At 31.8% G+C, this 60,948-nt stretch overlaps 1 protein-coding gene and 1 long non-coding RNA gene across 2 annotated transcripts; one reads left to right on the top strand and one right to left on the bottom strand.

The window, feature by feature from the left end:
- Positions 1 to 330: 330 nt before the first annotated feature.
- LOC146992687 (uncharacterized) lies at positions 331 to 36,718 on the top strand. The gene is made up of 3 exons (XM_085809214.1): positions 331 to 489; positions 33,489 to 33,563; positions 36,252 to 36,718. Exons 1-3 carry the CDS (start codon positions 453 to 455, stop codon positions 36,407 to 36,409), a joined length of 270 nt encoding a protein of 89 aa, XP_085665340.1. The 5' UTR covers positions 331 to 452; the 3' UTR covers positions 36,410 to 36,718.
- On the bottom strand, positions 18,768 to 20,685 carry LOC146992688 (uncharacterized). The gene is made up of 2 exons (XR_015039007.1): positions 20,560 to 20,685; positions 18,768 to 19,038 (listed from the first exon to the last, which is right to left on the bottom strand). It is a non-coding gene; the product is annotated as an uncharacterized LOC146992688 (long non-coding RNA).
- Positions 36,719 to 60,948: the final 24,230 nt, after the last annotated feature.

The raw sequence follows: 60,948 nt of genomic DNA, 5'->3' as shown, positions 1-60,948 counted from the left end.
CGATATATTTCGTCTTTTTGCTAGATGTTAAAATAACAAACAAACTTGAATTTTTTCTTATTACTTCAATTTTTTTGGAAGAAGTATTCCCATTAATTTTTACCAACTTAAGATGCTATTAGCAAAGTGGCAATAATATTTGTTTGGGAAAATTCAACATCGTTAAATGCATCTTTAAAATAAATTATATCTTGAAGAATGTAAGATTTCATGAAACGGAAGTTAGCTTGTTTTTACCTCTATTGAAGTTTTATCAGCATATGAAGAAATGCGGGCACCGTAACTAAAGCGATTATCAGTTGATATTAGATAAGGTCAAAATTTCTGTTGGTGACATCACAGCGGTAAAAGTGCAGTATTTACCTGTGTTTGAAGAAGAGCATTTTTTTGCACAACAGCCAATTTTAGAAGTTATTGGAATATTTTTGCCATTTTCTTAAAGATATTCAAAAATGAAGAAGTTAATACTTCTGGCAACAGCCATTCTAGGTAAGTAAAAAAATTATTATATGACTGTTTAATGTTCTCATTATCATGAAAACTGCGTCACTTGAAGCGGTAATGTAAATGTTTAAAGGTGCAAAGATTAGTACCATTTTATTTGGCGTTAGGAGTGGTTTAGTACCGCTTTATTTGGCGGCCCATTTTATTGCAAATCACATGGCATTTGTAAATATATAATATAATTATTCTGTTTACGTGTATTTGATTTTATTATCAAATGCGTTTTAGTTTCATAAAAAACAGGGCTTAAATGAAGCTTTTAAAACTGATTAAGTAACACTTTGATGTAAAAGCTACTCCTTACTGTAAACTAATTACTGCAAATAGATTTAGGTAACATTAAAATTTGTTAGCTTATATTACACTAAACATTAGCGTATATTATTTATGTTCAGTGTTTGCTTACTTTGGAATATAAAACAGTTTCGAAAGTCCAAGTCCTTGCTTCTAAATTCTGAAAGCTTCAAGACCAAAATTAAATTTTTTAAATGTTATTTAATAGACATTTTATATGTTAAGTAATATAAGCAAAGGAAACAAATTAAGATGAAAAATGTAATTTGATATTTATTGTTATTAATTTGATCTGACAGCTTTCTTTTAAGCTATGTTTAAATATGAATTTAGTTTTTAACGATATAGAGTACAGATAATAGATAAAAATGAATAATAAAAATATAATGTTGCTATTAAAATTTTGTATAAGCACTTTGCACAATAAAATGTATTTACGCGTTTTCCATGCCTTAATAAATGATTATTCTGTTGAAATTTGAGCTTACGTTTTCTGTGAGGAAATAATCCTGAAAATGGAAACAAAAAAGTTATTAACAGTAGTGTAGATGCTTTATTTTGGGTAAAATATATTATAGGCAAATTAAAAAAAAATTAATAGTATCGACAGAAAGGCCCAAATCTTTATTTACTGAAAGAAAAATCTTTTGTTGAGTTAATTTGCTTTAAAAATTAACTCATCTTGCTTGTGAAATAGAATTTTAGATTATGAAGATTATTTTTAAAAAGTTTTAAAATGGAAAAGAAAAGATAAATTAGGTGTTACTTTTGAGACAACATACTATAACTTAACTATTTAAATAAATTTTGGAGCTATTTATCTCAGGCAGAACGTTTTTACTCAAATTTATTAAAACCCAACGTTAAATTTTTAAAGTAAAATTGATTTTGAAATAAATTGGCTCTGAAGTTAAGTATAATCATTAATGTCATCTTTACGTGTAACATATGCCCTATTGTTAATAGCCATTCATAGAATTCTTAAGATCTACTCTTTCATGAAGAGAGCTGAGAAAGTCAACAACATGGAGAACTATTTCGTATCACACGGGTAGAGAGAAAGCTTGTTCTGTAAAAATGATTCTCATTTCCAAGACTTATAGTATATAACTGACTGCGAAATATCTAAAATATTTAGCAAGTAATGTGGTCACCATTTTAGGTGACTACACTACTTACTAAATATTTTATATATTCCGCAATCATGTTAATTCTCAGCTGTATAAATTCAGAGAGTGCCCAGAATCTGACTTTCTGTAGACCATATGGTAATGACGAAAATTTAAAGCTCTATCCTGCACCTTTTATAGCACTGCAATTTCTTTGTGAGGCAGTGTAAATGATGTTAAAACACTTTTGCGTTTTAAAATTTGAATTTTATTGCATTCAGTTAAGATTTAAATAGTTTGAATGATAATTATTTCTTTAAATAGTCAGTAATAATGCAATTTTATTCAGATTAAAAATTTTAAAATTTAATTGCTTGCTATTAAATTTTTAAATTTTTAATTTTAAATTATTTAATATAATAAAGACAAAATAAAATTTAATATAATAAAGACATTAAATTAGGAAGACTTAACTGTTTCAAGGTTTTCTAGGTAAAATACATTTTGAAGTGTTTAAATATTATTTGACCTATTTTATGAGGAATTTATTTAACAGAGGCCATCTCTGACAGTCCGTGTGTAAAAAGAAAGGGAAAAAAGTGATCTGATAGAAAATTTCGAAGTGGTTATAATAAAAAATATCGATTAAAGGTCAGGGTAAATTCACTTTTATTTCCTTAAATTAGTATTAGATTATGCGGCTTTTACAAACTTATGTTTTAGTTTTCTAACGTTTAGTAAATTTGTAGTATCAGTATTTTAAACTCTGCATATTTGGATAAAATTTTAAAATGCATGCCTGACGTACACGCTTCTCTCTCTCTCTCTCTCTCTATATATATATATATATATATAGAGAGAGAGAGAGAGAGAGAGAAAGAGTAGATATATTTGAGGACGAATACAGGGGGGACTCAAAAGCGTGTTTTCACAGAAATAATTTAAGTACTTGTTTCTCCTCCCTCATTAAAAATGTTGTAATTTCAATACATACAGAAAAGTATTAACTACTGCCATTGCTGATGCATTTCTTCGGATGACTAATTAATTTTTCGCAGCAGTCGCAAACAAAATGAGATTATCTCTTGAAGTTTCGGGAATTGATCTGTTACAAGCCTCACCCTATTCTCCTAGTATGGTAACATCTCACTTCTTGCTTTTTCCCAAAAATTAAACCTTCTATGCATGAGAAAAAGCAACGAAGATTGATACGATGTCATCTGGTAATAGAAAAGCAGCTAGATTATCCGATGAAAGATTATTTTTGCTGCTATTAAAAGAACAGATTCATCGTCCAAAGAAAATGCATTTGCATTAATGACGATTAAACGGAATAACTATGACTTTAAAAAGAATAAAGTAAAATGGATACCTCATATATTTATGTAAAATAAATTGGAATTCTTGATTAAATTACATTAAATTAGTTATTACGAAAAAATTCCAAGGCCTACAGATTCCCTCGCGGAAGATATTTTCAGGGTGTCTCAGATTCATATGGATTTTGGACCTTAAATATATACAAACATATATATTTTCATTAAATTGCATATTAAATCTTTTGCTTTCTGCAATTAGTACAACTTCTACTAAGTTTTGAAATTTTGAAAAATCTCCCATTTCATTATTATTTTCTAATCATTTCCTAGGAGATAATCAAATTATTATTATAATATGTGTATGTATAAAAAATACACAGTAAAAACAGTGCAAAATATAATCCATTTGTGCGCTGATGCAGCAACAAGAGGATGCTGCTAATAATGCAACGTAAAATAAAAAATAAAAAAGTAAAATTAAAATTCCTCACACATTTAATTCGGAATAAATCACATTCAAAAACCAAAAAAGAAAACCCAGAAGAACAGAGGCAAACTGTAAGAAATAGGGAGAAACAAAATGCGCTAAAATTAAAAATGAAATATGAAATTTACATCTTTTTTTGCATCGGAGGCCCACCAGCGGCCGAGCGGTAAAGTCGCTGAACACTGGTAGTGCGGTCCGAGGTTCGAATCCCGCGAACGGGCTGGCTGCATGGGCGTTTTCGTGGTTTTCCCCTTGTGTAACGTGTATACGAGCCAGTTTCCCTTAGAAAGTCCTCCACGAAAGGCATCCCTCCCCTTAGGCAGATAGCCCTAGTGTGCTTTGCCATAATTAAATACACCACCACTTTTTTTGCATCGGCATCAGGTGGTTGGTGCAACGAAAGATGTAAATAAATAAAACCGCCTGTCTTTAGGTTAAAGATAAAAATAAAGTTTAAAATTTAAAAATAATATTTGAAAACAATAAAATTAACCTGTTTTTGATATATATACTATAAAGAAAGCAAATTTGTAAGAGAAAGTTTTTATCCTTCATGGTTGGTGAAGGCTTCACAGAGGGTGAACGAAAAGAAAATTAAAAAAAAAGCTATTTAATTAATGGAAGAAGCGAAGTGAAATAAATAGAGTTATAAAGTAAAATTGCAGCTTTTCGTGAGGGAGCAAACCGCAGTTCCACACGATCGTAATAATTTTTTAGCTGCAATTTTCCATGATCGTTCCATTAATTATTTAATTTATTATTTATTTTTGTCTTTTGCTTTCCAAGCTTTACAACCATGAACTATTAAAAAAAGTTTAATGAAAATTTGGCTACTGTATCACATTATTTGTAGCAATTTTAGGCGCCAAGTTAATGAAATTTATATTTTATTTTTTTGAATTTCCTTTATATATAGAGATATATAAGTACATATATAGTATATATAAGTACTTATCCCCTTAATTATTACTCTAAAGAATTAACTTAGGTATAACTGATGCACTCTAACATAAATCTGAAACCCTAAAACGTGATGACGTAATGGATCGAGAGCCAATTAAATTTTGGAAAAATGTGTAAAAAGGGGGAAAAGTGAAAAAATAAATAAATAAATAAAAAAAAATAAAAACTCCAAGAAATGCAGCTTTGAGTAGGAAAGGATTTAACATCAGTTAGAAGAGGAAACAAACACCCCTGTGGAAATATAAAGTACAAAATAGAAGTGTAAATATGAAGCATAAAAATTTCAAACTATGTGAAACAATAAAAGAATCGAATGACTAATTTATTTCGTCATGATTCGGGAACTAGGCATACAATTCATGCCTATGATCTAGTTTTCACTGTAAAGCTGTGAGTATATTGAAAAATTGTTAGAATGAAAATTAAATTAATGATTTAATAATTGTAATAGAATAAGTATCTGTTCGGGGTCTGAAAGAGTATTGCTTGACAGCATTTTTTACTCCAAGCACAGTTTGGTTTTTAGCGTAATAGTGTAACCTTAAAGTTATTTCGTTTTTTTGCTGATTAGTATGTATGCAGCTTGTCTTGATGTAAGCGAGCATATGGTTGCTCGCTTTTAGCTAAGTTACACAGGTACACATGCATGTGCACATGCGTGTGCTAGTATTTAATAATGTTGTTTTTGTTAAAATAAATTTGTTATTGTTAATACTACAGTTCATTTACTGAAGTTAAGTTTCATTAAATAAGTTTGAGCTATCTTTGGCATGAACATCTGAATAACTTTAGGGTTACACTAGAAACCAAACTGTGCTTGGCGTAAAACAATGCTGCCAAGCAATACTCGTTCAGACACCGAACAGTACCTTTATATGATTTTAACTCCTATCATTCACATCATAATATATCGCAGAATAAAAACTGTGTCGGCATGTAGAAAATAATTGTGGAAACTGAATATATTAACTGGATAAATTATCCAGCCAGATTCTGCTGACCAAAATTCTAACACATATGAAGGATACTCTTGGGAGGATAATCTCTGGAGAGGTGTGTTTTTTAGGTACAGCAATTAGGGTCTCAAAACATAAAATTAGTTCTGTCACAAATGCATGGAAATATTAGTAGCATGTTATATCTTAATTCTTGCACACTTTGAAACAGTATTGTAGTATTATGCTGTAAGATTACGGAAAATGTGTGTCTTCACTTCTTTCTTGTCTTTTGCGGGTTAAGTTAAAAAATGTCAGAATCCCTTACATTTTTAGGTAAAGGCAAAGTATACCGCTAGTGAAGAATATGCTATTTTAAGTTAAGTTATTTTGTAGAATAGTATAGAATATAATGTCGTATACATAATTACTCATTATTTCATAGGCTCACCAGCGGCCGAGCGGTAAAGTCGCTGAACACTGGTAGTTAGGTACGAGGTTCGAATCCCGCGAACGGGCTGGCTGCATGGGCGTTTTCGTGGTTTTCCCCCATGTGTAACGTGTATACGAGCCAGTTTCCCTTAAAAAGTCCCCCACGAAGGCATTCCTCCTCTTAAGCAGATAGCCCTCGAGGCTTTGCCATAATCACACACACACACACCATTATTTCATTATTTACCTTTGGCAATGTCTCTTTGCCTAATTTATCAATTAAACCTAATCTTAACTATGTATGTTTCATGTAGCTTTCCCTAATTTCTTCGGTTTCACGTATCCACGGTAAGACTTGGGAACGTAATATCAACGCCTCCTAGACAGTATAGTGGTTAGGGAAACCTAATGCGATACCGAAGGGCCCGAATGTGAATCCTGGAGAAGGCATGGATGCTTGTAAATGTATAGTGTCTGTGCTGCATGGGGCACTCTAAATATGCGGCCAGCCAAAAGTCCTCTTGAGAGGTTGTTGGTGGGGGAAGAGGGGGTGCGGGATGCTGCTCTTCAAAACTGTGCACGGAAACGAGCGAAGTATAAAGTACTGTTATCCCTATGGGTGCTCAAAGCTTTGCCAACGACAAGCGTAATTTTGTTCTGCTTGCCACGATGAATTTTGTGGGTTTGTTCTGATGTCACTGTCAAGCACGTGAGATAAGTCACAACAACGACAACAATAACAGCATAGTATCAGCGAATGTTGGGTGCCAGTATAAATTCTAAACCTTTACATATGATTTCTAAAATATTATTAATAAGATTATATACTATATTCTTCTTAATTTCAGCCCAGATCCTGACATTTTTTTTTTCTTAAATCTTTTAAAAGTAGTTAGGTTGCTACAACTACTAATTCTACTAGTTTCTGCCGCAACTGATAGGTCTTAATATTTTTATATTGCTATTATAATTTAATACCTTTTCAGTAATGTTTACATAATTGTCTCAAAATTATCAAAGAGTAATTTTTGCGGTGTGCTAGTTATTGCAAGAGCATTTCTGTGGGTATTAAGAGTAGCTGCTAGTTGAAGCTGAGAACTGAAGTATTTCATTTCGTAATGATACTAAGATTGCTCTAATTGCCTCCTATTTTACACTCATTAATAAAGTGCTTAATGTTTGTATGTGAATAATACGCTTTTATGATTCGTTACAAGTGCAACAAACAGTATTGACCCTTATTTTGCATACATTGGCAGTATAAAGTAAACTGTAAAATATAAGGAAAGTAAGCCACGCTCCCAAAAAACAATATTGAAGTGTTACAATCACACATAGTGACAGAGCTAAATGTGTGAAATGATGGTGCAGAGTCACAATTTCAAACTTTTATCAGTCAAAATAATGCGAATAAAAAAGCAATTGTATAAATGGTTCAGGCAAAGATAAGTGTAAGTGCATATTAATAAAAACTGCTGATATAAGCAGAATAAAAACTGCACACAGCTGTAAACGTATATAGCCAGATATGTATTTGAAAATATCTTACACTAAATTTAATTTGCTTCATTTTACTGTTTATTAACTGATGATGAATCTAAATGCACCACAAAATTTAGAAATTCATAGCATTTTAACAAAACTAAGAGAAATGTGCTGATTATAAGACAATGACATGTGAAGCTGGTGCACATTTCTTACAATTCCTTGAAACACTTACAAAACTAACTCATACGCTTTAAAAATAAAAATTAGCTGTTTGGATCGTGAATTAGTTTAAGGGGACTCATACACCTTAAAATCTATAAGATCTTCGAATATGTGACTGTTGTAAGAATTAAGATAACTTATTTATTTTACAAACAGTTACTTCCAACTTTTTATAGCTGACTACATAATATAGCTACTTTCTGAAATAGTAATCAGAAAGTTTTTATTGCCCCAATAATTTTCATAATTTAATCTGCTGTGTGACAAAAGTTTTCCTCATGTTTCCATCTTGCGCGCACAGTTTAAAACATTCTGTTGCATAATTTAATTCCATATTTAATATATAGCATTTATAATATTTGGAAACGACTGTGTACAAAAAATTCTAAGAATTTCATCTTAAATTTTTATTTTATTTGGAGTTGAGTTTATAAAATGTATTTTATTAAAAATATCTCTAATGTTTTCGTGCATAAAATGTTTTAATATTAAAATATTCATCAGATTTTTGGTTCAGTTAGAAAATAGTGCCCATATATAAAGAATTCTATTAAATTTCAAGTAAATACTATTAGCCATTTTTAAAATATCATGCGCGCAAGGTGGAAACAGAACGAAAAATTTTGTCACAAATCGGATTAAATTACAAAAATATTTGTGGCAACATAAACTGGATTTAGTTTTCTGGTTATTAGCTCCCAAAGCAGCTACATTATGTAATCAGCTGTAAAAAGTTGGAAATAATTGCTTTTAAAATAAATAAAATATCCCAATTCTTGCAACAGTCACATATTCGAAGATCATAAGGGGTTTAAGGTGTATGAGCCCTCTTATCTTGTCAGTTGATAATGAATTAACGTAAGTCCTGAATTGTGAACTAACTTCCAAGCTAATTTTTAACTTGTTTTTAAAAAGTACAGTTTGTCTAGTTTTTAAATGGCTGGCCAAGAAAGGATAGCACCTGAAGACGAGAGCAAAAGCGCTGCTTTGCTTTACAAAACTATTAAAAAAACAAAAAACGTAAACTTGAAAATCTATTTACATTTAAAAAAAATAATTTACGGTATGAAAAATATAAACCCAAAGAAAGCTAAATAAAATTAGAGAGAGCAAGAAAATAAAAGATTAGTAGTTATGATGAAAGTTCACCTGTAAGAAATAAGAAGGAATTCTTCAATGATCGCTCTTAGCTTTCATTAGAGCTGAAAAATATGTAAAGATACTTAATCTCAGTCAATTAGGCATCTTGAATAAAAACAGGTATCGTGTCCGAGAAACTGGGAACAAGCTATTTGTGAGGAAATCGGATGAGGCTTAAAAGTGGCTTCTTGACGATTGTGGAATTTGGAAACTGGACTATTTGCAAATGAATGTATGTTTAACTGTGTTACAGTTTCTAACTGCACAGAAGTTTAGTTTTAATTAAAAAAATATGATGCAGATGCGCTGATGTAGGTTTTATTTAATATTTGGCATGAAATTGAGGAACTTAATTCTTAAATTACCTCGATCAAACATACTCAGCCTGATTCTTGTTTTCCATTCTAGTTTTGCTTTCTTAGTATTTTACTGATTGTATTTTCTCGTGTTCTTGCGTTTTACTTTTTATGTTGAACTTACTGCATAAAACATTTATATATGCAAAAATATTATTGATTTTTAAAATATGTATTAAATAAATTTAATGCATTTTTACTTTGTATATACTTAATATGATTTTTTACTTTACAACAGGATAGAGCTTTATATCAATAAACAATTAATTATCAATTTTATTGATACATTTTTTGTAATCAATGGTATTCTGATTATGCCGATCACTTGACGGTGCATATTCGACTATTTACCCCTTTTGATCATCACTGGCAGTTTTTAAAATTTTATCGACCCTCATGGGGTCAATACCGACTCCGTCGGAAACGCCTGATTTAGAGAAATCCAATCAGGGAACTAAAACTTACATGCCTGTGTAAAACAAGAAACTGTCGTACACATTTACTGTATTTACACAGTCGTAATATATGGAACTTACGAGCGGAGGAAGTTTATATATGTGCGCAAACCATGGACGTAGCTGGTGGAGGAAGTTTACAATGAAGTAGTATGTAAATACAGTGATATACGAAGAAGGCTTTGAAAAGTAGTACTCAAAACATGTTAACTAGGAACACCTTTGGATGCTATCAGATTGATTATCTTAATCGCGGAGCTCTGAATACTCGAATCTGGCTTTTACAAAAATCCCAAGTGTGAGCGTAAGTAACAACAAGAAAAATCCCGAAACTGCTTGAAACGCCTTCCAATATAAAAATAAAGATTATATTGAAAACCATCAGTTTTTTTTTACCGTGTAAGAAAATGCAGCATATCAAACGAAAATGGCTTTCGAAATGCTTAAGTGGAGAAGAAGGAAAATTAGTAAGTCTTAGTTAAAGCTGGTTAAATTATAATTAATCTCTTACACTGTACTAAAATTCAATAGCCAAATTAAAAATAAAGATGACCGCACTAAATATTAAAATTAAATTTTTATGTTTCAATTGAAGTGTATTCTGGAAAGATGTACTAATTATATTTTGCCGAAAAATTATCTAAATTTATGGGAACATGGCGTTTAGGTGTTTTTAACTGAAAAATTTGAATGAAGCCCATATGAAATTATTTTCTAATAAACGATACGTTATTAATGCGAAACCAGTTTCTTTAATAGAACTACTAAGAACAATAATAAAATGAAATAATTAATAATTTATCATGAACTATGACTAGAATAGTTGCGAACTACTTTTGAAACGAGTCATGGTTTGACAGCAGTTGATTGCGAAGATACTACACTGTCGTTTAATTTAAGGCAATTTTAAAATGGCTAATTTCAAGAATCTTGTTATTTATAAAATGTGAGAGATTACTTTTCTAAAAATCAAAACCACATAAAATTCTGCTTTGAATTCACTGGAAGAGTTACAACTGTGAATTATCTACTTGATCTTGTAGATGCAAACAGGCTAGATTATGAATTCGTTTATATACTAAGTATCACAAAATTTTATATATATTTGTTTGCTTACCACTTGCTCTGCTACTAGCTTTTTTGCTTATTACTTGCTAGCTTTAAGCTACACCGAAAGCGAAGGATGTCTCGTGAAGGTATCTTTAAAGGAAACTGATTCGTATCCACGTTACGCGTGGGGGAAAACCACGAAAACGTCCATGCAGCCAGCCCGTTCTCCGGGATTCGAACCCCGAACCGAACTACTAGTGGAAATTTTATATCAGTGAAAGGCTAAGACAATTAGATAGTTCCATTTAAAGTTTCCAATAGAATCTTCAAGCTTTAACTGTTAATAATGTTAAAGCATTTTAATGCACTAGAAAATTTTGACGCTCTCATTGTAAGTTTAAAATGTGTATATATTTAAAAATAATCTGCTTTGTTTTGTACTAATTCGCAAATTTGAAATTCCACGTTAAAATAAAATTCATTAAGCTCTAGTTCAGAGAGAAAAGACTCGAAAAAATGTGCAAAAATTCTAATAATAATAAATAAAACTGTGGTCATAATCATATTCATCTTTTCCATGCAATTACCTATTTTTTTGTTTTTTGGAAGATTTCCAGTTATTGATGATTTATTGTGCCGGATTTACGAAAGGAAAATGATACTCTAATGCTATTCATTTTCGATGACTCAAAAAAGGCGACTCAAGTGGCTTAAAATTAGATTATTTAAATTCGTGGAAAGGTGAATGATGTTTAGATAATTTTAATGAAATTCCGGTTTTCTTATTTAGAATAATTTACAGATGATGAGAATGATAAATCGCATATAAACGGAATGATTTTCAATGAAAGATAGCGATACCACTTGAACCAAGATAAATTAAAATAATTATCATCTGCGAATCTTTCAAAGCATTTTCTAGGCAAAAATAAGCTATTTTAAACTCTTCCAAACCATATCCTATGTGAGACTGCAAAATCAGTTAGGAAAATTTTGCATCAACTCGAAGCGGTGCTTGATGATCAACTTTTTAAATAGTTTTAAAATGATTTACGAAGGCACATTTACGAAAAAACGTGTTTTTTTCTATTTTTTGTTACTTTACATCAGCAAATATCAGTTTAAATAATACATATATTTCGTTTAACCTTTAAATTCCAAGATATACGTAATCACATTAATATTTACAATTTTTAAGTAATTCATCATGTATATTAGTAATTAGTATTTATAAATAAACATTTTTTATTTAGCTATGAAAATAATTTGAAAATTCCAGTTAATGTAGGAAATAAATAAATAAAGTGAGTATATTTTTTTTATTGGAATAATCGTCTAAACGGACAATAAAGAACTAGAAGGATTCTAAAATTACCGACCTTTTTCAATTACTAGTAATTCGAAAATGTTGCCAGTTAAATTCTGTTTACAAGCATTTTACCCTTTATTTTCTCTTCCAAAAATTTACAGACAATGAATAAATAATACAGAAAAATACAGAAAATAGTACAGAAAACAGACATTTCGCTCAAAACTTATGCAGTTCGTGATAAGTTAATAAATTAATATTAAATTCTTAAAGAGGTCTTTATCATGAAAACATTGAAAAAATATCTTAACTTACATGAGTGATTAAATGTTTTTTTTTAATTATTAACTTAAGAAAAAAAAATAGGCACGCAAAAGTGCGGTAAACTCTTTTACCGGTATTACAATCCTTAATTACTATTTTTTATAATGGTCAAGCTCTTTATTTAATAGCCATTAGCCTTTCGCCACTACAAGGGCCGGGACTGGTCGCCATTTCATTATGTAAAGAACCTAATAAGTCGCCATCATTGCCTCCTATGAAGGGTCGGACAGTTACAACCATGCCTTCTCCGGGATTTAAAGCCGTATTCCTCGCGACTGCAGTTAAGGGCACTAACCACTATACCGGCTGGGTGGAACAATCCATAATTATAAACTGCAGTTATATAAAATGCATTAATAGAATTTCTTTCAGTAGTGAAAAGCAAGAATTCACACTTCATTTCACAAACACTGAAAACTAATAAGAAAGATAAATTTGAAAACCGTTTTTTCTCGATTAGAAAGATAAATTTGAAATACAATTTTTCTCCTTTGAAATGCTGAGAGCATTACTCGTTTGGGAAAACTTTACGTTGCTATGAAAAATTATTAGATATAGAATTATTAAACATATGTTGGTAAATACAAATCTTTTCCTGCCTAACAGTGAAGCACAAATTCCTGAAATATTTGATAACCCATAGATTTCTGTGATGAAATTTACGGATCTAACGCAGAAAAAGATGAAGCTGGTGCTATTCGCGAGGAAGTTACAGTAATGCATTTTAACCGATCATCTTGATTTAAGCATAATTCGTAGCCTAATTAAACCTAATGAGTCAATCTACGAGCCTCAACGGGGACGCTCATTATCCAATAATTGCAAGAATATGTTTTACAGATTTACAGCACATTATATTTGCCGACAGAGAAAGAGAGTTAACAAAATTTACTAGTCCCTATTAAATATGTAATTAACATATGGATAAATTATGATGTAAAATCTGTATATCTGTTGCTAGTACATAAGAGAAAAAGTATTACTAAAAGAGATTAAATTTAATTTACTGAAGACCTTTCTTCCTTTTTTAATTACTATCAAACAACTGTTTTTAGGATATCTTATAAGGTATTTCTCCCACCTTCTTAGCAAGATTTCGTGGTGTAATGGCCAGCACGCTCGGTGCGTATTCGAGAGGTTCGAGTCCCGGTGTGGATATTGCACATTTTTAATGTCCTCTGTTACAAAATAATAACTTAATGTTTCTACAGAGGCGCCCGAACTAAAAGAGGTGGTGGATGACAATTCTCCACCACCGGGATTTAGCGATTGGGTCCCTTAAACTACAGTCGCCCTTTAAAAGGGTGAGTATATAAGGTATTTCTCCCGCCTTCTTAGTATGCCTTCGTCGTGTAATGGCCAGAACACTCGGCCGCCGCGTTGTGAGAGGTCCGAGTTTCGAGTTCCGGCGAGGGCATTGCACATTTCTTCAATTTCCTGATTTAAAAAAAAATAGTCTAATGTCTCTAAAGTTAAAGTGATGCAGATTTAGAGCTCTGAACACTAAATGGAACAGTACAGATATTCAAAATAAGATTAAAATTGTTAAGCAAAAAAGAGCAATCTTATTCTGGCACAGAATTTGAATAAAACTCAAAACTAAAGTTGCCTCTCTGCCTGATCTTAGTATTAAACTGGTGTGTTTTCTTCCAATTATAATTGTATTTTAGGTTTGATTGGTGTTAACATTAAAAAATAGAAATTGAATGAACTGTATTGTAGCAATTTACATTTTCAATGTTACATAATCTTGAATTATTCTAATGAAGATAGTGCAATTGTTGATAAAGCTATTCATTAAATCAAACATTATGCTATTCTCAGTTTGTTATACAGAAAAGAGGCAGACACAGATATCATAAAATATTGTTACGAATTTGCTATTTAAAAAGCTAATGTTAGTTCAATTATAAATTAAATGGTTTTATTTCTCGCGCAGTGCAGCGCGTGACGAATATTAAAAGAAAGCTAAGCCGGAAAAATTAAAAATACAAGAGCGCGTGCGTTAAATAAATAAATATCTCTTTCTGATTTCGAGAAAGTACTGGAAAATTCTAGCGCGTGATTTTAAAAATGTTATAAAAGGAGGAAAACATCTCAGTTTGTAGTAGTTGCTTAGTTTGTTGTTGTTTAGAAAACCGCTGTTGTTGATTATAGCGAATTCGCGGATTAGCGTTCTTTAGCTGTTTTGAATTACGTTCTATTGTACATTTGAGTAGTTAAAAGATAACTACTGTGGGATATTGTAATACTGCATGATAATTTGAGAAAATTTAAGCATTTTTGTTGTGATAATAATAAATTTTTGTTCATTTTCATCGGACTTGTGCATTCTTTTCGTACGCACGCAACAATTTTTGGTGGTAGCGGTGGGATATTGAATGCCAATAACAAGAGCGATGGAAGAACAATTCAGGCAAATGATGACTGCATTTGCTGCTTTCCAAGAAAAGATGGAAGGAGCCGTCAACTCCGGTAAGGAAGATATAAAAGCTGTACGAGAAAAGATGGAAGCTGGCCAAACATCATTTAAAGAAGAAATTAAAGAGAAAATGGATGCTGGTCAAATATCCGTTAAGGAAGAAATGAAATTTCTTAAAGACGAGATGAAAGCAGGTCAGGACGAAATGAAAAGATAAATTACCTACGCAATAGAAAATAAATTTGAGGCTATGGAAGGCAGAATAGACGCGGTTGAAATTAAAGTTGGACAAATTGAAGAAAACGTTTCCTCTGTGAAAGCGCAAATAGAAGACAGAGTTTCGGCCGTGGAACAACAAATAGGTTACAAAGTTGATTCAGTCAAAGAAGAAATAGAAGGATGAGTTTGTTCCGTTAAACAACAAATCGAACAACAAATTGATGAGAGAGTTTCAGCAGTTGGAAAAGAAATGGATACTTTAAAGAAATTCCTAGCGTCGGCAGGGAGCGGGAGTGATGATTTTAAATTCTTACCGATGCCTGCTCGTCCATCTCTGAAGCTATCCACATATGATGGGAAGTCATCCTGGCAAGTGTATAAGACCCAGTTTTCTATCGTTGCGGATGCGAATGGATGGGATTCCCAAGCTAAGGTCTGTCATCTCGCCGCTTCTCTGAGAGCAAACGCAGCGGATATCCTGCAGACGCTTCCCGAAAATCTAAGGCTAGATTTCGAAGCTCTATCCGGCGCTTTGGAGCTGCGCTTCGGCGAGAAATGTTTAAAAGACTACAGCAGGCTCCAATTAAAATCCCGTCAACAGAAGCTCACCGAAACACTTCAGGAGCTCGCCACGGATGTTGAAAGGCTGTCACATCTCGCCTTTTCGGAGTGCCCGACAGAAACAAGAGAAATCCTGTCGCTGCAATATTTCATCGACGGCATCCGGGATCCTGAAATACAGAAAGCTCTTCGAATGGCAGATGTAAAGGACATAAAAAGCGCTCTGTTGTACGCCATGAAGTTCGAGGCAGCCCAGCAAGCAACTAATAGAGATCGCTACCCAGTTAGAGCTGTGCGAGTCCATGAGCCAGTGGATCAACTGATGGCTCGTTTAGATGATTTAGCCAGACAAGTCGACGCTTTGATACGGAGTAGGAGGGAGAAGAAAGTGGCTCTAAGGTGTTGGAGATGTGGTAGTGAAGGTCACCTAAGACGGAATTGCAGAACACCCCAGGGTACGGAATATAAAGCAGATGATTTTACCAGACAAGTCAGTGGCTTGAGACGGAACAGAAGTGAAAAGAAACTAATTCTAAAGTGCTGGAACTGCGGAGTGGAAGGCCACATACGAAGAAACTGCAGAACACCTCGAGGTACGGAAAATAAGACCATTTCCCAGCGACGACGCAGTAAACAAATTAATGACCATATCAAGGAACGGAAGTTGCCAGATAATGAAAAACCCTGTTTTAAAGCGCTTAAGATCTCTATAGTGAGTGGCAACAATAACGGACTGCCCATCAATGGGAATATCGATGGAGTTCCTTGCAATATGATCATTGACACAGGAGCTAATGTTACCATCATTAGGATAGATTTAGCTGAACAGTTTAAAGATAAACTTATTTGGACGCCATCCTGTGGTACCCTTCAGACTGCGTCTGGTGACAAGATCGACATAACTGGAAAGTTAAACGTAAATATCACGTTTGGAAGTGCCGCCTACCATCACACGGCATATGTGGCGGATATTACAGATCCATGCATACTCGGATTGGACTTTTTAAGGAAATACAATTTTTCCTTAGATTTTAAAAACAACAAGCTGCTTTCAGCATCTGATGGCATGACTATCCATCCTCAAAAGGGATCCTCGCCTGGAAATGTCGACGCCTTGTCCGAAAGATCCAGCTCGGGGAGCTGCCGAAATCATACTAGGGTTGAAAAGAAACGCAAGGCTACCAGCTATTCTCCATCCCAGATGCTCTTCAGTCGAGACCTTCGTCTGCCTTATGATCGCCATACGGATGCGCCTTCATCGCCTGAGGAACACATCCAAGATGTCCAGGCCCGTTTTGAAGTGATGCACCGTTCCGTACGAAAGCGAGTGAACTTGGCGACGGAGAAAGTGAAGACCAGATACAACACGAGAGCTACTGGACATAGATCTAACAAAGGAGACAAGGTGTGGTCGTGGAACCCGATTCAAAAAAACAAGGACTCAGGCCTAAATTACAGTCACCTTGGAATGGTCACCACACAGTCTAAACAGGCTGAATGACTTCGTAGTTCGGATCCGTAAGTCTTCGAACTCTGATCCTACAGTCGTTCATTACGACAGGTTAGCTCGTTACTATGGCCATAGTACATAATGTAAATAATTGTAAATAGTATAAGACCATGGTCCATTTTGTTTTTAAATGTGTATTTGATTTGATTTGTATTTAGTATTTGATTTGCATTTAGTGTTTGATTTGTATTTGATAGCATTTGATTTGTTTTATTTATTGCATTTATTGTTCATGTTGTTTAATATTGTAATGTAATGCTTATTAATGCATTTATGCCACAGTTGTAAGTTTAGCTTCCTGTCCAGGTATTGTACTGCCCGGGACGTGCAGTCCTTGGGAAGGGGGCAGTGTTACGAATTTGCTATTTAAAAAGCTAATGTTAGTTCAATTATAAATTAAATGGTTTTATTTCTCGCGCAGTGCAGCGCGTGACGAATATTAAAAGAAAGCTAAGCCGGAAAAATTAAAAATACAAGAGCGCGTGCGTTAAATAAATAAATATCTCTTTCTGATTTCGAGAAAGTACTGGAAAATTCTAGCGCGTGATTTTAAAAATGTTATAAAAGGAGGAAAACATCTCAGTTTGTAGTAGTTGCTTAGTTTGTTGTTGTTTAGAAAACTGCTGTTGTTGATTATAGCGAATTCGCGGATTAGCGTTCTTTAGCTGTTTTGAATTACGTTCTATTGTACATTTGAGTAGTTAAAAGATAACTACTGTGGGATATTGTAATACTGCATGATAATTTGAGAAAATTTAAGCATTTTTGTTGTGATAATAATAAATTTTTGTTCATTTTCATCGGACTTGTGCATTCTTTTTGTACGCACGCAACAATATGTTTCAGAAACAACAAAACAGCATAATAACTCTCATAATCACAATATGCACTTAAGAAAACATTTAGTTCTTTATATCAAGAGTAGAATTTAGAAACGTGGCTGAATATAACCATCACGCATTCCCACAGTGTAAGTAGAATGAGGTATATATACAGTTTTAGATAGACATGCGTATAAAGTTAGGCAAAAAAAGCAAGCTTATTAATTATGTAGAGACATTAGGTATATTTTTGAATGCAGGAAAGATGAAAAATAGCAACCGCCTTCGCCGGGAATCGAACCACGGGCCTCTGGAATACCGGCCCAGCGTGCTGAAGGACGCTAGGAAAGCGGGAGAAATACCTTATATACTCCTCTTTTTAAAGGGCGACTAGGGTTTTTTGGGGACCTAGTCGCCAAATCCTGGGTGTGGAGAATCATCATCCACAACCCTTTTAGTTCGGGCGCTACTGTAGAGACATTAGGTATATTTTTGGATGCAGGAAAGATGAAAAATAGCAACCGCCTTCGCCGGGAATCGAACCACGGACCTCTGGAATACCGGCCCAGCGTGCTACCGTTACACCACGAAGAACGCTAGGAAAGCGGGAGAAATACCTTATAAGTATACTCCTTAAATATACAGCAGCTAGACATTTGTACTCACGTATAACATCAATCAAAATGACCTGCGTAGAAAATTTTATGGATGATAGTGTGAGTACTAATGTAATTCAGTATCAAGAATAATGTATAATCAAGAATGTATATCAAGAACAGCGTACAATGAAATAAAATTACTGAATTTCATCAAAGAATATTATCACTTTTAAACACATACACATAAGGGCCATCTAAAGCCTTTATTCATGAAGTACATACAGCTACAGGAAGTACAGGAATGGTATACATGAAGTACAGGAATGGTATACATGGACATAAATCCATGTATACCATTCCCATTCCAGATAAATTAGAATGAGTTGCACACAAAGTTTTGAAAATAACAGGGTCAGATATACTGTAGAGTGTTCTTGTTTGTTTCGGAATCATCCAAGAGTAGAGTCTACTGAAAAGACTTGAGTAGCGAATTCCCGCTATGTCTTTGAAGAACAGCTACTGTAAAAGAAGGTTTAAATAACCTTTTTATTTGAACTAAACTTAACAAAGATTGCACACACTCGGTGCTCACAATTACCACCACTTGTGGCTAAGTAACTCGAACAGAAAATAAAAAATGTAAAATCACAATAAGATGGGGTACTGGCTTCTTAATTATCCAAAGCGCTAAATCGACTACACACAGCAAAGCCGAACCTAGAATATCAAATATGACTTAAAGAGACTAGTTAAGCACCAACTATTCACGTACAAAGCTATTCCAAGCACGCGGTATCAATTCGGAACTAACGCTCCTACTACTACTCTTAAAACCGCTGCTTAAATACCGACCTTACTAAGATTTGCATACTACGTCATTAAAATTTACATTCTGGCAGAAAACTGAAATCAGAAAAGAAAGAAAAGTTTCTCAACTAAAAATAATTGGTTAGAATAAAATAAGGTCTTTACAACACAAACAATTTTAGAATCAATGTTACTACAATAATTTCATTTAACTTAAGTACATTAATACACTAATTTTTATTTAATTAGATTCATTAATAATTTATTAATTGTACATTAATACACTAATTTTTATTTAATTAGATTCATTAATAATTTATTAATTGTACATTAATACAATTCATTTCATTTAAAGAGAGTAATTTAAGTATTGCTTATTTTGTACAGACATGTGTTTTGAATTTTTTACAGGATAAGTGCAGCCTCAAAACATGGAGTAAGTCAGTTCAAATTTATACGCACATCATACACACATGACATTAATCACAATGAATCGTATATAAAATTTTGAGACTGCTAGTCCTGAATACCATGTATTTCAATATCATCGATAGAATATAATAAAACATAAAGCCATATTCCAGTAAAACAAAGGTGTATTATTATTAATTACGTATAGATATGGATACCTTCCTGAATCTGCTTTACATTAAGTACAACCAAAAACATCTAACCAGCTAAATAGAAATTCATGTACTATTCCATATTAATTATTCCATATTATTTATGCCATATTAATTACGTATAGATATGGATACCTTCTTGAATCTGCATTACATTAAATACAACCAAAAACATTCAAACAGCTAAATAGAAATTTATGTACAACATACCAATACATGACACTAATTAAAATGAGCTATTTACTATAAAATTTTGTAGCTGGTACAAAGAGTATTCAAATGTTCCTGGATCAAAATTAGAATAGATAAAAAGAAATAAATTTCATAAAATTGGTAATGCAATCAACATTTCTTATAAAATATATGCATGGAATTCATTCTTAATTTTAATTGCATCAAATTCACTTCTCAAAATGTTAACAATTGAAAAAAGTCAAACATATCTCATATTTGTATAGTAGGTTAAAATATCCTTTATGTAGAAAATAGAGATTATTTCCAATATGATAGAAATACACATTTTTATGACATGAAGATAAAAAAAATATCTAATTTTAAGAAACATAATAAATAATGCAATACAATCAGTGCTCATAAACTTTAGACATACACATTCTCTGAGGTTTCAAAACACTATATGTAAACATAGCATGCAGTAGCTGAACGTACTGTCACCTGTATGGTCTCAAGGCCAACGACTGGCGCAATTTTGCGCTCCTTGCCACGATGAATTTCGTTAGCTTATTCTGATGTTACAGTCAAGCAAGTGAGATAAGTAGCAACACAACACATAACATTTTGTTTGTTCTCATGACTGACGTTTTAACTGTTTTACCTTTTTTCATCGGTGTGTGGAAAAGAATGGTCTTTTTATCTATCATCCTTGAAAGAGTACATTAAATTGTATATTTATGGCTTAAATCCAGAGGGAGCTCGGCTTTACTATCTTTTAGTTTTCGAGGGAAACTATAATTCCAAACGGTGCCCCAAATAAACAGGTTCAGGAATTAATGTTATTACATAACACTTTTTATCATTAATTTACCAATTTACTAAAATTTTTCATTATCTCGAAATTAGGAAAAACGGCGACCTTATATTGATTTTTTTTTTTTGCTTCTAAAGAAGGGGGACCTGCGTCTAATCGCCGTCGAAATCGCTAGAGTTTTTTTCAAAACCTTCACCAAATTAAGGCTGCTGTATTGCATAATTTGAATTTTATGTTGGCAGGATTTTCTTCTAATTTTTATTTAGTTCTTTGCATGCTGTTGAATTATAATTTTAATTATTTAATTTCTAATTATTTTATTACGAATTATTTAACTATTTTATTAATTATTTTTAGTCCAAAGGGGCTTTGTCCCTGAAGGACTATTGTTTTCGATTTGAGGTTTTGCGTTGAATCACTATAAATGTCCGTTTCACCTTTCAAACTGTTGCCACCAAATGTTAGAGTCCTGCATTATATTTGAAGAAATTAAATAATGAAAAATCTGAATAAATGTGTGTACATTTCTCGCATTGTGATAAAACAACGGTACATAGAGCCATCGAATTTTGAATGACGTAATCCTCCTACGAATATGGGCATGTGGAAGACCAAATTTGAAATTTGGAATTTGTTTTATTATCAATTTCATATATTGTAAAACGTTAACGAATTTTTGATTAACGAACTCAAGGATTTCAAAGTGAGCAATTGCAACACTCTACGGGGGGGGGGAACCTTTTTTTAACTCCAGCGCGCGGAACTGTGTATTGGGAAATTCTAAAGATAGGCTCATTTTAAAATTATTTTGCGACATTGCTATTGAACTAAATTTTATTGTTTAAGTGTAAAGAACGTAATATTTAATAAATAAAGGTAGCACATAAAACGTTAAACAAACGCCCCTTTGGACGCAATTTAAAATCTGAAAACTTTCAGATTTTTTTAATTTTTAATTATATTTACTTATTTTTTGTTTTTCTTTCCTGACCCTCTTTTTAAGGCTCCAGTGCTTTTAATTTTAGATATTAAGCCCGGAATATATATATATTTTCGAAGTTAAGAGGCACTGTTATACAAATTCAGATACTAAGTTTATTATTTATATACAGTAAAAATATTTTTAAAAAAACGTATTTATAGTAAAAGGAGAGTCCAGAAAGAACACTTTCATTTTACTTAAACTTACAAGCCGATTTTCGATTACAATAAATTTAAAAATTTATTATCCGGATCATGAAGTGATATGGGGGAATAAGTATTCAAGCAATCTTCTAAGTAATCTTTATGAATAGGCGGAAATTAATATGATGTTAATTCGATTGCTCATTAGAAAAGCACTTAACTACGGTTTTCTGAAGTTCTTAGTGTACATATTCACTGTCACAGTTTTTTTGCATAGCAACAAGTCTTTAACAATGTGACGCAAATATAATCTTGTGATTTTCTGAACTTTACAGAAGAGTAATACACATAAAAGTAATCAGCATAGACTCGAAGCGAAAACCGCAAAGAAACTCTCACATGAATAACTGTATCCGTGTTACTTGTTCATCTCTCCTTTTTCATGTTACTCCTTTTAATGAAATATGTATTTCCTCTAAACATAATATATTTTTTTTTGAAATAAACACCAATCCATTTGAATTATAAGTTGTGATTTATGTATGTAAGTCGCCTTGTTAACTAGAATTCCAGAAGTAATAAACGCTCATCAAATCGGAATTATTTATATTTTAATCGCTCAGCTTATCCGAATATCTAATAATTTAGTTTTGATACTTTTTTTTTAACCGGAGATTCACTTCCGGACAGGAGATTCGTCATTTTCAGCGAATATTAGGCTTAATGCCTTCTCAAGCCGAAATATTGCACTGGAGTGCAGTGCCATCTAGCGAGGAGAATAAAATAGTCGAAATTGCTCCGTTGAATCTTTATAAGAGAAAATGGTGAGATAAAACTGATACTATTTTAAATAATGTATGAGTAAATCATGAGCTCAGAATTAGAAAAGACTGCAGTGACATTTTTCTATCGAAGATAATAAATTTCTTGAAAAAATATTAAGTTCTTGGTCATTTTCAGATGGATATGTGTCTGAGACTTTAGTAAAGGAAAACTTATTGGCTATTTTTTAATGACATTAATTAGGACAGTTGCGGTATTTCGTATTTTCATTTATTTTCATCATTATAAGGTATTTATAAAATAATTGTTTCTAATTTTAAAGGATATTTTACTGAAATAAAATTACAAACTATTACATGAAACGATGTAAAGTTATGATATCTAAATAAGTTTATAATTTGCTTATAGATTTGCAAAATTTGTCTTTACTTATTTTTTCTATTATCTCAGCTTTTTTATTTTTGATTGCATGTACTCAGAAGTAACTCAGTATTCGTAAAATAGGCTCTAAAACCGTAAGTAACTTAGATTGTTCCGAAGCCTCCTTAACTTTTAATAAATCGAGTACGAAAATCTGTTGATCAGGTTAAATTCAAGTTGACGGTATGGGCAGACTGAATTGAAGCATAAGAATACAGTAAGTTTGCGTTTTTTTTTAGTCCAAAGGGGCTTTGTCCCTGAAGGACTATTGTTTTCGTTTTGCGATTTTGCGTTGAATCACTATAAATGTCCGTTTCACTTTTCAAACTGTTGCCACCAAATGTTAGATTCCTGCATTATATTTGAAGAAATTAAATAATGAAAAACCTGCATAAATGTATGTATATGTAAAGAATCGAGTGTGACTGATAAATGTTTGAATATGAAATGAAAAGAGGACTATTTTTCCTAATATGTATCAAATATAATGTTGAATATTTTCCCTATTATTTTTAATAATATAATTTTTCTTCATATTTAATTATTTACTTTGCTTTAATTCAGTTCTTTTGATAGAGAGACAGATATAACATAAAATGGAAGAACATATTTAAAAATCTTGATGAATTTTTCTCCTCTACAAGAAATTCTTGTCATATTTTTATACTGTACAACTTTTATTATTGTGATAAAAATATTATTATTGTGATAAAAAATGGTGCATAGAGCCATCGAATTTTGAATGACGTAATTCTCCTACGAATATGGGCATGTGGAAGACCAAATTTGCAATTTGGAATTTGTTTTATTATCGATTTGATATTTTGTAAAACTTTAACGAATTTTTGATTAACAAACTCAAGGATTTCAAAGCGAGCAATGGCAACACTCTACGGGGAAAAAGGCTCTTAGATTTTATTATTTATAGAAATCTCTATGAAAAGTTTTTTGTTTTTGTGGTATTAAAAGTTTAGTTTAGCAAAATATTGGACCACTCAATTTTTGAGTGTTGTTTAAATGACAATTTGGTTTAATGTATATATGTTTTGCTCTTTATTTGTAATTGCTTTTGAATTTCGGATTTACATATATGGTTTTAGACCAATTTCTTTTTTGAATGGTCAATTTACATAATGTAAAGTTTTATGGTTTATTTGAGTAGTCAATGTGGCACGATGCTATGTTTTTGCTTTTTTCCAAGTGTTTCTAAAGCGTGTAGGGAAAATTTTGGTACATTTGAGATCTGATTTTTCGGTTTTATATGAATTTAATTGAATCTTTTTTCGGTTTTTGATCTTAAATGAATCAGGAGACGAACATGTTTTCGAAACATATTAATCGACTTTTATAAAGCTTTAATTCAATTTCCGCTGAGTGTATGAGTTCTGAATTAGAGTTTCAGTAAAAGGAGATTAATTTTTATATTTTTATAATTGTGTATATTTTTCCTTTTGCATTTTTTTCCCAATTTGTTTTACGATGAATTCTTATTTTAATTTTGATTTGTTTAGATATTGTGTTAAATCTCTTACACACGGTTGCGATTATTAATATTGTTGAGAATTGCGTTGCTTTGACTCCAGTTTAATTTTAACTTTAGATACTTTTACTTCAATCCGGCAGTGATAGTGCAGGACGGGTTTAAAAAATTTGTTTTTAATTTTTAGCCTATTATTATATTTCTATACTTAAGCTGCTTTTGTTAGGTTTTGAATTCCCACCATATGTAAATTAATTTTTTAAAATTTAGCAGTTTAAAATTCTTAAATTTATTTCTAAAAATTTTTTAAATGCGCTAATTTTAGTCTAATTTGTTCTTTGTTTCTTTTATATATATTATAAATATATTTTATTTTTTGTTGCATAATACTTATGATTTAATACTATTAATATTGGAATATTACCAACACGAGTAATATTAAAATTAATTGACACTAATAACGTTGAAAATTGTTATGAGTAGTTCAGGTGGATAATAAATTTTTTAATTTATTATTTCCATCCGGATAGTAAATATAAAAATTTATTATCTGGATCATGAAGTAATATGGAGGAATAAGTGCTCAAGTAATCTTCCCACTGACCTTCGATCCTTATGAATAGACGGATTCCTCAATAGAAAAGCACATACCGTATTTGACGGCATATAAGACGCACTGGCATATAAGGCACGACGGCATATAAGACGCACCCTTATTTAGAAGGCCACACACATGTAGATGTAGAAAAAGTTGTGTGTCTAGATCTTTATCCGAGCTAAAAATAGCATTCAGTATTGAAAGTTAACCTGTGTCCTTCACGTATAAGACACAGGTAACTTTTTTGAGACCAAATTTAGGAAAAAAAGTGCGTCTTATATGCCGTCAAATACGGTAGCTACGGATAGCAACAAAGAATCGAGTGTGACTGATAAATGTTTGAATATGAAATGAAAAGAGGACTATTTTTCCTAATATGTATCAAATATAATGTTGAATATTTTCCCTATTATTTTTAATAATATAATTTTTCTTCATATTTAATTATTTACTTTGCTTTAATTCAGTTCTTTTGATAGAGAGACAGATATAACATAAAATGGAAGAACATATTTAAAAATCTTGATGAATTTTTCTCCTCTACAAGAAATTCTTGTCATATTTTTATACTGTACAACTTTTACTACAGTTTTTATGTATTATTGTGATGAAAGTGCTTTTTTGCTCCAAAGAGTAAAACTGTGAATGGGTTTTTAAACGCAACACATACTTAACGTGATAATGTAAAGCGCATATGCCATGACGTAACCGTTTGAGGTAGCTACTTAAATTACCTAAAATTAAGTATTTGAATTATTTAGGTGCAGACTTTTGTGAGAAATATTTTAAAAAAGACTCTAAATTATAAGAATTTACCTTGCGTGGTATATCCCATGTATTTTTAAGCAGGTATAATTCAAATTAGAAGTACGCATTGTAGAATAAGGCTTAAATTACTTAAGCCGAAATTCCGTTTTAGTTAACATATTATTAACTAACTAATTAATAATTATTAATTAAATACTGTGACATTTTATACAATTTAATTTAATGTAATTCATATCTGGCTGATAATAATTTTAAAGTAAATTTGATGCTTAATATTTTAGCATCCACTTGATATATATGATTAATATCAGACATATTTTAAGATCCAAATAATACATGTATCTTTGAAAAGAAATAAAGGAATTTTTTAAAAGCATGAAGATAGTTTTTAATTTCTTGTATAACATAAGCTGAGCGAACATAAAAAGTAGAATTCAGCACTTGAGAAATAAATCTGATAGCACATTTTATCTTATTTATTAAACTTCTAAACGGCAACTTTGTAAAATGTTATATGCATATTAATCATGTACGCAGGACTTCTTTCTAAATATAGCGGCGCTTTAACAGCAAAATTTATGTACTCTAGACAACTGCATTTCAACTACGGAGACTGACAAACACTTACACACGAATAGCAATCGGAAATTCATATTCGCTTTTCCAACAGAAATCCTGCGTTGCTATAGTAACGCGAGTTATCAGGCGAAACACCAAGTGAGTTCTGAAGTATCTCGTGCGTGTACATGTATTAAATATACAACAGAATGTTCTGCATATGCTGCATATGAATTTATGAAAGGAGGAAGAAAGTGAAGTCTTTTGAGAATTGTTGTCCAGTTTACAATATCTCTATACAAGACAACTCAAAGAAAATATATTGTTGCCGAAATCTTTCCTTTTAGGAATTTTAAGGAAGAAAAAACAGTTCTGCTATCTTCGAAAGTAATATCGTGTTGTACCTAACATTTATTCTCTCTGTGCAATATTTAAAATTCAGTTCATTTCCGACTCCAATTCTATAATTGGTTAAACACTAGCTTTTTTACTTCATTTCGCTTGCTTTCTAGCTTCATTTTGTTTCAAATATTTGATTAGAAATCTGTTTTTGAAAGTAATTTTTGTTCATTTAATTGGGTACCAGAAAAATGTACATCCACCGTGGCCATAGTGCGGTTCTTGGATCACTAGCGGTATTTTATCTTTTGAACGGGGCTGACGTCGTGTTATGTTTAGATGTAACTTCACCTACAAAAGGTGTTCCTATGGGTATTCTAATTCCCACTGTATGAATTAATTAAATGATTTAAAGCTAGATTTAGTTTCCTTATGCTGGTCTTCACTTAGTTGTGTAAGATAAATTAAGCTATTATTTTTAACACAGAAGCATGTGCAAGTTGTCAGCTAATTTAAAAATAATTTTCGTTTATAATTTTTTATCGTAAATCGTTTCCTGTTTTAAAACAATTTTCGTTTCAAATGTAGTTTTACCACATAATGCTCTTGTATTATTTTTTCCTGAATGCGTGCGTTAAGTAATCGCTATTTTAAGCCCATTTTTCAAATTACTGCACTATTCTTGGCTTTAATGTAAAGCTTTTTATATTATCGTAAAATTCACTATATTTGCTTTAGTTTTCAGTTTATTCCTGTTAAGATTAGTTGACTGTTATAATCAAACAAAAGAACTGGACATAGGGAATAAAATTCTTGGTTTTCTTTTCAAAAAAAGTACTTTGCCCAAAAGTTTAAAAGTTTTATATCACAAAAACTCATTTTTTCTCATTTTTATATAGAACATGAACAATAAGAATCCTCTATTTATGCTCATAAAAACCCCGTTTAATTAAAAAAAATATGGGTTGGTTAGTTTTTGAATGTAAGAAGCACATGGAAGATGTCAGCCTCAGGAAAGGAATGCCTCGTGCATGAAGGAGAACTATCTCGATTCGAGTTAGGCATGGGAAAAAACACCAGAACTTAGTATAGAACCACCTCATTTATCTCATTTATCTTGTCCGGTATTCAATGTGAATACCAGACAAGCTACTAGTGTTCAGCAGCCTTCAACCACTCGGTCACTGACGATGCCCCCAAACTAAAAAATGCGAAGATATTGTTAATTTACTTACTTCAGCCATGTTTTTTATTCAGAAACTGTTTTCCTTATTTTAAAATGATATTAATATTTAGACGTTTCTCTTAAAAACTTCGATAGTAATTTTATTCTTATTAATTAATATTTTGAATATATTTATTAATTAATATTCTGAAAATTCTAACGCATGGCCACCCTTGGTATATACAGGGTGGTCATGAGAAAACGTTTTCGACATATGAATCCCTAGTGGCCAATTGAACCAATTAAAATAAGATTTCAGATATTGTTATTTGAAGGTATGCACTCGAAATTGTGATGATTTAAAACAATAGAGTTCTCACGGTTATGGCTACAGTGAGAACATTTCGAAATTTTCAAAGAGCAACACCCAATGTTTTCCTGCGCAAACAGATCGGCGCATTGAAAAACCATAAATGGCGTCGGAACGATACACGTATAACAATAACTGCTGCCGTAAAACATTGTCAAAGAAGAGCATTGTAAGGACAAATGACAACACAAGATAAGACGTAAGAAAACTTGTATTGGAATTACAAGCTTTCAACGCATACAACGTTTCAAGAGAGAGTCATCAAGACAGAGTTGCGATTGTGCAGTTTGGTGGTCACCGCTATTCTCCGACCTCACTCCGGTTTCTGCGGTTATCTGAATCTGCACTGGTTCTGGGGTTACCTGAAATCTGAGGTATACACATCAAATCCACGAGATTTATCAGAATTTACAGATGCCACTAAACGTGAAGTTATACAGATTCCTCCTGCAATGTTACGTTTTTCAGTTTTCAACAATCTCCTGCATGCAGTGAGTAAACACCTACGAAAGTGAGCACAATAAAAACTTATAATTCCAATAAAAATTTTCTCCGTCTCCTCTCTTGTGTTTAGTGGTCCTTTACAATGCTGTCCTTTGCAAATGTTTTACGCCAGCATTTTTTCTTACGTGTAGTGTTCCAACGTCGTTTATGGTCTTTCAATGGGCTGATCGATTAGCACAGGAAACAAAAAAGTGGGTGTTGCCATTCGAGAATTCCGAAATGTTTCCACTGTAACGGTAATCTTGAAAGCTCTATTGTTTTAAATCACATAATTTCGAGCGGGTACCTTCAGATGAAATTTACACCTGAAATTTAATTTCGATTGGTTGAGAGGATAGGCCTCTAGTGTTTAATTTATCAGGGAAGTTCTTTTATGTCCATCCTGTATACGATGTAATAAGGCTCCGATTAATTTGAGTTCCTTTTATTTCAACGTTGGTTAATACAGTCCAGTTTCCTCACGAAGGTTCTCCGCAATAGCATTTCTCACCTAGGGTAGACCGACTTAGTGCATTCTGCATAATTCATTAAAATAAAGAAAACAAAAAAGCGAAAGCGGAGTAACTACTCATTTAATTTATTGGGATTGTTATTTCAGTTAACCGTTAGGATAATTGTGTAAAATATGAAAGAATTTTTCTTATTTTCTGCAGATAAATTCGAGCATCGAAACAATTATTACTCCGTCTTATTAAGAATCAAGGACTAAAATATATTATTTAATTTAGATCCTATTCATTTTATGAGTAATTGATTTTTTTCAAGGATTTACTATCGCTTAAATATTATTGATTAATAAGCGGCGCAAGGAGCACTATGGCTTTTGGCTAAATGATCAAAATACTTTCATGGAGTTATATAATTGAATTTTATAAGCACCGCTAAGATAGCATATGTTTTATATTAAGCATTATAATTATAAATGCATTTCAAAGGCGCATAGTGCCATTAATTACAGATGGCATGAGCCTTTGGAATTATAAAGATGGAATTTCTGGAATATGAAAATATTAAGTGCTTTCAAGGAAAAACAAATGGCAGACTATAGTACACATATGCGCATACAAAGACACGATAAAAAGTATTTATTTGTTTTAAAAATTAAGATACCTATATCAATAAGATAACCAACATGAAATCGAATTGAAGTCGTTTCGGTCTAAGCGGTTTACTAAATCTTGCTTGGAAAACCATCGATTGCAAGCCAAAATTTGAAAATGTCGTCTCCATACTGTTAAAACCACGTTAATGTAATGTTTAGGAAATTAGTTCAATTACCTAAACATCTGAGGCCAGACGTTTGAGAGAAAACGGTATGATGCTCAAATAAGAATATGCGTGGTAATAATGATATCATTACTTTAAAAAACCATCTCTTTTTCGATATCAGTTTGTAACTCTGACTTTACCACAAGAAGTTGGAAAACCTAAACTTTCAAAGAGAAAAAGAAAAAGATTCAAAGAGATTTAATTTGACTTCGCACATCCTTGCTCTTAAATGAATCGAAAAAACATTTTCAGTACTACTTATTTCTCAAAATATCATAAATCGTTTTAGTTGTATAGCTAGAAAGCTCTATGGAATTTAAAATTCTTGCTTTTAATCACATAGCATAAAGAAAGAGTGTCGAGTCATTAGGTCTCTTGAAGCAGGAATTGTGAAAAATTTGCAGTGTCCTTGCTGGGACTCGAAAACCGGACTTAATGACTGCTAGCCCGGACGTGCTTTACAATTAAATACGAAGGCATGTTCCCTATTTAAAGGGCGACTGGGGAGGAGAGAACAGAATCGCCAAATCTTGCTGGTGACGAATTATCGTCCACCACATTTTAGTTTGATTGCTACTTGTAGGGTCATTAGATTTTTTTTTAATAAGCAGGAAACATAAAAATTGTTGTACACAATCTTCCTCGCCAGAATTCGAACTCTGGGCCTTCCGATGCCGAACATGCTCTCTAATTACACCACGAAGGAGTGCTGTAAAGACAGAGAAGGTATCTTGCGAATGAGAATTAAAATGCCTTATTCTAATAAAAATTGATTACGAGAACAAGCAGTTAAGAAACTAGAGTCTATTCGAATTGTTAATGAATATCATTGTTTATTAATTTTATATTAATTTTAAAACAAAAACGAAGTTAAGCTGTTATGCTTAGTAATATAATATTAAAAGGGAAGTTTCATTCTTTTTTTTTAATTTAAAAAATATTATATGTTGGGATGAAAAGAATATTCCGTTATCTAGTGAGAAATTTCTTGGATAGCCTATTTAGGTATTGCTTTTAGACATAGGTTTCTAGATATTGCGGTATGATATGGTATACTGAAGTCAATTTATGCCAGCCTAGTGATATAAATTACGGAACTGTATGAGAAAACTACGTCACAAGTAATTCGAAACAAACGTCATATTTTAAACTTAGAACGAATGTACGTTTTGCAATTATTGCAGGGGAGTCTTTTGCTGTTGGTTTAAACTCCTGACCCTGGATTAGATTCCAAACCAGGTCCGTGATATTATCAAGACCCAGAGGTACGACTGACTGTACGACTCAGGATGACTGTACGACGTTCCCCAGCTTCGTCCCAATTATTTTAAGACTTTCTATCCTTTTCTCCTAACGCCGATTGGACATTTTCTGGAAAGCACCATTGAGGAAAATACTGCGCAGAGTAAAAACATTACTCAGAGCATCCTCAGGTTACCATATAAGATGATAAATGCTCAAAAAGAAATGGACAACTAATGTTTCTATGTTTGATACATCTGTGGTATTTCCTTCAGCTACGCAATTGAGATATTACTGAGATCATAAAATAATCACTGCTTATAGTCTTTGTCATGTTACCCTTATCATAACTAATCATAAAATCACTTGTACGTAATTTTAAACATATATTTAGAATATGAGCTTTATATTTCGTTTTCCCGCTAAAAAAGCTCTCTATTCATACAATGTTTCACAATGTCTGACATTTGTGTTGTGACCAAGAAGCAATATATTCAACTTTCTTTTAAAAGTTTACCTGAAAGAACGTTTAATCGGCATATATAACATGAAGAAGCAAATATTCGGGATATTAACTTTATAAAATGCAATGCTTTCGTTAGAAATCATTTTAACTTGCTATTTTCTTTTTTACATAAAACGATATGAGCTTTTGAAATGTATTATGAAGATTACGCTTATCCCAAAGGGTGCCTTGAGAAACGACGTCAATTATTTCTCTTGACAAGTCTAAATGCGAAACAAGAATCTATTGCTTGCAGTTAGCTGGCAAAAAACGTAATCTGTTTTGAAGAGGTGTTTTCCTTTTATCTTTTATTTTTAAACCTGAAAGGCGTCCTGGCAGTTAAAATTTCTCCAAATGGCTCTAACGCTGCAAAAATCAATCAATAATGAACAGTTCTAGACAGCGCTATAGATCTTACCCCAACCCTTCAAAAAAAAAAAAAAAAAAAAAAAAAAAACATTTCGTGCTATATGCCAGGATTGGCCAAACTTCATGTCAGTAAAAGCCGCACGTTTGAATTCAGGAATGTTTGAGAGCCGCATCTAGATTTTCTAAAACCACAAGTTCATATTTACATCATTATAGAAGTAGTAGAGGAGGTTTTAAATAGAAAGAAATCCCTGATAACTTTGTAGAAAGAGTCTAAACTAATTTATTACTTCTTTTTGGACACTGAATAATTTTAGTTTACCATATTTCATACATATATTTTATATGCACGAGCCGCACAAATTGCCTGCGAGAGCCATATCAGGCTTGCGAGCCGCACTTAGGCCACCCCTGCTATATGCTCTTATTTCGTTTCATTAGCTCATCAAACGGAAAAATTTAAAAAGGAAATTTATACACAAGTATTTTTCCACACTTGATTTATTAATGAGGTTTAAGTAAACATGCTAAAAGAATAACATTTTTAAAGAAAGATACATTTGCTCCGCAATTTTCCTCAACAAGCCTATCATCATTTAAAATTTGAGCTAAGTAAATACAAAATATTTTCTCTTACATGAAAATGTACTTCACATACTATGATAATAAAGTTGCTGATTCTGCTTTTGTTATATTTAAAATTTAAATTCCCCAATGAAGTTGTACTCATAAAGAAATTGTAGTATTCCAAATGAACTGAATGCTTTGAAAATTGTGTAATTGTGTGAATTGAGTAAAAGTGTGTAATCTTAAGCTGATAACTAGTTTCTGAATTTAAGTTTAGAGAAATACAGAAAAATATGTTATTTAAGAACAATAAGAAAAGTGTCAACATTTATTTTGTACTGTATTTAAAACGCTTGGTTTCGACATTTTGGTAAAAGTTATGTCTCAGATGTTTTTAATCAAGTAATTCAATGCCATTATTACATTCTTCGGCTGTTTAGTTGCCAAAATTAATTTTCTTACATAACTTAATTTCTATTTATTTTTTAGTGGCTGCACACTTCTGCATGGGTCAGCAAAGAGGAGCATACAATTACGCTAAAAAAACTGGTGGCGAGAGAGAAGGTAATTTTTTTTTCTTTTGGATAATCAAATATTTTCCTGACTTTTATTCTTTTAATACATGCATATATATATATATATATATATATATATATATATATATATCATAAAGCCGCATTATGCTTTACGAATTCTGCACAATAAAAACAAAGAAAGATTAAAAATCTTAATTAAAAATTAAAAAGAAAGATTAAAAAGTTCACAAATTTTTAATTTATTATGTGAGGAAGAAAAATTAAAAATATTGCCAAGTTACTTTTTTAAATTTTAAACAGAAAACTATAATTGGTTTGAATATAACTTATGTAAAAAATTAGTTTTCTTAAGTTTAAAGCTTAAATGAAATAAGTAAGAATCAAAAAAGGGCAAAAAAGTAGCTGCGCTAAAATATTAAACACCTGATCTGCAAAAAAACTTATCAAAAATACCAGATCGTGATGACAAAAACTGAAGTTTAAAGAATAAAATGTGTGTTGCCTCTCCGAGTAACTAAATTATTGATGCCTGGCTATATTTAAAGAGCAAGTAAATACAATTATAAACGGAGGAACTGGAGTTTAAATTATGTAAGGAATTTAATTATTTAAATACGGAATGGAGTTATCTTTAAATTATACGTAAAAAGAAAACATCTTTACTCTAAGCAATTCCTTAATTAGAAATAATAGCATTAAGAGTCTGAAACAGACACATATTCCTAGCCAAAATATATATAACAAGAAAAGAAAAATCGACTTTTTACTGTGATTAAATTTTGAATATACGTAGATACAATATGTAAACAGCTAGATAAAAATGTTGCACGGTCTGCAAATTTGTTAGTTTAAGAAATTCTGAAAAGTTATTTAATCAGTATTGATTACTTAATTCCTTTTTTAAATTCAAGCAGATAAATTCTGAAAAGCAAGAATTAAAAATATTTAATTTACAAAGCTAATTAAACAGAAAATAATAAATTCAAAGCTTAAAATATGATTACCTAATAATAGTGTAGAATTAATATCAGCCGTTTTCACAATAATTTGAGCACCATTCCATGAAAATTAATTAGAAGAGTTAGTAAATTATCTTGGCAGTGTTTATGTTGAGTCTTTTTTGTGAATTACGTACAAAGGATCAAATTTCATGGACAGCAGACTCTTTTATCTTGTTTAGCTTTATCTGGCCTTTGTTTCAATTGACAATATTTTCATTAATATTTGTTTGCCCAAGAATGCAATTTCCTTTGCTAATTCAAAAAATAAATTATAGTTTTCCCTATGATGATTATTTCTTTCAGGAAATTAAACAAGTTATACAAAAACACTGCTAATCATTTTGCTTTGAAATAGTGTCTATTGTGCCGAGGCGACCGAGTTTTTCAGAGAATCTAAAATAAGTTAAATTAAAGTATTGCTAATCTTAGTCGTGAAAACTCTCAGATTTTTGCCATACATAGGTGCCTTTCGAATCATATAAGAGTTTTCTGTACATATGTTTTTCTCTAGTTCACATATTTAAATTTGCATTCATTTGAAATGATGAGCTGAAACAAGCTGACATGGAGCTTTTTATCTATTGAAGTGAAACTGAAACTGATCGAACGTATTTAAGATCAAGAATATGTGAACTGAAAGTTGGAAGAAATGTATACATTTAAATGGCAAAGAAAGTGGAAATTCTTTCAAGACTTGAGTTCGCAAACAGAAGAAAGATAAATGCTATCAAGAAGATGAACGATAAAAAATATGAAATTTTAAGTTACTCATGTTCCATTTGTGACACATAAAGAAAAAATACATTTCAAGCTGCAAGTAATTAATTCATCTGTCGTTGATACACGTTTATGAAAAGTGATGTGAATTAGCTTCGAAACAAGAAGTGAAATAAATGAGGGTATTATTTTACATCTAGACATGCTTCTTAACCTGATTTACAGCTTAAGGTTAGACTTCATGAAGCTGGTTAATTTGGAATCTACTGTATTTAGTATTAATCTTAAAATAACTCATGCACTTCAGTTTAGTTCATGATGCAATCGTAACTTTTTGTAAGAGGTCTTATATTAGAAAAATAGACAACATTAATAAACATCTAGATTTTAATGTGCTCGTTTTTTTTTTTTCAGAAAATGTTAGTTTATCTCTGAACAAAAAAGCAGTGCGATAGCGTCTACAACAGTCAAATTTGATCTAAAATTTATTTCCTTATACTATTTTCCCAACAATTATTGACTTAAAGTAAAGAAAAATTTAAAAATTGCAAAGTATCATTCTGAAAGCTTTTGTAATAGATATTGACTTATCTCTGAATGTCTCTGATTTTAGTAAGTGGTGCTATATAGAACCAAATGGAGAGGAAAATTATGAATATTAAAGCATTAATATTTGGAATAAACTTGCAAAAATTGAAATGTTTTAAACAAACAATGCACAAGAATTACCATGCAAATAATTAATTAACAGTCTATCATACTTTTTTATAAATTATAAATATTTAAACTTCTTTGTTCTAGCGGGCAGTCAACATCTACGTTCTAGTAAAATATTCGAGCCAGTTAAATATATTTTGAAAAATATATATTTTTGATACAAAATTTGCGTAGTTGTTTAACTTCTAAAAATGCAATCAAGGTAATTTATTTGCAAATTAAATAATACCTTTATTCCATTCTGCATTTATTAAATTAATTATTTTTTTTCTTTTAAACAGGAGACCTTACACCAAGTGCCATCGCTGGAGTCAGTATCGCTGTTGTTGCAGCTGTGGCAGGATTTATAGTGACCATATTTTTCTGCTATTACGTATATAAGCAACAAAAGTATCATGGCAGCACCTCCAATAATTCCTTCGACCCCACACATATTTAACATGTTCATGTAAACATTAATGTTTACCAATTCATGAAATCGTTTTATAATTTCATATAAGATCGGAAAACTCAGCATTTAAGTACAAATGCCACTGCTGTTTCATTATTAATGTAACATAATTCATAGGTAGCGAAATTTAAGAAATGCATGATAAGTTGCCCATTTCATATTAGTGTGTGAATGATATATGTGAAAAATAGTCTTTTCATTTTAGTGTTTAGGAATTTGTTTTCATTTCTTCGTAAGTAATCATGTATATTACATTGTATGAACTATTTGAATTTAATAAAATTTTGTAAGAAAAGAGCAATCGTAGAGTAATTTTATCATACTTCACAACTACTATTAAAAACTTATATATACCCACATTTACATATTTAAAATTTATGCACAATTAAATATATCAACATTTTTCAACATATGCTTATGCTGTCATTATTTTTACATTCATGAATATCAAATTAAGAAAATAGATAAACTCATGTTTTAATATATGAAATATATTTTTACATAAAGAAGGCCTAAAAACTAAATAATTTGAATTATATGAAAGAGAGAACAAATGGTAATAGCAAATCAATACACACTAAAATAAAATATAAATAACACGCAAAGAAAAATATCTAACATTTATTGGATAATTTACAATATTAGAAATATATTTATGTAAAATTGTCAGAAACCTAACAATTGGAATTAAAAAAATTTAAAGTACCTGAAATATATTTATAAAACATTGCTAACGATTTCCATGATCAAGAAGTTAAAAAGCAAAATTCAGTTCAAATCGTTATACAAATGTATTTCTTAATCCATAATTAGCTGTTTTCTAAAGTAAAGGTATTTTAATGGTATCATCATAAAAAATTAAATCTTGTTCATCCATGACGGTCTTAGTAAATTGGATTTTTTAATGAATTTGTTAAACTACAAGTGTATTTATTTTCTAAGTGATTTTATTACGGAAACTACGCTTGAACTCTACGGTGTAGCTGCCATTACAAGTCAAATTTATTCTATTGAAACTAGACTATAAGGTTCCTAAGCTAATTTTCGACTACTCATAACTTCTAGAACATTTTAATAAATACTCAAGTTTAACAATAAAATGAAACACTTTTTGAACCCTATTATCTTGCAAGCTGCAGAAAATAAAATTTGCAAAATTTTTCATACCGTCCTTGCGAGAAATAATTAAAGGAAAATCAGAAGCCAACCCATCGAAGGCTACAGTTCTAAGCATGAAGCTGAAGTTAACCAAAAACGTCTGATAACTTATTGTTTTTGTTTCTAATGACTTATTGTTTCACTGAATAATTTACACTGTGTTTCTTTCACTTTTATTTATCACACTAAATAGGAATGTTACAAAAATCACCAGTTTTTGAAATTCTCTGGGATTTCAACGGAGCCCAGGATGTTCATGTTAGTATTGCGTACAGTGTATAAAATCTAAGATCGTTTATCACCGGAAGTTGAAGATAATTTATCTGTGATTTATTGAGAAATTTTTGAATTTATCTATGATGAATTAAGCAATATGAAATACGTGATGAAAAATGAGCAAGCCATTCTAAATGGCTGTCACAAACACAAATGTTGTATCAACCACTAGTCTTGTTGCAACATGCAAGAAGTAGAAACAGAGAAACTTACACACATTCTACAATTATAAATCATAGATAAATTATCTTCAACTTCCGGTGAGAGTGGACTGATTATTCAGGAATCAAATAAACAAGTTAAAGCGATCTTAGATTTTATACACTGTACGCAATACTAATATGGACATCCAGGGCCCCGTTGAAATCCCAGAGAATTTCAACAACTGGTGATTTTTGTAACTTCTGATTCTGCAATGAAAATACTATTAATAAAACATAAAATAAAAATACAAAAAATATTAGAACGAACGCAGTCCACAGTTTTTAGTTTGTATGGGATGATGGGTCACTTTATGACACAATGAGCAGTTTTAATACTAACATCTCTATGGTTTGAGGCTGGATGAACAACGGTTAATTGTCCCTAATCTCCATTTAAGAGGTGGAAGTTTGTCTTCTTTGATGAGAAACAAATCATTGACTTCTAAATCCTTTTGACCATTTTGCCACTTTGGTCTTTGTTGAAACTGACACAGGTATTCCCGACTCCTTATTTTTTCAAAATTTTTGAAAAATGAACTGTCTCACGCGACATCTATCAAGATGTGTGTGTGTGATTATAGCAAAGCCTCGAGGGCTACCTGGCTAAGGGGAGGAATGCCTTCGTGGAGGACTTTCTAAGGGAAACTGGTTCTATCAAGATGATTCAAGGAATTGCGACTTAGGTCTTGCTCATTTATGGCATTTAAAGACGTTCTGAATAGGAAATGACCAAAGGTTAACGCAGATAAATCAGTTGGAGCAGACAATGCTGGTCACATCGGCCTAGAGTTGAGGAAAGCCTCAGCTTTCGTTATTAAAGTTTGAAATTCAGATATATCAGCACAGTATTACCAACAGTTTTTTTAGATGAAATTTCATTGACTTCACGGCTGATTAACATAGTCCACAAAAATGGGGAGATGTAGGGGATTAAATATTAATTTTATTTCCTATAGCGACAAAAATTTTCGTGAATTTTTTAATTTTCTTGCAAATAGCATTTTCTTATTTCTTTCTGTGCACAATTGAAATTAGTACAGCAGTTACTGTAAGTCTCAAATGGTTTACCTCTTCTTTAAATTGTTCCAATGCATTTAAAAATGCCTTTATTGACAGATCTTCTACCACTTCAAGATGTACTGCTTTGATTACAAAGTATACAAATAAATACACGTAACATTTAAATGATTTGTGCACGGTGTCTGATCATGAACGGTCCTGAAAAGTCTAATTCAACTTGAATGAAATGGTCTCGACTGTATTACTCTAGCTGCTGGTAGATCAGCTATTATTTGATTTGCAGTTTGAGCTCTATGTTTGCAACATGTAGCACAAGCTTTTACTTATTTTAGAATAACAGATCTAGCAGCTAGGATTCAAAATTGCTGTCTGATTAAAGACAGAAGAAGATCTGGTGCTGCACGAAGATGTTTGTCATGAAAGTGTCTAGTTGTAATTTTTGTCAGATAGTGTGTTGAATGTAATAAGATTGGAAGGTTTTCATTCTCTGATAGATGCGCGTTTTTCAATCTTCCTCCTATTCGCAACAATTTGTTATCGTCTAAAAATGGACATAAGCAAAGATAGCTGTTTGTAGGTAAATCTTTTCTCATTTCCCAACGAAGAATGTCTTTACCGAAGTTCGATCTTTGTGCTATTCGAATAATACAGAGAGCTATTTAAATGGGCTATTTAAACAAATTAGGTTATACATATGAAGCTTATTCAATACACTGACTTAAAATCGGTTTTTAAAGGAGCTAACAAACTAAATAATGCTCAGATAAATGTGCATTCTTCGATGAATGAGCAAAATTATTCTGAACGATTGCACCTGCTTAATATTCGAAGTACGATTTTTCTTCTCTCTTTTCTATACCGTTATTCTAAATTAATTGAAATCTACTTCTCTTTGTTGAATTTATTTCTGGTTTCTTATAACTAGGCAAAATTAATTTCCTTTTACCATTTTATGACTTAAAAATAAACTTTAGAACAAATGTAATAGGAAAGGGAGAAAATTTATTTCATACCAGATAATGAAAATCAAGTAATATATATTTAATCTTCTCCAATTGAGGGAATAATGGATTACAAATAGAAAATAATTCTAGCTTGAAAAATGATAAAACATTTTTCGCATATCTGAAGATGTTATTGAGAGTTGTTCTTATTGTAAGCAAAGGTAGTGCTTTAGATAGAGAACAGCTGGAAATCATTTGGAACAAAATAATCTGATTAAAGTAAAAAGTTTTTTTAATAAGCACAGTAATAACTCTAAATACGATGATTAATTTTTAACACGCGCTGAACATATGTTATTCAATGAAATTTAAATTTTGTAAAACTCTTAAGCGGAATTCCACATATTCTATGGTTAAAAAATATCTAACAGCTATGAAGTCAATTATATAACTAATTCAAAGACTGTTTGCGATTTTACTTCTCGTTTTGTAAAAGCATGAAAAAATTATTTTTTAGTCTTACTTTATTCAAGTAATGCAACCAGATATTCTTCTAGAAAATATTTGGCCTCTTCTTCATTTTTCATCGAAAAGATCCCCCTAAGACTCAAGTTTCTGCAAGCTATGTTCTGGCAATAGGAAAGTTGTCCACGGCTTCTCAGCTAACCCCGTTAGTATGAGTCAATATTTATATAAATATTTGATAACGCGTATTTGAGATTTTTCCACTGCCAAGTGCAATCTGTTCCAAAATTCAATCTGTCACCTTCCTTCAGTAACAACAACAAAAAAATTCCTTTCTTGCTTTTAAATCATGTTCTTTCATCTCCGTGAAATCTGTATTTTTTCCCTTTGAAGTTACAATCTACACTTTGCTAGTAATATTTCCTTCAGTTTTAAAATAGTTAAAAAGTAATTAATATATTTTCTGAAAGTTAACTCTTACGCTCTCTTTTCTAATTCAAAATTCTGAATTCTGATTAAAAGGCGATACGATGAGCAACATTCATTTCTGTGTGAATATTAAATGAGAAGGAAAAAAGGCTTTGTCATAGATATGTTTATCAAAATTAAATTGGTTCTCATTTTTAAAAAAAGGAGACCTCCCCTTGTGATTTTATGCGCAAGTATGAACATGCAGTACACTCTAGCGCAGACACCCCAGATATTATTATGCAACACACTCTTATACGATACAAATTTTAATGTTGAGTTAAAAGTTATTTTGTTTTTACACTTTCATTCTTTCCTTAATAAAAAATATTCGTTACCTTTAAAGAAAACATGAAAATAAAAGCAGTATTTCTCTTAAAAAGGAAAAATTTGACTTGGATTACCAGTTTCAACTTTAAAGCTCAGCGCAAATATAAGATCTATATTGATGCATCCATTCTCTTACTATTAGGATTCAGATATTTCAGCGTAAGCATGAAATATTTGCTTACATTTCTTATTATTTTCTCTTATTATTAGTATTCAAATATTTAAGGCTTAAGATGACTTGCATTTTATATATTTTTTAATACACGAGAAAATTTATAATCGATGGTACTGTCTTATGAAACTAGTTTGCTGAAATTTATGCATTTGAAACTAATAAATTACGACGAGTTTACAATGATATATCTCGAATTTATCAACGAATGCTAATTCTTCCTTTGAAAATAAAATTTTAATTAGGAAATATTTAACATATAAACATGGTAAAAATCCTTTTGTTTGACTTAAAATTTAAATTTTATTAATTATGATGATGATAAAACTCTAAAATCTCTCAATTTTTAATTAAACATTTGATAGTTCTGATGAAAAACTATCACACGTTTAATTAAATTTTAAGCAAAATCAAAATTATTTAGGTAGTAATTTAAAATATAAGGGTTAAATGCTATCTAATGTTCAGAAATAGGATTTTTTTGGACCTGTTTAAAACAGTATAGAATTTGCAGACTTATATATATATATATATATATATATATATATATATTTAAGGTTAAATAAGAAGTTATTTGTGATTTAATCTAAATATAATTCATCAGCGTTTATTTATTGCAAAGTATAAAGAACCATAACTTTTATTTGTAAAACTAATGATATTTAATATGTAATTTTACTCTTAGCTGTCAGTTTATGATCTTTTTGGTTATTTTAAAGTAAATTTAGACGAACTAAGAGTACATGGGCTGAAAGTAATCCATGATAAAAAATCAGTGCTAACTGCTTCCCACAATTGTTGCAGGGAATTATGTTTGCGTTCATAAGCTCTTAAACACGGCTGTGAGAGAACTGTTTGGTGTGCATTTATCTTCCACAAAATTTACCAAGCAAGGCAGCGTGTGCTTGAGTACTGTGTTCTATAGATTTACTTTTAATACGCGTTTAAGTCTCCATTAATAAACCTGAAGTGACAATATAATGCACTTAAATATACTTATGCTATTATACGCATTTAGTAAGGAATTAGGTCTGAGAAATATTGAAAGCATTAAAATAGCCTCAGAAATTATGGCATTAGTAAGAGCATTTCTTACTCAGTCTTTTAGTCTGATATCTATTAAGTTAAAAATAATTTAAGCTAACGGTTATTAGTACAGTAAACTTAAAATTCTATATAAAGGAGGATTTAAATTCTGTAAATACATTTATATTTCCTAAACGGTTATAGAAGGGGGAATTAAGAGTGAAATATGAGGATTAAGAGCTATAACTTGGAAGGCTATCATGACTAAATCCTGATGGTATCGATTCTGAGTCTCAATTTAAATTTTGACATATGTAAGAAGGCACTTAATCCATAAATGTATTCTAGAATTTTCTCAAATCTTCAATAGTGCAGTTATTCTTCTATACATATCGTTGGGGTTAACCTTAACCTCTTATAGAGTCTTTCATTAAGATGAGTCTTATAAAACAAATGTAAATGTATTGTTCATAGTTTATTAGTTTTTCATTCTTAAGTGATCTCAGTTCAGGAGACAACTGAAATTATACACGTTGACAGCTCTTCATGACAGTAAAGAAACAACGTAACCAGTTTGGGTAACAGGTAACATTATGACTAGTTCACTTTAGCTTTTGAATGCCCAGTGCGTTTCCTGACATCCGTGCATGCCATTCGTCTGATCATTTAATAATTTAGCTATAGTGTTACGAGTTATATTAGTTGTATTGGAGAGATTACTGTGAAAGTCTATCAGCAGTAAGGAATAAGTAAGCATAATTCATTCCTGGACCCTGAGTGCCATGCTGGATTACATGAACAACGAGCTTCCGATACTTCATATTTAATAGGATATTGTAGATATTATCTACGTAACAAATAAAGATAACAAAATAATTGTCTGGCTCTGATTTTGAGAAAACTGTAGCCTGAATTCGTGAATCACATGTACCTTTGCGCATCTGAAAATTTTAAGCAAGATGTTAGATACTGATAACCGTGCTCTTGGCCTTTTCCAACATGTGGCCTTTGCTGCCCATCATCCAAATCCCATATCCAGGTTCGGTTCGTGTAATAGCTTAGAATAAAGAAAGCTGTTTATTTCTTAGAATTTTGAAACGATTTGAAATCTTTACATTACAATAGTAATGTAAAGTGAAGATCGCAAAATTCAAAGTGCTTTTAAGAAGCTAAATTTCATATTGAAATTTTACATCTAATTAACCCAACATTCCTTTTAAATGAAAAATATCAAAAGATGCGTTAATTCTAAAGTTATTCACATGATAGTAATTTCCATGGCAAATAAATTGTACTCAGAAGTTACGCAATAAATTAATTTATAACGCTTTCAAACACCCTGAAGCGTTAATATGCCAACAATTCTTTACAAATCTTAATACTTTTAGTTTTTGGAATTCATTAAGACACTGAGATTTTTATCGCGTGTTTATCATACAGTTTAGTTTGATGAATTTAAAAAACATGTTTCAAAGACTTCAGATTTTGAAATTATATTACTAAATGCCAGCTTAAATTGTTCAACTTTTTAACTTTTATATTTCAATACACATAGATGAATCAAAAGTAACATTAGTAATTTCGTTAATTAAGCAGTTGGAGGTGTTGCAGATTGATTTGTACAGAAACGAACGCACTTGGTTAGTACTGAAACAATCGCGCAACTTCTAACTTTCAGTTACCCTGGGTTTGGTAGGTCATAAACAGAATCACTAATTTGTCAGAATGTTGCTTGTGCGGTTCTGACTGTCAGCCATATTTAGCATTTTCAAAATCTGGCCCAAGGATTAAAAAAAGTCTCGATCCTTTTGAAACTTTACTGGCTATAGTTTCACAGCTATTTAACTAAAGTAAACTGATGAGCTGTAATAAAGGAACTGTATGCTATAAATTAGCATGCGAGATCCTTTCGTAAAATGACATATTTGTTACTTCATCTGATTTTCCCATTCAAGATAATTAATAGTCAAGGCAGTGAAGCTTAAACAGATCTAGATTATAAATATTTTGGTTTCATTGTGTGCGAATTATCCTTTCCTAAATGCAACAGCAAAGGGACATTTTCAATGCAAAGAAATGCTCTAAATGTCACGATTAATTTTTGTTGTGTTGCACCAATTAAATCTGTTGCAAGAGTAACATTCCTTCTTTATTGGACCCAAATATTTCTCGGATTCGTCTTTCGTCAGATGAGCAACAGACAGAAATAAATGTGGCTTGTATTTAGAGATGTATGGAGGAGTTTTTCTATGCAACTCACGTTCAACGCGTGGTCCAGTTTCATATAGCTCAATCTGTACATAGCTGCGTGTTCTTTCTATCCTATGACAAACGACCATTTGTGCTGCGTCGAACAAATCTCAGCGGTCTTCCAGAAGCTACGGTTTATGTGAAGCACGTACCAAGAAAGGGGAAAAATCGAGCAGTTAAAGAAATAAAAATGATAAAAACGTGAAAAAACTCACAGAATGGCAGTGAATGGAGCCTGGAATATGAGCTCAATACGGATATAAAAGCACAAAAATAGAACACTTCGTTTTGAAAGCGGACAAATGAAATGTGACCCATAAGGAGAAAGGTGAAGCGACAATACTGTAAAGACTTTGGCAGGTGCTGTATGTTATATCACTCAAATAATAGCATTGCCCATTCAAATTTCCTTCCATAAGCGAGACAAATCGCTATTTTGTTGCAGCACTTCGGACGCATTCTAGAGTGAGATTTTTTAGTCTTTTTTTTTTTTTTTTTCATTTGAAAATACAGTTTAGGTTCTATATACAATTAGGTTCCTTGTATGACAGGGTAAAGTCAGGAAGCATATCCTTGCACACATTTATTGTTTTTAATTTTTATATTTTTAGTATTAACTTATTATCTGTAGCATTAATTTCTAAATAAATGAGGGCAACGCACACAAATTCACAAAATATCAGCACAAGCTGTATTAAACATAGTGATATTTTTTCAAACAGGTTTAGATTTAAGATAATTTTTACTCATTGTATTTTTATATCCGAGTTCTGTACATATTATGTACAGAATTGTAGAGACATTAGGTATTTTTGGAAGCAGGCAAGATGAAAAATGAGCAAAGGCCTTCGACAGGAATCGAACCACGGACCTCTGGAATACACGCCCAGGGTGAAGACCACGACACCACGAAGGCATGCCGAGAAGGTGGGAGAAATACCTTATAGAATAATACATTTCTGATTTGCAGCAATAGCATTGCTTGAGTATTTCTGATAAGAGCGGGAGTGAAATGTTTTGTTTTTTGTTAATTAAATAAAAGTCAGCTTCCCAAATGCATGCACAACAGGATTCGATTAATTACTATTAAATTCTTGTTATTCTTTACACTAACGGGGAAGGGAAAAAAACCCATTCAAGCAGCCATATGCTTCTTACGCGAAGAGCATACACTATTTCAGTAGTGTTTGAATTACACAATTGTGGCTTTTTTCGTTATGCTGTAAAATGATTGCAACAACAACAGTCTAAACTTTGAGATTATTTTAAATTTTACACACTATATTTTAGAAGATTTAGACGAATACAGAATCTCATCAAGTAGGCCTCATCTCAGGAACTCAAAGCATAAATTTTTACTTGCTAGCTGTTTATTAATGCCCGAAAGTAAATTCCAAATCAATCAACTTCCATTCAGTTTTGGAGTAACACTAAAATTCTTCCTCGAGGAGTATAGTGTGGTAATGAGATTATTGTATATAGAAGAGTATTACTTTATATAATGCACAAAAGACTTCAACCATTGTAATGGTTGTTATATTGTTATACGTTTAGAGTTAGCAATCTGGTTAGCAGCAACGCCTGTTCAAAGAGAGTTTATGCCATTAATCATGCATCAGAAATGTAGGAGGGAGGAGGAAAGCTATTTTTGCAACTTAAGGGAGGGAATAACTTAAAATTAAGGATTATTCACTTTAACACACAATTTTAGACTTATATCCCATATTTGTAATAATAAAATTCCATAGTCAAGAATACACTTAAAATTCTAACTGTATGTTCTTTTCATTTTTAATGGCGATGGTCTCTTATTTCAAAGTAAGTGGAATTAAATCCACAGCCCCGTAGTCAAGTTGTTTTTCTCGCCTTTTCTACACGTACAGTTATAGAATGTTCTGGAAATATTTAAAGCGAACTGGATTGGTTGACGAGGCTGACGTCATTTCTTGGAAACTCCGCCTTTCCAGAAGCTATAAAAGGACTCGCAAAGGAATATCGGAGGCTTTTCTTTAATGCAACGATGTAGTAAACTTCATACAAAAAGTTATTAGTAATTTTTTATTTACTCCCGATATCTGATTTTGTAACTGCTATTTCTCCTGAATAATAATAAATGGATCCTGGTTTTTTAAACTTATCGTCTGATAATTTAAGCTACGACTACATCTATATTTCTTCAGCGATCTATTTATTCTGGACAAAAGCTGATACATCACAAGGAGTCGGCATGATAGATGTACCCAAAAGGAAAATAATTCCAATGGAAGAGAAAGAACATACAGTTAGAATTTTAAGTGTATTCTTGACTATAGAATTTTATTATTACATATATATATATTATTATGAATTTTGTATTTAGTTGACTATTTTTAGTACAATATTCCCCCCGTGCAATGCAGTCCATGACGAATTTTAAGAGAAAGCTACGCCGGAAAAGTAAAAATACAGGAGAAGGCGCATTTAATAAATAGATTTCTCGTAATTTATATGTAAGTTGAATAAATGCGATTGTGTGTTAGCTGTAACTGTAATTCTACCCTTTCTCTTTCCAGAAACCTCTAGAAAATAGAAATTACCAGAATGTTCTCATGCACGATTAAAAATCTTTAAAAAGCCGGAGAAAAGCATCTCAGTTCAGTTGTTTACTTAGCTGCTGTAATTTTGAGATCGGATTAGCTTTCTCTGCGCTTTGAATTGTATTCTGTTTAACGTTTTAGTACTTTAAAATATAACTACTGTGTGATATTGAGATATTGCGCTAATATCTCTGAGGAATAGTCCAGCGTTTTGTTATATTTCTTGTGAATATAACGGAATAATTCTTGTGAATATTCGGACTTGTGCATTCAATCTATTACGAACCCCTATGCACGCAACAATATCAAGAGACAGAGCCGTACTTACATATTTTTTCATCAGAGGCGTGGAGGTAAATGAGCGTGTCTATAAGATTAAGAGAATATGAAAACAAAATATACACGTATACCCACACACACAATTTGTCCACTTTTAAAATTCATTAAATTTAACTATTTTAAATCATAATACCATATTTCTTATAATATTTAATTATAGCTTTATATATTCAGAAAACATGATGCAATTGATAATTTACAGTTTTGATGCGCTAACAATACCCTTATTGATAAATAGCAAATAGTATAAATAGTAATGTATTAGTATAAAAATTATCGCACTAATTTTTATCCGAATTTGCTAACTTATTTTTTCTTGCTTTTAGCGAAAACAAATTTGAATATTTTTTCAAAATCGACTTCACATTTGATTTGTTTTCTGTAGACAGAGTAACCATGCTTGAAAGTTTTTCTTTTTCAAGCGAAGATTTTACGTAGCTTTTTATTATTTTAAATATGCTGAAGTTTCTTTCACCATACACAAAGGTGAAAGAAACACTAAAGGAGATACACGTTTTAAACAAGTTTAAACACCAAAGGAGACACAAGTTTAAACACCAAAGGAGACACAAGTTTAAACACCAAAGGAGACACAAGTTTGAACACTAAGGTAGAAACAAGTTTGTTATTTTTTTCACCATTGTTAATGGTGAAAGAAACAACAAGAAGCGGCAACATCAAAATATTCTTAACGCTGCTTCTAAATTCGGATGCGATTAAATGAAACTATAGTTATGAATTTATTTTAAAACGTTTTAAACTTGTATCTCCTTTAGTGTCAGGTATTATTGAAATACTGTGGTTTTTTTAAAATTAGAAATTTCTGATTGAATTTCTGCAGCTTTTACATCATTCGGCTATTAAAGGGCTAAGGTATAAATTGCTGCTTCTAAATCACTTAACTTAAATGACATTAAATTTACAATTAGAAATTAATCTTCCTTTCAATTGTGGAGTTTAAATATCCAACTCATTTTTAATTTCTATTTTTTGGGGAAAAACATTTGTCTGAAAAATTAGTTTTCTTATGAAGTGAAGCTTGACAATCTGATGCATTAACCCTTCTTTACGATTCTGTTCAAATTATGTTATATTAAAAAATATTTATCTCTAAAGCTAATTTTTTTGCATTTCCAAAGAAAACCTTTAGAAAATTTTTCTCATTTGTTTTAAAGAAAAATATATTTCCTCTATTTCGTGATGTTTTATAAATAGATATACTTCTTGACTGCAAGACCTATATTTACTTTCCTGTTTTCTACAGTACTAAATTCAAGCATACATAAACGTTTAAAATTCATTTGCTTCAAAATGCTATCATTTTCACCCCATTGCAATGATTCATCATTGGATGCCTATCTTTTAATAATAGAAGTACTTCCGTAATTAGTAGATATATTTATTTAACAGTGTTTGATCTTGATGCCTATAGGTTATTCGTTCGTTGTGATTACGTTAATTTCATTTTTCTATTTCATTATTGGCTTTGTTTCGTTTTTCTTTTTTATTTGGAGGGGAAAAATCAGTAATATAACCTAATTTAAACTTTCCATACCGAATATTAACGTGACATGAAAAATTAAAATTTCTAATGCTAATGATTCGAAGCTACTCCTATCACTTGTCCTTGTAGTTTCGCGATCCGTATATCTAGTTAGCATTTGGAAGCTCACAATTTCCACTTCTGATAAAGAGATGGTTGATTCATCAAGATTTCTGTTCACACACATACAAAAAAACTGTTCACTGACGCTATAGCTTAAATAAGTAGCACGATGAGTAAGTGTAATCGCATCTCATAATATAGAATTCGGTTTTCAATCAAGTTTCTGTCTCAAAGCAAGAAACGTATTATTTATCACAATCTCATTTATTAATGAAACTAAATCAAATTTCAGTTAAGCTATTGATAAAAATTTCCAGGAACTTTGGTTTTCAGCTATATGACATTAATAAAAGATGAATTATTTTACACAGCAGAAAGCCAAGAGATATGCGATATTTTATTATTGTAATAACAGCTAATTTATGCGTATATAGTCAGAAAACTCCATCAGTAATGTGTATGATAAACAAGTCTTGAAAGATATGCTACAAAATATGTGAATGAAATTTCACTTTTCGAACATACATTTTAATACGGGAGTGAAGGAAATTATCTTTTATATTTGATTCATATAATCTCATTTTTAAACATATTGGCAAACACTAAAGATAAAAAAGATGCAAGTAAATTAAACTCCCAAAGACTAAGAAAACTTTCGCAGTATTAAGTAATTAGTTTACCCTTTTGCAATTCTCCATTAATTCAGTTGCTGGTCTTATGAACCACCATACGCACATAAAAAGGCTCAAGTGTCGTTTCTAAGTTAAGTTTATTAAGCAACTTACAGCTTGTGGAACACAAAATTTTAATTACCATGAAGTTAGGAGAAAATTTCTTTCGCACTGTCGCAATTGATTGATGATTTTAGGAGAAAATTTCGTGATCGACAAACTAAGAAAACTGAATCAGCTCTGTTTGAAGTTTCGCGATAAATTTAAATGAGACGCTTTTCAGTGAGAAAGCTGACAAGATTTTGCTGTTCTAGGAAATGCGCAACATTGATTTCTTACAACCGCCTAAAATATATGTATGTAACTAACCTACATTTGACTCTATTTGTGGTATTCGCTAATTAGCCATTAAATTATATCAAATAATTCAAAAATATAGGTTATGGAATCAAAGTTCTGATGAGATACAAGGGACATTCATTTCTTAAAACACCCAAAAGATATGTACGTAACTAATATAGATTAATTTAGAAATTAAATTATATCAAATAATTCGAAAATACAAGTTATAGGATCAAAGTTCTGATGAGATATAAGGAACATTAATTTCTTGCAAACGCCCAAGAGATATGTATATAACTAATATAGCTTAATATTATATGAGGTATTCGCTATTTAGCCATTAAATTATATCAAATAATTAAAAAATATAGATTATAGAATCAAAGTTCTGATGAGATACAAAGAGTAACTTTACTGAGGGAGTTTTCTAAATATATTCGCTGAAACGCGTATGCTTTCAATGGAAGTTCTGTGTTTATTAGATTTCGTAAACCCAGTCTAGAAAGGAATAATATAGATAATGATTATACTTAAGCTTATTTAAGACTAGATAAAGAAAGCACTATTAGACACTTCGAAAGTATGACAAGTATGTGTGAAATCCAGTGAAGTATACGGAATATTTAACATAGAATTTTGACGCTGGATCAGTTCAAATTAGCACTGGGGAAAGTACGAGATCTGCATGATTTCTTTAACTACACAATGAATGACACGCTGCCATTTGCTTGTTTGTTCGATATAGAGAGGTGGCTGCTAAATATTACTCTTTCACTTTTAAAAAATACTTCAAGAATAGTTTCGGGGATATTTCAAGCAAGAATTTTTGCAAACTGTTGGAATTTGAATTCCTTCTGTTCGTGACTGTGCTGAGCAGAAAAGGTGACCTATATAATTACGTAGTAGAATCTTCCCAACGGAGAGAAAAGGCGTGTATCCTTCCGGTTCCGGATGATGCTGAAGACTGTCCTTCCTGCTATGCCTATCCGAGGTGTTAATCGACGTGGCCAGTAGCCGTGATTCTCTCGAGCGTGGTGCAGCAATGTGATGGATAGATTCGTAACACGGAACAGTGCAGTGAAAGACTACACTTGTAATATGAATCTAGCCAAGTATTACGGATAACTTTCTACATCGCCAAGTACATGCCTGTCTGAATGAACTGTTAAGCAGACTCAAATCATGTTGTACCAGTCAAGTACATTCGTATGTTATCCATCGTATGATTTCACTTATGTGTCATAGTCTGACATGATATGTTCATCTATTTTGTTAAACTTAAAGAAAGTCACCGATTAAATCTTATGTTTTCAACTTAGTGTAATTTATACTTCCAGAGAACCTCGGTTTTACACGTACTACTGCGTTTAACTCTCAAGCCCTTTTAAAGAACAAAAATAAATAAAAAAAAATTTAAAAAAAAAAAAAACTCATTGGCAATTTAGACGCTTTGAATGCGAACTTCTGCTTATGCTGAAAACTGGGAGAGATCATATAAATATTTGAATATAAAGCATATACTACAGTCACATGCAGAAGTTTAAGACAGTAGCCGTTTTCCTGTATTTTAACTGATTGCACCATTTTCGCTCGTAATTGTGTTATCTCATGGGTTGATTGCATCAAACGCTTTCTATTGCTATAAATATAACATGGTCTTTGTTGGCAACCGACGTCGATATCCCTAGCGCAGGCGCATGATAAGCAAGTTCTCTGCTGCGTAATACTTATACTTAGTAGGTAGTTAGCCAAAGTAAATGGTGAGTAATGTATGTAAGCGAGAAGGGCTAAGCGCTGTGTAATATCATGTTTCTACTCTGCTGTTCAACGTCTTCGTAGTTTAAATAAATGTTTGTTATGTACATAGAAGACGTCATTTTATTCTTCATAGGTTATGGGCCCAGATAGCGCTTAACTGTGCAGTGCAACTACCATTGTTAAATTCTTTCGGCAAGCCAAGCTGCGTCGACTGAAATGAAAATGGCGACGACTAATACAGTGTCAATTGAAAAGCTAAACAAGGACAACTTTGATACGTGGAAGTTGCAAATGGAAGCAATACTGATTAAAAATGATCATTGGGACTATGTAACTGGGAAAATTCCGAAACCAGAACCTGGTGATGAAGAATTTGCTAAATGGAAAACTACTGACCAAAAGGCACGAGCGGATATAATCCTATCCATCTTACCCAGTGAACTTCCACAAGTAAAAAATTGTGTAACATCTCACGAACTGTGGCGTAAATTGCATTCTATTTACGAATCGAAGGGACCAGCTAGAAAGGCCACAATTCTAAAAAACTTGCTTTTTACAAAAATGAGTGATTCTAAACAAATGACTGTTCATCTAAATGATTTTTTCATTCTTGTGGACAAACTGAAAGAAATGGAAATAAGCATTGCGGATGATTTGCTTACAATATTGCTTTTATATAGCATACCGGACTCTTATGAAAGCTTTCGAATAGCAATCGAATCTCGTGATGAACTGCCTTCTCCAGAAATGCTGAAAATTAAATTGTTGGAAGAAGCTAACGCTCGCAAAAATAAAGATTCATCGTTTTCTGAACCACAACATGCGTGCTATTCAAAAGATCGGAAGTATACTCAACGACCGGTTCCTAAACCGAAACCAGATAAATCTGCAAACCGAAGACAGTATCCAGTTAACTACAGATGCAACTTCTGCCATATCTATGGGCATAGAGCATCGGAATGTATGAAGAAAAATAAAGAAACTAAAAGCAAACGCCTCAGTGAAACTGGGATGTCTGCAGAATATCAGAATTCCTTGGAGCGAGAAAAAGCCGTAGCATGCACTAATAGTAACTCTAAAGACATTTTTTGTCTGGATAGTGGTGCAACATCGCATATGTGTAACAACAAGGAACTGTTTCAAGAAATTCACGAGGTAGGTGATACTTATGTTAAATTAGCTGCTGATAAAACTGTTAAAGCTATTGGAAAAGGAACTGTTAAATTTAAAGTTCGCATAGGTTCTAAAACTGAAAATATCAAACTCAAAAATGTATTGTGTGTACCTGATTTGAAAAATAATTTAATCTCAGTGTCTAAAGTAACTGAAAATAATCTTTCAGTAATTTTCAAAGAAAAATGTGCTCAAATAATTAATTCTAATAACGAAATAGTAATTTTGGCTAAACGCGAAAATGATCTTTATTTTGTCATGCCAATATTTGAATCTGTATCAATTGCTAAAGAAATAGATCAGTGGCATATAAGATTTGACCATTTAAATGAAAATGATCTTAAAAAACTTCAAATAAATAACATGGTTAGAGGTCTTTCTTTTTCTCAAAATGACTCTCTTTCTACTTGTAAGGTATGCATTCAGGGTAAACAAACCGCAACCCCTCTTCCCAAAGAATCTGAATATAGAAGTACTGAATTGTTGAATCTAATTCATTCTGATTTGTGTGGTCCCATGAGAACTGAATCAATCGGTGGATCATTTTATTTCGCAACATTTATTGATGATAAATCTCGATATGTTCGTGTTTATTTTCTGAAATCTAAGGATGAGGTTAAAGAAGCTTTCAAAAATTTTAAAGCATCTTTTGAAAATAAACTTAACTCTAAAATCAGAATCCTGCGAAGCGATAACGGGCTAGAATATTTAGGGAAAGACTTTAATAAATTTCTTAATGATGCGGGAATAAAACACGAAATGAGCACTCCTTACACGCCAGCCCAGAATGGCGTCCCCGAAAGATTAAATCGCACTTTAGTTTCAATGGCGCGATGTTTGTTATTGCAATCCAATTTGCCTCAGAAATTCTGGGCCGAAGCCGTCAATACGGCTGCTTACATTCGAAATCGCTGCCCAACGCGAGGTTTAAAACACGAAATAAAAACACCTTACGAAGTGATGTTTGGCAGAGTACCTGCTGTCTCTCACTTCAGAACCTTTGGCCAAAAAGCATTTTCGCTAAATAAAAGGCCAGGAATAGGCAAATTTGATATTCGATCTAAAGAATGTATTTTTATTGGCTATTCTGATGAATCAAAAGCGTATAGACTTTGGGATCCCGAGGCATGTAAAGTGATAATAAGCAGAGACGTAAAATTTATTAATGAGTTTGAAAACTGCTGTAGTTATGACTCAGAGCAAGAAATAAATCTGCCTTTCGCTCCGGAGGAAAAAATTATAAATAAAACATGTTGTGATGAATCATCACCTCTGGACGGTAGCGAGTCGCCACTTCACTCTGAAGCTGAAAAGGAAAGCGGAAGTGATTTAGATAGCGAATCAATGCTTCCTATCCTGATTAAAAGGGGGCCTGGTCGACCCAAGAAAATAAAAACAGCTTTGCCAGGAAGGCCTAAAAAGGAATATCATTATACAGTTGTAAATAAAAATGAACAAACTCAAAATGTTGTTGAGGAAAGCATTAATCTTACGGTGCAAGAAGCATTAAATGGACCATATGCTGAAAATTGGCATAATGCCATGCTGTTAGAATATAACTCGCTTGTTCAAGAAAAGGCTTGGGAATTAGTAAAAAGACCTGAAAACAAGAAAGTTATTGGTAGCAAATGGGTTATTAAATTAAAATATAATCATGACGGCACTATCGAAAAATACAAAGCTAGGCTAGTTGCTAAAGAGTGCGCTCAAATCCCTGGTCTCGATTTCCCTGAAAACTTTTCCCCTGTTGCTAGATTAAGTTCCATAAGAACAGTTTTAGCCTACGCAGTAGAACACAATCTCAAAGGTTACCAATTAGATTTTGTAATGGCCTATGTAAATGGAAATTTAGATGAAGAAATCTACATGGAAATTCCCGAAGGTTTTCGCGATGAAACTAATTCAGATAAAGTGTGTCTTTTAAAGAGATCATTATACGGTCTTAAACAGTCAGGACGTCAGTGGTACAAAAAGTTGGATGAAAAATTGAAATCTATGAAATTTAAATCTCTTAATTCAGATAATTGTGTTTATATTAAAAAGACGCCTAACAGTGAAACTATTATAATCGTTTATGTAGACGATCTTATCGTTTTTACCGATTCTCAGCAAACGTATGAAACAATTCGCGATAGTTTAGCTTCTGCTTTCAAAATGAAAGACTTGGGAAAATTACATTATTGCTTAGGAATAGAATTTTACCAAAATGAGAATTCAATTAAAATTTCTCAAAAGAAATACGTTGATGATATTTTAAATCGGTATAACATGCAAAATGCTAAATCTGTGTCTGTGTCTTCACCTATAGATAACAGCAAAAAATTATCAAAAGAAATGAGTCCTAAAAGCGAAAATGAAATCGCTGACATGAAAAATGTTCCATTTAGAAATCTGATAGGATCATTAATGTACCTTTCAGTAGCTACTAGGCCAGATATCACATACGCCGTGAATTTCTTAAGTCAATTTAACAACAATCCGGGAAAAGAACATTGGCATGCTGCGAAAAGAATACTTCGATATCTAAAGGGAACACAAGATCAAGGACTAATTTATACGAAAACAGGAAAACCACTCATCGCCTTGTTGGATGCAGATTGGGCATCAAATGTCGATGATAGAAAATCCTACACCGGTTTTGTATTTATATTAAGTGGTTCAGCCATAACCTGGGAATCACGAAAACAACGCAGTGTAGCTCTATCTTCAACGGAGGCGGAATATATGGCTCTGTCTGAGGCCGCCAAAGAAACTGTCTACCTACGTCGTTTCCTGAAGGAGCTGGGTTACAACATAGAACACCCAACAACAATATACTGCGACAATCAAGGAGCTCAGAAAATTACAAAGAACTCTGTGTTTTACTCCCGTACAAAGCACATAGACATTCGCCATCATTTTGTGCGTGAAGTGTATGAACGCGGTGAATTAGATGTGAAGTACATACCTACCAGTGAAATAGGAGCTGATGTGTTAACCAAACCCCTGACTCCTGTTAAACATCAAAACTGTTGTACAATTGTAGGATTGAATACTGTTTAATATGTATTTTGTTTTATTTTTCAGGAATAGGAGAATCAACGTCGAAAGGGGGTATGTTGGCAACCGACGTCGATTCCCCTAGCGCATGCGCATGATAAGCAAGTTCTCTGCTGCGTAATACTTATACTTAGTAGGTAGTTAGCCAAAGTCAATGGTGAGTAATGCATGTAAGCGAGAAGGGCTAAGCGCTGTGTAATATCATGTTTCTACTCTGCTGTTCAACGTCTTCGTAGTTTAAATAAATGTTTGTTATGTACATAGAAGACGTCATTTTATTCTTCAGTCTTATTTATCAGTAGTTCGCTATTGGTTTTTGCGTACACAGTGCTGTTGTATAATTCTTGTAATGGGTAAAAAAAACCTCATTTGCTATTGAAAAATGGGCAAAAATAGTGGCCTTGCATGACGTTGACTTTTCTGAACGCAAAATAAATTTAAAGTGAAATGTAATCAAGACAGGCGTGAATCAATCTATCAGTAAATTCAAACTTTCAGGAAATTATACGGATCTTAAGAGAAACGGTCGCCCAAGAAAAACTTGTGCACGTGATGATCGTGTGATAAGAAGGATGATCACTCGATGTCCAACAACCTCCTGCGATAAAATTAGAGCTGCTTTGTACGTATTAAAATAATGTATATAAATTATACGTATGATAGCACATATTATGAGTTATATATAAAAAAACAAAATGATAAGTTTTAAGACAGCCTTTCTTTTGTTTCGCTGATATTAGACGTGGGTGACAATCGTGTACTGAGTTCTGGGAAGGTTAAACATCCAACACTTTGAATTTGCAAGTGGACAGTCATGGACTTAAGTATTTGGTCACAGCGAGTGGAATTTTCCGGTGAGCGAGGAAGCTATCTTTAAGATTAAGTGATAGAGATGTGATTGAATTTTGTGTTACACTTGTGAATAACATTTACGAAATATTTGAAATGTTATATACCCTTATGGTGAAAAAATATTAAGCTACACACAAAGCGCGTTTTGGCATGTTATGCATTGTGGTTGCATTGATAACATACCATAAGCAGACAGAAATAGTGACTAAAACGCAAAAGCACTGGAAATCGTTTCCGTAGAGCTATTGAGAAGAAAAAGCCGGATTTCTTAAATTAGCAATGGTTTTGCTCCACGATAATGTCTTGTATGCTGCTTCTGTGCTACTGGAAATGTTGCCGGAAACCGATTCGTCATCTCTAGACGACCCTACCTTTAGTCTAGATAGATCTAGTGACATGTGATATCTGGGAGTTTTCAACATTGAAAAGGCAACTGTATGAACAGAGGTCCTTTTCTGTTGAGGAAGAATGAAAATACCATGGTTGCAGTGCTAAAGAGGATGTCGCGAAACAGCCGGTTTCATGTTTATGAATTGTTTATAAAACGCTATGGAAAATATAACTCGATGTAAAGGAAAAAGAGGGCTAAATACTGAACACGATAATCAGTCTCTAAAATTTTCTAACAACTTATGTAGAATGCATGGAATTCTATTAAAATGAAGGCAATGTTTTAGTCAAAGACTATAGTAATATTATTAAGAAATTTAAGTACACAAAGCTAAATCATCTAAAAGTCAGTCGACGATTATATTGCTTTTCGAATGGTTTGTTTGAGTGAAGCATTAACTAGATGAAGGGAACGTAAAGAATACATTGCTCTACATTTTTACTTCCTTGTACGAAGTAAAAAGGAAGTATTGTAATCGCGAAAAGATTCAAGCAGCATATTTCAACGAAAATATCCATTTTGACCGCTATCGAATGCAATTTAACGATGTTTTTGCGTGATATGTGTACGTAAGGACAGAATAAAATACTCTTTTCCTTCAAAAAAATTATAAAACTGCTTTAAAATTAATTCTGAAGATAATTTTTCGTGGCGTCTGTACGAACGTATGTACGTATGTATCTCACATAACTCAAAAACGAGTAGCCTCAGAACGTTGAAATTTTGTATATAGGACTGCTATAACATGTAGATGTGCACCTCGTATTTTGGTTGCAATCGGCCGCACCAAACGTATATAAATATATTTATATATATATCCACTCTGTTACCCGGCTCAATCATCTCAGTTTCTTTACTCTTATATGTTTGTAAATTGTACATTTTTTGCTTTAAAAATGATTGAATTATGTTGTTTTTATCTTCCGGTTAAGGTTTTTATGCCTTTAGTAAATCTGTATGCAATATTTTTAGAATTATCAACAATTTTAAAGTTGTTTAACTGCCTCTAAGCCTAATCCTTCTCTTGATGGCGGCCATTGTTTGTTTACATTTGAAACAGCAGACTAGTGGATTTGTTGCCAATCTAGAGAAACGTAGCTTCGCAACAATAAAGATAACGCCTTCATTTATTATTGCCAATTAAATCATGCTTAATCCTTTCTGGAATTTATTCGAGAAAATAAGTGTTTAAGATTTACTTCGTAATTTTTAATATAGTTATTTTGAGTTTTTATGTATTTTTGCCTTCTCGCGAAGTGAGAACTGAATTAATTAAATGAGAAATACTCAATCGTCTGTGAAAAACTGTTTCTTTTTTGTTTTGTTTGTTTAATTTCTTTTATACATCATTCTAGCTTTATTATAGTATTTGAATAGAACATGTGGCAACGATTAGACAATTCTGTTCTTTAAATGATATAAATTTTGTGCATTATGAGTTATAATATGAACGAAATATATAAGTTAACTGTTATATAATTATTGGATTATATAACAGTTAACTTAGTTTCCGTTATATAATTATTATATAAGTTAACTGTTACGTAATTATTAATACTGTTAAGTGAATCTAGCGCCAGAGTGTCGCTATGGTAAACAAATACTAGAGTGAATTTTAAAGAATGCATTTATTCTGTTGTGGTTTATGCGCTGTCGGCGAAGTAGATTTAATTCAATCCAATAAGTTTAAATGAAATGCAAGAAAAAATGCATATAATTTAATATTCCGTACAAGGAAGTCATGTGGTGTACACATCAGATTTTTTAAATTAGAAATGCCACATGTTGAAACTTATTTAAGTGTTCCATTGAAAAGCTGTATTTAATCATGATGCGTATTCTTTTGGAGCTTTTCCATTGATGAGCAAGTTGAAATAAAAACGACTAAAGAGCAAAGTCAACAATTATTAGAAAATAAGTTTGTTGAAACTTTAAATTACGTTCACAAAGCAAGATTAAATAAAGTTCAATTAAATCTTTCAAGAAGATTATTTAATTATATGAAATTTACTAGAGTTCATCAGCACTTTTAAATTAGAAATGAATCTGCATAATTTAGAATTTTTATTTACCTTACATTAAAGTAGTTGTTAACTAATGAAATCTAATAAGTAACAATTTCAACTGCATTCATTGCTTCCATTTGCAGAACTGAATGGGTAACATAAACATGAAAAGGCTTCTTTATTAAATCTGAAATTAAGAAGAAACTTATAAGGAAATATTTAACGTGACGGAAAGTAACGATCGCAATGTAAATCACGTTTAAAATGACGAAAATTAATTTTGAATAAACGTGAAAAAATTAAAAGTCATGTTAGGATTCAAAGTAATTTCTGGGAGATGTTAGAATACTCGATGATTAATTTTCTCACAGATGTAAATAGTGGACGACAGACTTTTTATTCCTTACGCAGAATTAATTACCTTAAACGGGAGCATATATTGTTTGCCCAACTTTATTTTAAGTGCTGTATAAATAAGACAGAAACAAGCAACTAAAATTATAAGAATAGAATACTCCGCGACAAGTTCGACGTTTATAAAAATGATTGCAGTTTTTGACAAGTAATTTTTTCAATCGCAAGAATGAGTTAGAAATTTCATGGCTTTAAGGGGGATTGGAACCCCAAAATCTTCAAAAAATTGTGATTTTGGATTTTTGCATTTTCAAATTCTCTACACTTTTATCTTCCTAAATATACCATTCTTTAATCTCTATGAAAATTAGAACTGTAAAAAATCTAGTTTTAATTTGTCACCGACTGCTGTGATAAATGAGGATTTTTACCTAAAAATGCGTTTTTCTCCAAAGGTGATTTTTTTATACTCTTTGTACCTTTTCACAAGAACTACTGCTCATATGTATCTGAAATTTTAATAGCTTATTTATTAGATTTCCTAATATTTACTGAAATGAGCTTTTTGTGGTAAAATTAGAAAAAAATTAAAAAAACTTTTGTGTGAGAAAAGTGCTAAATTTTACTATGCCCAACAAAATACTCTGTAAACTACTCAAAAATTCAAAATGTTTCAAAAGCTCATTTCAGTATAATCAGATAGGTATACTTTAATTACACAAAAAATTTCAAGCGTGTATCCACAGCAGATTTTGAGAAAAGATACACCGAAAATGGCCAATTTAACATTGTGGATATAGGGGTTGATACCACTTAAAATCCTTAAAAGTAGTAGTTGTGCGTTTCAACAAAATATGTTATAGGGTTTTTCCATTCGAGGAGGCTTTTCGCTACCACAGTGTTCAAACTGGTGGCTATCCATTAAAAAAAAAAAAAAAAAGAAATATCGTGTAATATTTTCTCATCCTATTCGAATTCTAGCAGTGCCTTTGATGTGAAATTTAAAATAAATATCGCTTAAAAATTTCGATTATTAATTTGATACTGACATGCATACACTCGAGCTTGCTTTACGAAAGTAATGCATGAGGAATTAAGACCAAACACT

Source organism: Stegodyphus dumicola, chromosome X2, assembly GCF_044657685.1.
Source record: "Stegodyphus dumicola isolate Sdum_Otavi_A_Nest chromosome X2, ASM4465768v1".
Classification (NCBI taxonomy): domain Eukaryota; kingdom Metazoa; phylum Arthropoda; class Arachnida; order Araneae; family Eresidae; genus Stegodyphus; species Stegodyphus dumicola.
The sequence above is the reverse complement of the archived record's forward strand: the minus strand, read 5'-3'. Positions and strand labels throughout refer to the sequence as shown.

Bases quoted from the DNA above. Each gene is read 5' to 3' on its own strand.
- LOC146992687 (XM_085809214.1), top strand. From the start codon at position 453: ATGAAGAAGTTAATACTTCTGGCAACAGCCATTCTAG. The intron at 490-33,488 runs GTAAGTAAAAAA...TTTATTTTTTAG, and splicing joins TCTGGCAACAGCCATTCTAG to TGGCTGCACACTTCTGCATG. The intron at 33,564-36,251 runs GTAATTTTTTTT...TCTTTTAAACAG, and splicing joins AACTGGTGGCGAGAGAGAAG to GAGACCTTACACCAAGTGCC.